At 41.9% G+C, this 72,089-nt stretch overlaps 3 protein-coding genes, 3 long non-coding RNA genes and 1 pseudogene across 7 annotated transcripts in view; 3 read left to right on the forward strand and 4 right to left on the reverse strand.

Moving 5' to 3' along the window:
* The window catches only part of LOC115199241 (probable G-protein coupled receptor 132), a 1,670-nt gene extending 1,569 nt beyond the window's left edge, over positions 1-101 (reverse strand). The window contains exon 1 of the mRNA XM_029761866.1: positions 1-101. This exon is cut by the window's left edge and continues 486 nt beyond it. Coding sequence (XP_029617726.1) covers positions 1-101 — 101 coding nt within the window.
* Positions 102-10,280: 10,179 nt separating this feature from the next.
* On the forward strand, positions 10,281-12,115 carry LOC115199242 (UDP-glucuronosyltransferase 2B20-like; annotated as a pseudogene).
* A 2,083-nt stretch (positions 12,116-14,198) lies between these two features.
* On the reverse strand, positions 14,199-15,425 carry LOC115197910 (uncharacterized). The gene is made up of 3 exons (XR_003879105.1): positions 15,311-15,425; positions 15,104-15,225; positions 14,199-14,809 (listed from the first exon to the last, which is right to left on the reverse strand). It is a non-coding gene; the product is annotated as an uncharacterized LOC115197910 (long non-coding RNA).
* A 10,540-nt stretch (positions 15,426-25,965) lies between these two features.
* LOC115198348 (cornifelin homolog B) lies at positions 25,966-33,580 on the reverse strand. Of its 2 annotated transcripts, none has more exons than XM_029760243.1 (4): positions 33,476-33,580; positions 28,029-28,145; positions 27,708-27,862; positions 25,966-26,752 (listed from the first exon to the last, which is right to left on the reverse strand). In XM_029760243.1, the coding sequence occupies exons 2-4, from the start codon at positions 28,132-28,134 to the stop codon at positions 26,630-26,632; spliced, it is 384 nt and encodes a 127-aa protein (XP_029616103.1). In that variant the 5' UTR covers positions 28,135-28,145; positions 33,476-33,580; the 3' UTR covers positions 25,966-26,629. The 2 variants fall into 2 exon arrangements, with proteins under 2 accessions (XP_029616103.1, XP_029616104.1); XM_029760244.1 differs by lacking the exon at positions 33,476-33,580 and adding an exon at positions 31,326-31,373.
* Positions 33,581-57,837: 24,257 nt separating this feature from the next.
* On the forward strand, positions 57,838-58,656 carry LOC115197911 (uncharacterized). The gene is made up of 2 exons (XR_003879106.1): positions 57,838-58,015; positions 58,161-58,656. It is a non-coding gene; the product is annotated as an uncharacterized LOC115197911 (long non-coding RNA).
* Positions 58,657-65,602: 6,946 nt separating this feature from the next.
* On the forward strand, positions 65,603-68,236 carry LOC115198350 (uncharacterized). Its single transcript, XR_003879215.1, has 3 exons — positions 65,603-65,774; positions 66,156-66,501; positions 66,772-68,236. It is a non-coding gene; the product is annotated as an uncharacterized LOC115198350 (long non-coding RNA).
* Positions 68,237-68,238: 2 nt separating this feature from the next.
* Positions 68,239-72,089, reverse strand: part of LOC115198349 (claudin-7-A) — an 11,997-nt gene continuing 8,146 nt past the window's right edge. Inside the window, exons 3-4 of the mRNA XM_029760245.1 lie at positions 71,516-71,600; positions 68,239-70,434 (exon numbers count right to left, since the gene is read on the reverse strand). Coding sequence (XP_029616105.1) covers positions 70,260-70,434; positions 71,516-71,600 — 260 coding nt within the window. The 3' untranslated portion in view covers positions 68,239-70,259. The remainder of the gene's footprint in view (positions 70,435-71,515; positions 71,601-72,089) is intronic.

A 72,089-nucleotide genomic window follows, 5' to 3' on the forward strand; every position in this document is an offset into this window, starting at 1 on the left:
TTGCAAGGGAGACCCAGTGAAAATGCCAGGCTGTAGATGTAGGTGAGACCAAGTGTGTCAGTGTTCAGGGGGAGGTTGCAGCTGTCACTGTTGTTGGACATGGTCTCTGACAGTCTCTGGGTGAGGGCCAGAACCCTCAAAGTCCTTTTACAAGAAACCAGGTGCTACAGTACACAGGTGCTTATATCACCCTCTGATACAGATCTATATTCCCAGAGAGTGACGGCGGTGTGAGAGCCTCTGCATTTTATATCCATTAAATTCATTCACAAATGCAATGGTAGAAAAGGTGAAAATAGATGTGTTTGACCGAGGAAATTGTCTCTAATCGAAGTCATCCATAAATTAATATGTTTGTGATCTGTCCATATTGTTTCTATTAGCTCCCAGAGTCATGTGTCCAGCACCAATATCTTGCTCTGCTTAGGATCTATTGATTGGGTGTCTCTAGTCCTTGTGGAAAACCTGAGGAGAATGATGATGAAGATGATAAAAGGATAATTTTACAACATTATTACAACATTCAATCAGAACATTACGCATGCATGTACAATACAACCATGTCAACTGGTGCAATGGTGCATGATATTCAAAGTAAAACGCACTCAACTAAAGCATGAAAAAGAGATTTAGCACAAGAAAACATTTTGAGTCTTTTCACTCACCTCTCCCATACCGTTCCACAGAACCCCTTCTTCCCTCAATCTGCTTGGTGATCTGTGCAGCACAAAGTGTCTGCGTCCTCTGAGGGAACACAGCGTCTTAACCCCAGGGCCTTGTCTGTTCTCTGATCGTTTTCCTAGACAGGAAGCCCACTTCTCCAGGCTTTAACAGCAACATCCTGAGAACACAGGAGAACGCCTTTCTCCTCCTGAACAAAAACACTCACTCCTCTCCTCCCTCTTCCATCGTTCTCGGACCGTTAGAGGAGGAGAAAGTGAGTGAGAAGGAGAGGGGTGTTATGAGTGTAGGAAAGGAAAGGAAATTTAGAAAATAGGTCTATGAGGGCCAACGGTGGTCATTTGGGTGATGTGTCATTGAGTAGTTCTCAGGCCCCCTTTGTCCTTACATAATAAAGGTGTAACTGAAATCAGTAATTCGATGAACTGTCATGGATTCTCTTCTTCTAACAATCTGTGAGTTTGTTGTTGGTTGGAGAAACAACAGAGATTTTTGGTTTAGATTCTATAACATATTTCCCTTTTGTCTTCTCTAAAACAATGCATTCCTCAGAGGTGTACTTCCGTGTCAGAAAGCAGGTCAGAGATAACATGCCATAGAGGCTCTGTGATGAGAGGATCAGCCTCTGCATCGGAAGAGGTGGAAGTGATTGACAGGCTGAGATAAGAGCTTAACAAAGAGACCAATATAAACCCAACACTCAACATTCAACACCAGTCTATGGACCAAAGAGGCAGTGTAATCTCAACATTCAACACAAGTTAATGGACTCCTTTCAGATGACAGTCATCTTTACTAAAACATTCTCTTATGGCCTTTAGGTGGAAAAGAAAATTTAGTATAGTACCAGTCAAAGGTTTGGACACACCTACTCATTCCAGGGTTTTTCTTTACTTCCACTAATTTCTACAATGTAGAATATTAGTGAAGACATCAAAACCATAAAACAACACATATGGAATCTTGTAGTAACCAAACAAATCAAAATATATTTGAGATTCTTCAAAGTAGCCACCCTTTGCTTTGATGGGTAGAGCGTACGGCCCAATACATCACTGGGGCCAAGCTTCCTGCCATCCAATACCTATATACTAGGCTGTGTCAGAGGAAGGCCCATAAAATGGTCAAAGACTCCAGTCACCCAAGTTATAGACTATTCTCTCTGCAACCACATGGCAAGCAGTACCGGAGCACCAAGTCTAGGACCAAAAGGCTCCTTAACAGCTTCTACCCCCAAGCTATTAGACTGCTGAACAATTCATAAAAATCGCCACCAGACAATTTACATGGACACCCCCCCACCCTAAATTAACTTTGTAGCTCAGGAACAGGAAAAAAGCCACCGACTGCACAATTGAACTTGTTTGTGGAGAATGGGAGTGTGAGACAATGGTGGCTAGGCTGTATTTTTAACACATGATATCAATGTAATCTTTCTCATCTTGCATTTTCCTTCAAATACTCTATGTCACCAGACTGAAATCCAATAGGTGCTGACAGTTCCAAGATACCATCTTCCCTAAGGGCAGTTTGAATAGAAAGAGCTTTTCATCAGTTTTTATTGAACCATGTACAGTGGATATCATTAATATTCAACCCCCTTGGATTTCTTAAAATGTTATTGTGTTACAAAGTGGGATTACAATTGGCTTAATTTCATTTTTTTGTCAACGATCTATACTAAATACTCTATAATGTAACTTTTTAAAGATTAATGAAAAATAAAACACTAATACAATATATTTGGAAAGTATTCAGACTCCTTGACTTTTTCCCACATTTTGTTACGTTACCGCCTTATTCTAAAATGGATTGAAAACAAATTTTCTTCAATCTACACACAATACCCCATAATGACAAAGCGAAAACAGGTTTTTAGAAACAGAAATACCTTATTTACATAAGTATTCAGACCCTTTGCTATGAGACTCAAAATTGAGCTCAGGTGCATTCTGTTTACGTTGATCATCCTTGAGATGTTTCTACAACTTGATTGGAGTCCACCTGTGGTAAATTCAATTGATTGGACATGATTTGGAAAGGCACACACCTGACTATATAAGGTCCCACAGTTGACAGTGCATGTCAGAGCAAAAATCAAGCCATGAGGTCGAAGGAATTGGGGAAGGGTTCCAAAACATTTCTGTAGCATTGAAGATCCCAAGAGCACAATGGCCTCCATCATTCTTGAATGGAAGAAGTTAGGAACCACCAAGACTCTTCTTAGAGCTGGCCACCCGGCCAAACTGACCAATCTGGGGAGAAGGGCCTTGGTCAGGGAGGTGACCAAGAACCCGATGGTCACTCTGACAGAGCTCCAGAGTTCCTCAGTGGAGATGGGAGAACCTTCCAGAAGAACACCTATCTCTGCAGCACTCCACCAATCAGGCCTTTATGATAGAGTGGCCAGACCGAAGCCACTCCTCAGTAAAAGGCACGACAGCCCGCTTGGAGTTTTCCAAAAGGCACCTAAAGAACTCTCAGACCATGATAAATAAGATTCCCTGGTCTGATGAAACCAAGACTGAACTCTTTTGGCATCCTTGCCGCTGAACCTGGCATCAGCAGCAAGGACTGGGAGACTAGTCAGTAACGAGGGAAGGATGAACGGAGTAAAGTACAGAGAGATCCTTTATGAAAACCTGTGCAGCGGGTCTAAGGGGGTCTGAATACTTTCCAAATGCACTGTGTATCTTGATTAGATATTGACCCCCCTTTGGCAGCTATTACAGCTGTGAGTCTTCTTGGGTAATTCTCTAAACGCTTTACACACCTGGATTGTGCAATATTTGCCCATTATTCTTTTCAAAATTATTCAAACTCTGTCAAGGTGTTGGGGATCATGGCTAGACAGCAATGTTCAAGTCTTGCCATAGCTTTTCAAGCAGATTTAAGTCAAAACTGTAACTTGGCTACTCAGAAACATGCACTGTCTTCTTGGTAAGCAACTCCAGTGTAGATTTGGCTTTGTGTTGTACATTGTCTTGCTGAAAGGTCAATTCCTCTCCCAGTGTCCGGTGTAAAGCAGACTGAAGCAGGTTTTCCTCTAGGATTTGCATGTGCTTAGCACCATCCACCAAAAAGTGTATTCCTTTGCCATATTCTTTTGCAGTGTTACTTTAGTGCCTTGTTGCAAACAAGACGCATGTTTTGGAATATTTTGTATATTTGTTTTCTTCTTGTCACTGTGTCATTTAGGTAATTATTGTGGAGTCACTACCAATGTTCAATCTAAACTGCGTGCCGGCGCGCAGTAGCCCACGGAGAGAAGAACTAAGTTGAACTTCACTCAACTTTCTAGAGTTTTCCCTGTTAGTTAACACTATCAACGTTTCCCTTTACTGTGGCAATTGTGATCGAATCAAAGCAATATTAGCCACTTTCAATGCAACATGTCGAAACAAAACAAACTATGAAAGAGATTTTGTTGTAGACAGGATGAATCAGAGTAGGATTCTATTGCACAAGACTCAGCCCATACTCTACACAGACCGGTGTGGCATAATCAATCAAAGCTGCAGTAGGCCTATATGCAAATAGACCATTGCCGTGTATGGATCTGTGCCATTTACTTTGAACTGGACAGTGTTTACAGCAGTGGTCATGAGTAGATGCGCTTGTTTTGAGATTAAAGCAAGAGCTGAATGTAGCCACCGGTATACATGTTGTTCATATCCTTTGCTAGTTAGTGAGTTATTAGCCCAGTTCTAGATAATTGTAGTCAGCAATAGGGGAGTGATTGGTTCCTATAAGAGCACAAAACGTGTGCATTTCTAGACATCTTTGAAAAGTGAGTCAGGTAAAGAGCTTTCTTTTGACCTTAAAGGGGCAGTGTTTTATGAGAGGTTTGAATAAGCTAAATAGCCAATAGGCAGAGGGTAGAATAATTTATCTGATTCTCTGTAATAATGGTATAGGAATAATAATAAGTGGTTTCTTCCATCAAACAACACAACAACAATTTCAGTCACCTCCTTGTCTGAAGTACAAGTAGATAAACAGGTTAATGTCAAGCCCTGCGTGTTTTTTCAAAAGTCTCATGGAATGTAGGCCTACATTGAACACCACCCACTGTCTGCTACTGCAGGATGAATCATAGAACAGCTATTTCCATGTGATGTGATGCATTTTCTCCATTGTTTTTGATGGTAGGCCACTCTGGTAGGTCTATATTATGATCAAATACACACAGAAGTCTACTTGGCCACTGTTACAACTGTTACTTAAAGCGGGTACAGCCTCAGTGTTCACAGTAAACACGCGCTTGAAGTTGCACAGAATTTTCACAAAGTTGAAGACCTGAAATTTGCTCAGTGCGGAAAACAAAGAGGGAACATTGGTTACTACCCACTGGGGACAAACCAGTTGTTTCAACGTAATTTGTCAACGTATTGTGATGTGGAATCTACGTGGTAAATACATTGGATTTGAAAAAAGTCATACTGTTGTTTTGAGAGTGAAATTTCAACCACAGGATTATGTCATCATAGTAACCAATTTTCAACATTGAAAAACCTTGTATAAAATATGTAGAATTTGTACCTTAGAAACAACGTCAGATCTTCACCGTTATATCCACTATCAGAAAAAATAACTATAGGCTGGGCAGCACCTCCTACTGGAGAGTTGATCTATCTACAGCAACCATTTGGTCTCCCATACAGGTTTTTAACTAAACCCAGCTTTGATATTTGTATCTACTATTGCCAATGTGCAATTGTGAGAGTGATTGTTGAGAGATCTCCACTTAAAAACGAGATAGATTCACTGTTGCTATTGAAGTCATTCCAAAGGGTAGGTTTAACAGAGCAAATGAAATGCGACCATACTTTATCACTCATATCAATGATACTATTTAGGCCAATATAACATTTGCAGTCAACAGCTATTGTTTATATTAAAACATTTTTGGGGGGGACAATACAATAGGCCTAGGGTTACAAGCTCTGGTTGATTTCTCAAATGTAATTATTTTGAATTGTGTTTGGTTGTCAACGCAATAAAACGTTATTGAAAGTGCATTTAAAGTTTGATTTGATTTAGTCCTAATCTTTAACTTAGATTTTTGGTTGAGGTGGAGATGTTAATTATTAGACAGTCTTAGTCAGAGGCACAGATGGGACTATCCAAGCAGAAGATAAATCTCCTTCAAATGTTGATATTTGGTTGCATTGACAATGAAACACAATTCAGTATCACTTTTGTTGACAGGTTAACAAATAATATGTTGGATTCACATCTCAACCAAAAATAGAAGTTAAAGAATGGGATTAAGCCAGTGACTCAGATGGGACTATCCAAGCAGTCGACACTGTACATCTCCTTTAAATGTTGATATTTGGTTGCGTTGCCAACCAAACAAAATTCAGTATTACTTTTGAAAGACAGTAAATAGCCTAAAGTTAAGGCTGTCTTACAAACAAATGTAACATTCAACCTCAAAATGAGTAACACAACCAAGGACACATTTTGAGGTTACTGTAACTATACATTTCTCCTTAAGTAATTATATAAAGTTTGCATGTTCAAGATCGCATGCATAGGTTGTTGCACGTCTGAGGAGATCTTCCCAATTACTATAATAATCTGTCAGAATCTTGAACAGCATTGATCACTTTCACCATATACTTTTAATATAATTTCATCTGAAATCCAGGTGATATGGTTCTGCTATTAGATGAAGCACAGTGATAATACATTATTTAGTTGTATAAATAAACAAAATATCTAACATTGTATTCCCATTTCAACTTTGCTGTGCTGTTAAATAGTTGCAAGCTCAATGATAGACATTTGAGTGACAACTAAACCTAAAATCTGACATTGTTTTTCCACTGGAATTTGGATGCGGTTTTAGATGGTTGAAAGCATAGTGATAACACATTGGAAACCTTTTTCTTTTTGAGTGGGTGAAAATACGTTGAAATCTCATTGATCAACGTCTCAACCAAATATTACCCAATTATCCATGTTGAAATGACGTGGTCTGTGCCCAGTTGTTACAATTTTGTTGATCACAGCCATTGAACTCTGTAGCTGTTTTAAAATCACCTTTGGATTCATGGTGACATCCCTAAGCAGTTTCCTTCCTGTCCCGTAGCTCAGTTTAGAAGGACGACCGTATCTTTGCTGTGTCTGGGTGGTTTAATTCATCCTCCACAGCATCATTATTTTCTTGACCATACTTAAAGAGATATTCAATGTCTGATTTGTTATTGTTACCCATCTACCAATCACTGCCCTTTTAGGTCCAAAAGGCTTCTTAACAGCTTCTACCCCCAAGCCATAAGAGTCCTGAAAAGCTAATCAAAGGGCTACCCAGACCCCTCTTTTACGCTGCTGCTACTCTCTTTTTATTATCTATGCATAGTCACTTTAACTCTACCTACATGTACATATTACCTCAATTACCTCGACTAACCGGTGCCCTCTCACATTGACTCTGTACCGGTGCCCCCTGTATATAGCCTCGCTATTGTTATTTTACTGCTGCTGTTTAATTATTTGTTACCTTTATTTTACATTTTTTACTTAAACCCTCTTAAGGATTCGCCCCTTTTGTTCAATTTTCGACTAAAATGACAATACCCTTGATACCATAACCTTGATACCATTTGAAAGGAAACACTTTGAAGTTTCTGGAAATGTGAAATGAATGTAGGAGAATATAACACATTAGATCTGGTAAAAGATAATACAAAGAAAAAAAACATGCATTTATTTTGTACCATCATCTTTGAAATGCAAGAGAAAGGCCATAATGTATTATTCCACAAGATGGCAGCAGTGTATGTGTACAGTTTTGGACTGATCCAATGATCCATTGCATATCTGTTCAAAATATTGTATCAAGACTGCCCAAATGTGCCTAATTGTTTTATTAATACATTTTCAAGTTCATAATTGTGCACTCTCCTCAAACAATACCATGGTATTCTTTCACTGTAATAGCTACTGTAAATGGGACAGTGCAGTTAGATTAACAAGAATTTAAGCTTTCTGCCCATATCAGATATGTCTATGTCCTGGGAAATGTTCATGTTACTTGGGGGGAGGGGGCACTGATCCTGTAGAGGGTTTTAACTGTTTTTTACTTAACAGCTTTTTACTTAAAAGCCTTGTTGTTTAAGGGATTGTAAGTAAGCATTTCACTGTGAGGTCTACACCTGTTGTATTCGGCGCATGTGACAAATACAAATACAATTTGATTTGATTTATGAAGCTTTCAAAAATCTTCCTGGTCTTTGTCATTGAATCTGTGCTTAAAATTCAATGCTTGACTGAGGGACCTTACAGATGTTGTACGTATGGGGGAGAGGAAGGAGAAATAATTTAAAAAATCATATCAACCCCTATTATTTCACACAGAGTCAGTTCATGTTACATATTATGTGATTCTTTTAGACAAATTTTACTCCTGAATTAATTTAGGCTTGGCTAAACAAAGCGGCTGAATACTTATGCAATGACTATATTTTAATTAGCTTATAAAAGAGTTATTAATTCAAACATTTTAGTAAAATTCACTTGTCACTTTGACATTGTGGAGTATTTTCTGTAGACCAGTGACAAAAAAATCACAATTCAATCTATTTCCATCCCACTTTGTAGAAACAAAATCTGAAAAAAATCCAAGGGATGTGAATACTGGATCCACTTTACTTCCTTTTACTTCTATTGAAGCGGACCGTCAACAGGTTATTTATTTACACTGTTAAAATATCTTAATCAAGTCCTTTCTCATTATGGTTTGTTTCAGCCATTTGTGTCATTGTTGACAGCAAATTGGCAATTGATAGTCATATGTACAAAATCTTAAATACACTCCATGACCAAAAGTATGTGGACACCTGCTTGTCGAACATCTCATTCCAAAATCATGGGCATTAATATGGAGTCGGTCCCCCCTTTGATGCTATAACAGCCTCCACTCTTCTGGGAAGGCTTTTTACTAGATGATGGAACATTGCTGCAGGGACTTGCTTCCATTCAGCCACAAGAGCATTAGTCAGGTCTGGCACTGATGTTGGGCGATTAGGCCTGGCTCGCAGTCGGCGTTCCAATTCATCCCAAAGGTGTTCGATTGGGTTGAGGTCAGGGCTCTATGCAGGCCAGTCAAGTTCTTCCACACTGATCTCGACAAACCATTTCTGTATGGACCTCGCTTTGTGCACAGGGGAATTATCATGCTGAAACAGGAAAGGTCCTTCCCCAAACTGTTGCCACAAAGTTGGAAGCACAGAATCGTCTCGAATGTCATTTTATGCTGCACCGTTAAGATTTCCCTTCACTGGAACTAAGGGCCTAGCCCGAACCATGAAAAACAGCCCTACACCATTATTCCTCCTCCACCAAACTTTACAGTTGGCACTATGTAGTTGGGCAGGTAGCATTCTCCTGGCAAACTCAGATTCGTCCATCGGACTGCCAGATGGTGAATCGTGATTCATCACTCCAGAGAACGCGTTTCCACTGCTCCTGAGTCCAAAGGCAGAGAGCTTTACACCACTCCAGCCAACACTTGGCATTGCGCATGGTGATCTTAGGCTTGTGTGCGGCTGCTTGGCCATGGAAACCCATTTCATGAAGCTCCTGACAAACAGTTCTTGTGCTGACGTTGCTTACAGAGGCAGTTTGGAACTTGGTAGTGAGTGTTGCAACCGAGACCCGGCGATATTTACGCGCTTCAGCACTCTGCGATCCTGTTCTGTGACCTTGTATGGCCTACCACTTTGCACTAGTGTCACCTCGCGCACCTGCAGCCGCAGGGCGTTGTCAAACTGGTCGAAGAGGAGCGGCAGGCCCAGCACAGGGATCCAGTGGTAGATGGCCTCATACAGGCCGCTGGTGCCTCAGTGAGCCACGAAGAAGTAGGTGTTAGGGTGGCCCAGGACATTGTTCTGGGGGAGCCAGTCCAGCAGCAGGGTGTTGTTCCACAGGAAAGAGTGTCTTTCTCCCAGGCACTCCTGGAAGAGTATGACCAGGTACCGCAGGAAGTTCTCTGTCCTCTGCAGGAAGTCCATTGTGTCATTGAACAGTTAATTGTACATGGGGACATAGGACGGCGGTGTGGGGGCAACAGTCATGTGGGCCTCCCCAGCGTTGAGCCAGTGGATGTTTTAAACTATGGGCAGGCCCAGGTATTGGGCCAGGAGCACCCCAGCAGGGAAGGCAGGATCGGCAAGCATCAGGTCGAATCTAGACTCCCTCAGTTTGGCGACAAGGACCGAGTCATCCAAGATGGCAGAGATCATGTGGAGTGCCCCACCATGAAACATCATCAACATGGCCGCCGTGTCCTTCTGCTACTCCAGGCGGCGGGCGAAAAGGTAACACCCTGCAGAGCTACAGAGAGCACTGGATCAGGACGGTGTAGAAGTCGGGACCGAGGTCCTCCCCCATCCGGAGGAGTAGCAGGGTTCAGGGTCACTGAGGTGTAGAAAGGGGACTTCTGGGGAATGTACCAGCTCATGGCGTAGCGCAGCACGGTGAGTGGGGTGGAGCTCTTGGAGGATGACCTCCATGTTGAGCCATTGGCTGCCATCCTCGGGGATGACAAGGATGTCTAAGGAACAACACTCATGTCTAAGAATAGCAAGATGTCTAAGGTATTGCATACACAAATACCATTTTCATACTGCTGAGCCAAGCTGTACTGGCCTGGTTATATATTTACATTTTAGTCATTTTGCAGACACTTTTATCCAGAGCGACTTACAGGAGCAAGTAGGGTTAAGTGCCTTGCTCAAGGACACATCGACAGGTTTTAGCACCTAGTTGGCTCGGGCATAGCCGCTGCAGAACCCCCTGAAAAATATTAACAATATACTTTTTATTATTTTTTTAACATAATTTTTTTTCACTAGTTATGCACGGGGCCTTTACTAGTCCCAACATGACATAGGTGAAACTTTCCGGTCTTTCCCAAACGTCTGCTACTCTATATTCAAATCAACTGAACCTCAGTCAATGCAAATTTAACAATGTGACACTAGCTTGCACTCTGCAAAGAACAGAGTTTATGCATGTTTGGTGATATGTATGTGTGATGATTGATGAATTTATCGTTCCTCCTGTTAGTCTAACTTTACAAATCTATATATGCTATAGCCTTCCATGTCACGTTTTAGCATCCAATGGGCCTTAGACCCCTTATTATTCCAGTCCCCACCTCTCTACCAAACCAATAGGTTACAATAGCCCCTCTGTAGGGATTTCCACCTTAATCGCCTTAACTGTGTTGTTGCCATGACAATGTTATTAAGGTTAATTCAACTAAAGTTCACAATGGTACGCAATGAAGTTGGGCTGAGACAGTACCTCAGTTGCTTTTATACATATTGTAGAGTTTAATCCAGAAGTACTATAGCAATCTACAGGTAATTGCCAAAATAAAAGGAAACCCTTGAGTAAATGAGGGATACAAAGTATATTGAAAGCAGGTGCTTCTACACAGGTGTGGTTCCTGTGTAGAAGCTCTCCAACCACATGGACTTCCTTTAGAGAACCAGGAATGGGTTGCATTATGTCTATGTGTAGTGGAGCAATATTTATTTATTAACCCTGCATATACAAGCCTCATCTAACATCACTTCCCCCCCTGGTGCTGACCTAGACTCCATGCAGCGCTCGGCGGACATGTTGCTGATGAGGGTGGACTTTTTTCTTTGAGTTCCCACGGCCCACCATGCCCAACGTGGTCTATGTGGGGGGCTTCCAATGCTGTCCAGCTTGGCCGCTCCCTGATGACATGGAGGCCTTCATGCAGAGCTCTGGGAAGCACGGGGTGGTGGTCATGTCTCTGGGAATAATAGTGTCTGCCCTGCCTAAGGAGGTAGTGGCCCAAGTCTTCGCCCAGCTGCCCCATAAGGTAGTGTTGAGGTTCCTGGGAGAACAACCCTTTTTCCTGGGGAACAACACCCTGCTGCTGCACTGGCTCCCCCAAAACGACCTCCGGGGCAACCCGAAGACCCGCGCCTTCGTGGCTCAAGGAGGCACCAAAGGCCTGTATGAGGCCATCTACCACGGGGTCCCTGTGCTGGGCCTGCTGCTCCTCTTCGACCAGTTTGACAACATCCTGCGGCTGCAGGTGCACGAGGCAGTGCGGGTGCTGGAAGCTGCCACTCTTACCACAGAGGACTTCCTGGAATCCCTAAGGGACGTGCTGGAGAATCTCTTTTACCGCCACAGTATGCAGAAGCTCTCCCGTATACACCGCGACATACCCGTCCCCGCTCACCAGTGGCACCTAATGGATTGAGTACATGATGAGGAATGGTGGACCGAGGTCTACAGCCTGCCCTGGTACTCCTACCACAGGCTGGACGTGGAGGCGCTGCTCCTGGCCTTCAGCGGGGTCTCTTTCTAGGCCTCAGTCTCTGTCTGCAGCAGGCTGTGCTGCAGGTGCTTCTGGGGGAGGATCAGGCTGGGGTGAGAGACGTGGACATGTGCTACTTCTTTCCCAGATGATGAAATACTCCGTAGATTTTGATTGTCTAACAACTTAATGTCTTGTAAGAATTCTATATTGCCTTAAAGGGGAACTGCACCCGTTGAGTTGGACTCATTCATTGTCTTGCTCCTCAAAAAATGCTGGCAGCCATGACAGAAGCCAAACATGAGTTGGCTTGGGGGGTGTGGTTTGATGTGGGTGTTTCTTGAGCGCCACCACCAGGACACACCCATCTGTCAGAACTGTTATGGCTCTCTCTCCTTGCTGAGGATCAAAGGTGCTGGCTAGGCAAAGGTTTGAAGATAGCCAGACCCCCGTCTCCTGAGGGAGTTGGCCCAGTGTTATGACTTAACAACCAGTCATAAATGGTTTCTAACTTTCTGCCTTTCAGTATCCAACAAAGGAATGTGCTGTGTGTAGAGAACTCTAACATCAAAAGATTGGACATTGGAACATTAGTTTTGAAATCCAAACGTTTGGAATGGTTGTTGGGGATCCAAACAATAGTGATGTCATTAAGGATGGTATAACAAGATAACGCTAACTCTGAAAGTGTACACATCCTAGTTAACAGGTTTGCATCTAAATGTTGTATTACATTTACATTTACGTCATTTAGCAGACGCTCTTATCCAGAGCGACTTACAAATTGTATAAAATAAATGATTAAGTATAAGAATACTTTTGTGAAGATAATGTGATTCCAGCCTTCTAAAATAAGATCATTGTTTTCCATGTAAACCTATGCTCAGTCAGTGGCCACACCCAAGTGAGCACAGACATTGTGTTGGCGCGATGGAGCGCTCTCTTTCTACCTGAGTATAAAACCTTTTGGAACTAAATTTACATTATACCAGAGAACGTGTGGACGTGGTCCACATGTTGAAATGGTTAAAACTACAAGACCAGAAAATGGTAAGACCCGCTGAAACTCTTGACGAGTGAAGAAGGTGAAGACTAGACCAAACATTCACAGTCTGCAGCTGGGTATGTAAAGTAGTCTAGGACAATTGACCAAAGAAGGTAGGGAAGGACAGATCCCTCTCACCACAGTGTGGTACACCTGGAGGTATCTATTCTAAGAACACTCCAAGACAAAGAAGCCTACAACTAAGAAGGACATTGTGACCTCTGGTGGACAACCAGAGACTTACATCGAACTACTGCCCATAGACTCGAGCGGTTTCAACAGAGAGACGACAGAGAAAGACATCTACACGTAAATATATGTTGCATTTCTTATTCGAATGAGCGGTTGTTAGGGTGCTAAATAGTCATATTTATGGTGATTGTAGTTTCCAAATGTATGTACGATAAGTCCACACTAACTCTCTCCCGCTCTTTATCTTTCCACACCCCCTTTCCATTGTGTAACAAGCCGTCATATCGTGTCAGTTCACTAGGGACCTGTTTTCATTGCATTATGTTAGAAAATCAATAACCTAAACCGGAGTAGTCCAATTTGTGTATTTGCTGATTCATCACTTAGGTTAGGGTTCGTGCAGATTTACAAAGTCAAAGATGTTCAGAATGAGACTGATAATTAATAATTGACTGTTATGGATGTAAGAGATAGTTAGATCATCTTTAGAGTTTAAGTTGGGAGATAGTAACTCAGTAAACAACTTTTCCCGTGGTGCCCCAAATTCCTAATGAGTTAATTGTTACATGATTCATTTAATCAAGTAATCATTAGATGTAGTAGGTAATTATTTGCTAAATAGCAGTCATCACATTAATGATAGTCACATCACAACAGAACAGAACCTTGCCCACAACAAAAAAACCTCCTGCAGGTTGAGTTCAATAACTACAGGCAGATGTATGGTGAGATGGCAGAGGAAGCTTTTTATTTTATTTATTTAACTAAGCAAGTCAGTTAAGAATAAATTCTTATTTTCAATGACGGCCTTGTTCAGGGGAAGAATGACAGATTTGTACCTTGTCAGCTCAGGGATTCGATCTTGCAACCTTCTGGTTATTAGTCCAATGCTCTAACCACTAGGCTACCTGCCGCCTTTGAATAGGTCAGTAGACTACAGAGTAATATGAGAAGAATGCAATGTGACAAATTTGCTGAATTTATGTAGATATTCTAAAATAATGTTCTGATAAATTTATTAATCAAATCAGTCACATACACATGGTTAGCAGATGTTAATGCGAGTGTAGCGAAATGCTTGTGCTTCTAGTTCCGACAATGCAGTAATATCCGACGAGTAATCTAACCTAACAATGGATGTAATTAACAGGTCCATGTAAAATATACAACCCTTTACATAATACCATAGAAGCAGTGTTCTGCTAATATAACAATGTGCACATTTCATTGTCATTCCCCGCCAATACAGATACTGTGATTATCGGCATTTTGTCCAGTGGAATTGGGGCTACCTTGGCAAACATGTCAGAGGGGTCATACCTTCCTGTGTGGTGTCCCGTATACAAAATTTCCCTGATCCTGGTGCAGAACACACAGGGTTTGTCCCACCCCATATTGACTGATACCATTACATTCAATAATAACAAAAATACATGTAAAATATGTGTCTAGTAAAATTGTAATGCCAAGTGCCAGGTCTCTCTCCATTCAGACATCAGTATCTAGCCTGTCTATCAGTCTGGACTTCATCACATCATCTTGAAAGTCTCCATGTGCTGGCTCCATACATGTTTCTGTGAACACATACACACAGTCACTGTTATATCACCAATGGAAGTTAGGATAGGTTATATCTGAGAAACAAACAGATACTATATTGAGGTTTGAACAGGTCAGATAAAACCAACCCAATTATGGTCTCCCCATCAAACGACCGAGGCTGGCGTCTGGCATAAGCATCTACGGTCCTCTCAATTTGTAGAAATAGGCAGAGTTGAGGCAGAGATCATCAGTGACACATGGAATGAAAACAGTGTTACAAACATTGGACATTTGTGCTGTACTGCATTATTAGTAATCAGTCCCACCTGTGGATGTGTTGAGTGCCAGGTCTCTCTCCATTCAGAGACGTCAGTATCCAGCCTGTCTGTCGGTCAGGACTCCATCACATCATCTTGCAAGTCTTCAAGTGCTGGCTCCATAGACACATCTATGAACACATACACAGTCACTGTTCTATTACCAATGGTAGTTAGGATAGGTGATAGATGACAAACAGGACAGACTAAACCTACCTAATTCTGGCCTCCCCATCGACAACCGTTGGTGAGCAGGCAAGAGGTGAGGGAAGGTCTTTGCCAGAGCCGTAGACCAGCTCCTTGCCCCTCAAAGATACTAGTCAGTCACACACACACACACACACACACACACACACACACACACACACACACACACACACACACACACACACACACACACACACACACACACACACACACACACACACACACACACACACACACACACACACACACACACAGAGCACTGATTTCATTATCAATGGCAGTTATGATTAGCATGGTGGAACCAACCTGATCGCTGTATTCACCTTTCAATTTCACTTTCGATATCATATGTGAAGTGAAATAGAATTGCAAATGCAGCGATCAGGCTGGTTCCACCAGGCTAAGTTATGAAGGTGAATAGGGACAAAACTCTAAACGGTTTTGACCTTTGACCATTTATAGGAATGCTCACAGTGAGGGCATGTCTGCATGATGCTGAGGGTCCGCTTGCTTGTCTCCTCTATGTTGCATGTTTGGCTGCAAACTAGACATTTCTCATAAACAAAATGTACTTCCTCATCTTATGAGGTGGTGCTGACTGGGAGCGCCGGTGATACAAGGGACAGCCAAGTGGTCAATTATTATAAGGAAAGAACAAAGCTTTTTGATAATGCACTTCACAACCAAAATGACTTACTACTTGTATCTGCTTAGCTGGGTAATTAACCTTAACCTACTAGTTTATTAACCTGGGTATTACAACTTTTCACACAACACACACTACGTTGTTGATTAAGCTGTCTGTGTCATCAGGGCAGTAACTCTGGGCAAGTTCATTCTATGCTTTACAGATGTTGACTGACTGTAGCTCCAGATTGGATTAGATTCAGGCCGGTGACGGTTTGTTGTTCCTAGTTCATTGTATTAGTCAGACTTAGACATAAGTTAGCTACCATCATAGCTGCATCCATTATTTCATTTAGCCCTAAACAATACACTTGCAAATCCGACTTGCAGTAGGGTAACGTTAGTTAGCTAGCCTGCCTTGCTGGCGTTATCAAATGATAACCAGCAGTATCTAGACAACACACAAACTTGTATGAGCAACGACCTAAGTTGTCAAAAGGTAGCTAGTTAGTTAACTAACTACGTTAATGGTAGCCAAAACATTAGCTAGCCTGCCTCACTTTATCAAAAGATAGTTACCTACATAACCAGCAAGAATGTTATATAGCGTCGTTGGCTAAATTATACCAGATAGCTAGGACATTATGTACCAGTATCTCTGGTTATACGCACCACCACCATTCGATGCACACCAAGCTAGCGTTACTGGTGCAGACTTGGGGACCTATTCCGCATACTAGGCTACTAGTACTAGCACAGATAGAACAATGAGACTAGTTATACAAATCTTTGGCACTGAGCTCCTCTGGCAGGGCATGCAAACTATAGAACTTTGGTTTCCACTAGTTACCACAGCCACAAAGTCAAAACGTTGTCTGTGGAGGCATGATCAATGTGTATAAGTATTTTCAGTCTCAAACCGGCGGGAGGCGATGAAACAACAGAGCCCCATTCAATGAAGGGAAGCGGAAGGATGATTTGCACGTGGAGATTTGCAAAATGAAGCTTGATTTGTTGATATTGTAATCCAAACCCAACCTTCATTTACTCGTTGTGACACAGGTTCCAAACTCAGTTTTAGACTAAACTGACTTTATTACCAAAATTATCCTATTTACACTTTGTAGTAAATTTTAACACTAGAATACATGTTTCTGACTCATAATGATGCCACTTAGGCCATTTTAAGGGCAGTCTCTCAGATTTTTTATATTGTCAAATTTTCAGCAACAGTCAGGAGAATAATAGTTTAGAGTTGTGTAGTGAACAATTGTTTGTTTTGTTTAATAACAAATAAACAAGTTGTAGGCAAAGTAACATTTTCTTTTTCACGTTAACATGATGGTCTTTGGTATAGATAATGTTTTGATAAAAATGTATTTGACAATAAATCCATTTGATATTAGATGGACTCCTCCTTTCACTAATGTACAGCAATGTCCTTCAATGTTTTGGAAAGTCAGAGGGAGGAGGGAGAGAAGGTGGAAGAGAAGGTGGGAGGGTGAGAGAGAGAGACAGAGAGAGAGAATTGAAAGCGAGCAAGACAGAGCGCGCATGAGAGAGAGGGAGGGACTATGCTCAAACCCTACACCCCAACCCGTGCACTCCATTCAGCCACTTCTGGTCTCTTGGCCATCCTACCCCTACAGGGGGTCAGCTCCTGCTCAGCCCAGTCAAAACTCTTCTCAGTCCTGGCACACCAATGGTAGAACAATCTTCCCCCTATCATCAGGACGGCGGAGTCCTTACCCATCTTCTGAAAATGTCTAAAACCCAATCTCTTCAATGAGTATCTGAAATACATCCCACAGGGCCACCCACCCTCCTTCTCCTACTAGCACTGACTGCTGATAACAACAGTACTTTATTGACAGAAAATGTACTTGCTACGACTGTGATATGTGGTTGTCTCACCTATGTTAAGATGAATGCGCTAATTGTAAATCTGACTAAAATGTAAAATGAGGGAGGGGAGGGAGGACACAGCAGAAGGAAAATAAACGTGAGCTTCAACGATGATTACAATCACAGCACATGAGTCACTGAGGCTGTGGCTCTGCTGGCCTTATCCACAGACATTAACAATTGCCTGGCTCTTAAGGTAACAGAGATGCTAGACTGTAGTAAGAATAAGGCTTGCTTAGAATGGAGCTAGGCCATCATTGTAAATAAGAATTTGTTCTTAACTGACTTGCCTAGTTAAATAAAGGTTCATTTAAACAAAGGTTAATTTAATTACATAGTGTGAGTGCTACAGGCTATGGTATTTAAATTTATTCTATGGTTAAAGCTATTTACAGTGAGGGAAAAAAGTATTTGATCCCCTGCTGATTTTGTAAGTTTGCCCACTGACAAAGAAATGATCAATCTATAATTTTAATGGTATGTTTATTTTAACAGTGAGAGACAGAATAACAACAAAAGAATCCAGAAAAACGCATGTCAGAAATGTTATAAATTGATTTGCATTTTAATGAGGGAAATAAGTATTTGACCCCCTCTCAATCAGAAAGATTTCTGGCTCCCTGGTGTCTTTTATACAGGTAACGAGCTGAGATTAGGAGCACACTCTTAAAGGGAGTGCTCCTAATCTCAGCTTGTTACCTGTATAAAAGACATCTGTCCACAGAAACAATCAATCAATTAGATTCCCAACAATCCACCATGGCCAAGACCAAAGAGCTCTCCAAGGATGTCAGGGACAAGATTGTAGACCTACACAAGGCTGGAATAGGCTACAAGACCATCGCCAAGCAGCTTGGTGAGAAGGTGACAACAGTTGGTGCGATTATTCGCAAATGGAAAAAACACAAAAGAACTGTCAATCTCCCTCGGCTCTATGCAAGATCTCACCTCGTGGAGTTGCAATGATCATGAGAATGGTGAGGAATCAGCCAAGAACTACACGGGAGGATCTTGTCAATGATCTCAAGGCAGCTGGGACCATAGTCACCAAGAAAACAATTGGTAACTGAAATCTAAAATCCTGCAGCGCCCGCAAGGTCCCCCTGCTCAAGAAAGCACATATACTACATGCCCGTCTGAAGTTTGCCAATGAACATCTGAATGATTCAGAGGACAACTGGGTGAAAGTGTTGTGGTCAGATGAGACCAAGATTGAGCTCTTTGGCATCAACTCAACGTGTTTGGAGGAGGAGGAATGCTGCCTATGACCCCAAGAACACCATCCCCACCGTCAAACATGGAGGTGGAAACATTATGCTTTGGGGGGGTTTTTCTGCTAAGGGGACAGGACAACTTCACCGCATCAAAAGGACGATGGACGGGGCCATGTACCATCAAATCTTGGGTGAGAACCTCCTTCCCTCAGCCAGGGCATTGAAAATGGGTCGTGGATGGCTATTCCAGCATGACAATGACCTAAAACACACGGCCAAGGCAACAAAGGAGTGGCTCAAGAAGAAGCACATTAAGGTCCTGGAGTGGCCTAGCCAGTCTCCAGACCTTAATCTCATAGAAAATCTGTGGAGGGAGCTAAAGGTTCGAGTTGCCAAACGTCAGCCTCGAAACCTTAATGACTTTGAGAAGATCTGCAAAGAGAAGTGGGACAAAATCCCTCCTGAGATGTGTGCAAACCTGGTGGCCAACTACAAGAAACGTCTTACCTCTGTGATTGCCAACAAGGGTTTTGCCACCAAGTACTAAGTCATGTTTTGCAGAGGAGTCAAATACTTATTTCCCTCATTAAAATGGAAATCATTTTATAAAACTTTTGACATACGTTTTTCTGGATTTTTGTTGTTGTTATTCTGTCTCTCACTGTTCAAATAAACCTACCATTAAAATTATAGACTGATCATTTCTTTGTCAGTGGGCAAACGTACAAAATCAGCAGGGGATCAAATACTTTTTTCCCTCACTGTATATGTTTTCATAATTAACACTGTCATGACGTGGCCCTCTTTGGGTATAGCGAGTACCCTCCCTCTCTCTCTCTTACCACCTCTCTCTCCCACCTACCAAGGCTCTGTTATCGCAGGTCGTAAATTCCATGAGGAGACTCTCTTTCCCCCCCGGCCGTGCGGTATAGAGAGAGGGTTCACAGTAGAACAAAGGAACTTCTTCTACCTCACAGAACTTGAGAACTGAACAATATCCATGTTTTGGAGAATGTGTAAACGGTCGGTGGAGAATTCAGCTACGACCGGTCCATTTTGTTTTATGATTGTGACCTCAGGAAAGACAATACAGCCACATTACCATAACTCCGTTCTGAGGCTTGTATCTAATTATTGTATAAAATGAATGAGTAAAGATGAAACTATTTGTGAAATAGTGTAATGTGATTTAAAATTGTTAATGTGAGAGAATTGTATTTCTGTTTAAAGTTTCACTGAGTCATTGGCCCGCCCCCCATGAGCACAGACATCGATCTGGCGTCATGGGACAGCTTTTCCACAGTTCCGAATAAAACCCCCACCTGGAGAAGCCCACTTCAGACCATGCATATCTCGATTACCGAGAGGGCTAAGGTTTGAGTAGAGACCATGCGTACCTTCAGTATAAGCTAAGGTTGTAATGGTTGTTAAACTCTGAGACTATCGATACTGACAGAATAAGAGCAAATCTTCGATACTAATTACTAGTCTGCAGCTAGTATTTATGTCGACTGAATGCGAAGACCGACAACCGCCCAAACATCTATCTATAAGAACATTTCTGAATGGGACTCTGAAGTATACATTCTAACAACGGAAGACTTCATGGGAGAGAGAGAAGTTCAGATGAACTTTCCAACAGAAAGACGGACGATTCCAACAGAGATCATGACGACACACTGAGCGTAAATATATATAATGATTGCAATTATTCCCGAATGAGTGAGCGTTCATGTGCAAAGGATTAGCATTTAAATGATTATATTTATCAACTGTGTAGTGTCTTTTGTCTTTCGCGCCCTTCTCAGTCCCTTTGTCTACCAAACCGCCATACCGGTTTAGCCCACTAGGGCACATCCCCTATCATTTCCTTGTAACCATATCTACTTTGTTTGTTGGTTTGTGCATTTCTGTGATTATTTAGTTAGTTAATCATTTATTTACTAGACAATTGATGTATGGATGATTTATAGTAAAGACTGGGTTCGTGCAGATAACCAACAATTTTCTAAGTTTGGAATGAGACTAACGTGAGGTAAAGAATTATTCATTAATTAGAAGACTAAGTGATCAGATATTAAAATATCTGAAAAGTTATATTAGCAAAATTATAACTTTGTAATCTGAAGATTTTCCTTGGTGCCGCGACTTCCTAGTTAATTACATTTACATGATTAGTTTAATCACCTAATAATAATTACAGAGAATTGATTTGATAAAATACGTCTTCACTTTAATGATGCCAAAGATACGACAACACTTATATAATCTACATTTAACTAATTTCCATCTGCATTGGGCGATTGACATATATTGGGAGCATCATTTTTAAAGGAGTTGAAAGAGTAGATACCTTGGCATCACCACCAGAGGGCGTGGCTAACCAGGTGTGTTTGCAGGGTCAAAGGTCAAAGGTTACATGAACCTAGTGTCCAAGACTGCCTGAGGGGTGGAGTTGATCATAGGCTGAGAGGATATGACCCGTGGGCTGAGATGTGTTGACCCCAGGCTGGGAGGCCATCACCGTGTTCTGACCGAGCAGCATTGTGGACTGGGCGTTGATGACTGTGAAGGTCTGTCTGCGTCTCTTGATCTCCCAGGCCAACTGGCACCAGGAGCAGATGTTGCAGAAGGTGGAATACACACAGTCCCTTTAGAGAGACGTGACATATGACTTAAATACTATAATCTCAAACAGTCATTGTCGTTTGATCTTGTAGGCGTCATGTTTAGAAGTACTCTATAGTGTTTCTAGTCACAAACAGTTGCAGTAAGGTATCAGCAAGGGTACCAAACCTGGAATACTGTATGATTACATTGACTGCTAAAACTAAGCTCAAACTTCATGTGACTGAGTTCTAATACGGAAAAGCCAGAGACATCGAGACACCTTGACGAGACCGTGCTTTCTGCCTGCCCCCGGACTTTCTCTCCCGCTTGACCACCTACCTCACATGACCACTCAAGCCATGAACTTTCTAATGACTGTCCATCTCATGATGTTGTTTTTTTTAATTACTTGTCTTTTTTTGTGCTTTGGAGCACTTTGAGATTCTTTGAAAAGTGCTATATAAGTTGAATAAATGATTATTATTTGTATTATTAGGCACAAGCCCACATAAGCCCTCATGTGCTGTGGTGTATGCACTGCCTCACACTTACACAAAGTACCATAAGCTTAGTCTGATAGTCTCCCTTCAGTATCTTCATTCAGGCGTTCAGACTGATAGTACAGCTCTCAATTTGTTAACCTACATGAATGGCATAGCGGTTGCGCACCGCCACCCTCATGGACATGTACACAGGAGGGGTACAGGAAGACACCTCAACCAGCTGGGTGAATCCCATTAAGACGTCCAGCAGGGGGAGACAGAAACACTCTCCAAACACTGAGGTGGTGGTGCAGGCAAAACAGGGGAAGTACCAGTAGGCAAAACAGCCTGAGGATGGGGTGAGAGAGTGCAGGGCAGAGAAAAGATCTGTTAGCACTGATAGGAGACGTATCTAACTCACTGTGATTAGTAGCGTGAAGCACTGTGTTTTTATGAAGTTATTTTGTACGCATGGAATATAAAGAGTATGGTTGTATCAAAAGGTTGATGTCTCAAAATATGCCATATTTTAATAAGACATTCTGAAATACAGATGTAAACTGAACTCTGAATTCTACTTTTTGCTGAATAAATAGACCGACAGCCACAGATGCCAGTGCTCCACTGGTTAGAGTGGGTGGCTATTAGAGCTGGTGTCTAGGGCTGAGGAGGCCGAGACTGTTTGTTGTTGATTATCACGTTTGTTGCCATGGTGACTGGCCAGCCGCTCGACTGAGGAGGAAGAACATGAACAACAAGCAACAACAATGGACTGTTACTTTTTCCTAACTTTTGGCTCTATCTGCAACCCAATGCCAACTTGTGTCAAATATGAAATACGTTTTACCTGGCTGCAACTTGCTTTTTAATGGCTCTGCAATTCCTTCTATTGTTGTAGGGTCCTGATACCGACCCGAGTTTTAAGCACGCATAAATGGAACGTAATTTCCTTTTAATGCACCTTTCTCTCTATGCATATTCTGATATTAAACTTAAGTATGAGAATAGCGTGCCATTCATCTGCTATTCGTTTTGGGGGAGATCGAATAAATGAAGATGTGGCGGAGGTGTGTCTGACCTTGACTTAATTCCCTAATAATTCCGCCACCTTTATGCACGAGGAAACCATGAATAGGGTCTACTGAACCAACGGGTTCAAAGTAGGAAAAGCATCTACTTTAATGTTTCAGATGGAAATAACACCATTCTCCATGCACTGTAATTGATAAGAGCTAGGTAAATGAGCAATTTGTTTGGATAAGGGAATTGTTATATAAATGACACTTGTTTTAGATATATTTGACCTTATAGTCGCTGGAGACAAATGTAATATGGACACAAACTTAGGCATATCAACTTTCCCACATGTAAAGTTAATGAAATGCTGTACCATTATGCATAATTTAAATTGTACGGCCTTTTAACTTGCAGGGCTGGGCACTCTCGAATGTTTGATAGGCTATACCAACTTTCTCTGTATCCTATTTCTGTCACGTTAAATATTAGCCACTATCAGTATCAACCGTCAATAGGCCTAATAGCAACACATATTGAACTGCCAATTTACTATTAGTTCCCTTCAATTGGTACAGTGCCTTTGGGAAGTATTCAGACCCCTTGACTTTTTACACATTTTGTTAAGTTGCGGCCTCATTCTAAAATTTATTAAATTGTATTTTTTCCCTCAGCAATCTACACACAATACCCCATAATGACAAAGCAAAAACAGGTTTTTAGAAGGAAAAAATATAAATATCACATTCACATAAGTATTCAGACCTTTTACTCAGTAATTTGTTGAAGCACCTTTGGCAGCGATTACAGCCTCGAGTCTTAGCTAGAAAACTATAAGCTTGGCACACCTTGCATTTGGGGACTTTCTCCCATTCTTCTCTGTAACTCCTCTCAAGCTCTGTCAGGTTGGATGGGGAGCGTTGCTGCACAGATATTGTCAGGTCTTTCCAGAGATGTTCGATCGTGTTCAAGTCTGGGCTCTGGCTGGGCCACTCAAGGACATTGAGACTTGTTCCGAAGCCACTCCTGCGTTGTCTTGGCTGTGTGCACAGGGTCGTTGTCCTGTTTGAAGGTGAATCGTCGCCCAAGTCTGAGGTCCTAAGCGCTCTGCAGCAGGTTTTCATCAAGGATCTCTCTGTACTTTGCTCTGTTCATCTTTGCCTCGATGCTGACTAGTCTCCCAGTCCCTTCTGCTGAAAAACATCCCCACAGCCTGATGCTGCCACCACCATGCTTCACCATAGGGATGGTTGCAGGTTTCCTCCAGACGTGATGCTTGGTATTCAGGCTAGAGTTCAATCTTGGTTTCATCAGAACAGAGAATCTTGTTTCTCATTGTCTGAGAGTCTTTAGGTGGCTTTTTGCAAACTCCAAGTGGGCTGTCATGTGCTTTTTACTGAGCAGTGGCTTCCGTCTGGCCACTCTACCATAAATGCCTGATTGGTGGAGTGCTGCAGAGATGGTTGTCCTTCTGGAAGGTTCTCCCATCCCCACAGAGGAGCTCTAGAGATCTGTCATAGTGACCATCGGGTTCTTGGTCATCTCCCTGACCAAGGCCCTTCTCCCCCGATTGCTCAGTTTGGCCAGGAGGACAGCTCTAGGAAGAGTCTTGGTGGTTCCAAACTTCTTCCATTTAAGAATGATGGAGGCCACTGTGTTCTTGGGGACCTTTATGCTGCAGACACTTTTTGGTACCCTTCCCCAGATCTGTGCCTCGACACAATCCTGTCTTGGAGCTCTACAGACAATTTCTTCGACCTCATTGCTTAGTTTTTGCTCTGACATGCATTGTCAACTGTGGGACCTTATATAGACAGGTGTGTGCCTTTCCAAATCATGTCTAATCAATTTAATTTACCACAGGTGGACTCCAATCAAGTTGTTGAAATATCACAAGGATGATCAATGGAAACAGGATGCACTTGACCTACATTTTGAGTCTCATAGCAAAGGGTCTGAATACTAATGTAAATAAGATATTTGTTTTAAATTTTAGAAATTAGCAAACATAAAAACCTGTTTTCACTTTGTCATTATGGGGTATTGTGAGTAGATTGCTGAGATTTTGATTTATTTTGAATACATTTTAGAATAAGGCTGTAACACCATGTGTAACATGGACAAAGTCAAGGAGTCTGAATACTTTCCAAAGGCACAATGTATGTGGGTGTATACATAAATATGTCTGTTTTGTTCTTTGGAAATCTTTCATAACTATTTCTCCCGTGTAATACAATTGTACGTTTCTGCAATACAAAGGTCCAGTTTTCAAAAGGGTTTTGGAAATGCATTTATACAGACCAAACATACTGCATTTAGCTGTTAACAGGGAGGAAGTTGTGAATGTGAACTACCTGTGACAGCATGGTGAAAGTTTGAAGAATGGACATTCCACTACACCCAGACGACCTCGAAATAGTACAGGTGCCTGAGTGACGTTCCATGGTGACGGGTTTGGTGCCAGTGAGTGATTTATTAGTCAACTGAGGATATAATGTGTAGTCTACGATCAGGCTTGGCATTGTTGGTATTCCATTCACATATGTCTTATGATGATATTTCATTATTAGTCTAATGACCATGATGAAGGTGGAAGATATGATGGTGGTGTGTGATTGTGACGGAAAAGTCCGCCACTGGCCGCGGACAGCATTTGGAACACACGCACTCATCGCCCCCTCCCTGCTCCGTTATCAGCTACGTTAGCAATGTGGGTCGACACACAAGTTATCTTACTACCTACATTACACACTTTATTCTTACCTCCAGTCAGTAACAGCTTGTTATGGTATAAAGAATATACAGACACGAGTTTAAGTTAAGCAACGTTTATTGTACTTATCAATGTTATGAATGTGCGCGCTGTTTGTTTGGTTCTATCCCTCTCTCTCCGTCTCTGTAGCTTCCAGGTATGCAATAGGACTGGCTTTGTAGTGCCTCTCCCGAATGGCTCGTGCATGTGAATGGGCATATTGGAAGACACCATGTCAGTAGTAATGGCATTTTGTAAATGTGTTATATTGTATCATGAGAAACGGATTGCAAGGTGCAATGTATATAATTCAGTATGTTTAGCTGAGTGGAAAATGTAGGCTTTGATAATGGTAATTGCTTAATTAATTTGTGTTTGGTAGGTTCTGATGGGAGGGGCTTCCCCTACAAAAACTGCCTCTCTTTCAGTTTAAAGGGGGGGGGGGGGGTCGGGGCATGTTGGATTGAGCTGTTGATGGGGCAGCAATATATTTTTTATTAATTAATTTAAAAAAAAAATGTTTTAAGCAGTCTTATACTTTTGATGGTAGTACTGTTGTTTTTCTTCCGGGTTCACTAGATAAATAAACACCCTTGCACAGAAGTACTTTTGCTGCTCCACCATCCTATTATTCGATAGAGGTTAGGTTTTTCAGTTTGCCTTCTAGCCTACTCTACGCGACAGTGATGATGAAGAGGAGTATGAGAAAGAGCAAGGTCTTTCCTTATCTTGTGTGTGCATTGATGAGAGTGATGGGTTGGAGGCGGGCCTTCATCTCTCGTGACATTTGACACCAGGTGCAGGGCGTGCAGAAGAAGGAATAGACACAGTCATTACACATGGTGCCCTGTTAGGGAGGAGACAGAGAAACATCGTTACACATAACTGATCTAAGATTAGTGGAGAGACAGAGACACTCCACATTACACCTGATCTAGGATCTGTTAATACTGGCTACATTTGTCAATCAATTACAAAGAGGGGGTGGAATATCTGATCGGAGTTCAGCACTGTGACATCATCAGAACATTATGTATTATACCAGTAGCCTGGTCCCCGATCTGTTTATGCTATCATTCCAACTCCTTGTTTGGCATGACTAGGTGTGGCAAGGAGTGGAACGTTAGTGCGGACAGACTGGTACCCAGGCTACTCCCTGAGCATGAAGGTATGGAAAACTGGTTAGGACAGTTCTGAGATCAGATTAGAAGGTGGCTAAGGTGAGGGGAACGTCATGAATTACTGGAGAGATGGAGGGACTGATAGTTGTAGTTGTACGAGACATTACACACGTTCACACGAACAGTATCAAAAGAACTGGGAAATATACCAAATTTCTATGGACACAACATTTTTCAATAATACAACATCTTCACCAATAGTCATACCTGTACATATTGCCTATAACTATAAGGCAGAGTGTTTCCTGGTCAGATCATGTGATCAGGAACAACTCAGGGCCCTAGTCATAAGACATGCCAAGCTAGTGTAACCGATGTGAAATGGCTAGTTAGTTAGCGGTGGTGCGCGCTAATAGCGTTTCAATCGGTGACGTCACTCGCTCTGAGACTTGAAGTAGGGTTTCCCCTTGCGTTGCAAGGGCCGCGGCTTTTGTGGCGCGATGGGTAATGATGCTTCGTGGGTGTCAGTTGTTGATGTGTGCAAGGGTCCCTGGTTCGAGCCCTGGTTGGGGCGAAGAGAGGGACGGAACCTACACTGTTACACTAAGTCAGTAAAAAAAATCTAAAGCAAACATCAAGGCTTCAGAGCATAGACTAGTGCATGAGGTTCTGTGTCCCTACCTCGATGCCGTAGCGCTGGCGCATGCCCACCCTCATGGACATGGTGGCTGGGGGGATGGCACCGAAACCGTCTAGCAGAGGCAGGCACAGACACTCCCCAGCCTCTCTCGCTGTTATACAGGCAAAACAGGGGAAGCACCAGAACGCAAAGCAACCTAAAGAAGGATATAGAGGACAAGAAATCGCAGTGAACAGGATGTTCTCTTTGTTGATTGATACAAGCATAGTTTATCGATTGAATGGAATTGAGTGGTAACAGACGCACACGAACACATGCAAGCACACACGCATGCGTGTGCACGTGCGCCCACACACACTTACACGAAGACATATCCTGGGTGCAGTCACAGATTTCGGAGCTCCATTGGTTTGATGTGACGGCCTGAACAAAGTGATTGGGCTGCTGAATGACCATCTTCTTTGACATGGTGGCGGTGTCTGTGGGGATTAAAAAAAAAGATTTATGACAGAAGTCACACCACCACCACATCAATATAAGGAGATGTTTCACACTCCACAATAATGGTGCTATATAGTTTTCAAGATAGTTTGTGAAGTCAAACTGAGTTGAAATTCTTCATAATGCTGTATGTTGCACACAAAAGTCCAGTGCTAAGTGCTTACTGTATAGTTGTCCAGACTACGCTTTGCTTCATAACTGTTTCTTTGAATATGGCAGCAATCATAGTCTGAGGTAAACTGTAAATTACGATTACATACCATAATATCCCACTGGGCACAAACTGGTTTAGTCAACATTTCAATGTAATGTGTCAACGTATTGTGATGTGGAAAATACATTGGATTGGAAAAAAGTAATCTACGTAAAATGTTGTTTTGATGGTGGAATTTCAACCACAGGATTATGTCATCATTGTAATTAATTTTCAGTGTATAAAATATGTTGAATTTGTACCTTTGAAACAACATCAGTTCTTTAACGTTATATCCAGTATCAGAAAAAGACAATTGGCTAGGCAGCACCTCCTACTGGAGAGGTGATCTATCTTCAGCTATTTATTGGGTCTCCCATCCTGGGTTTTAACTAAACCAAGCTCTGCTTAGATTTCATATTTGTCACTGACTACTACCTATGTGCTATCTCAAGAATGATTGTTGAATGATTGTTGAGAGATCACTTAATAACTATATTCACTATTGCTATCAAAATCATTCCAAAAGGTAGGTTTAACAGAGCAAATGAAATGTAACCATACTTTATAAGATATATCATCAATGAGACTATTTAGGCCTATATAGCATATGCAAAGTCATCAACAACCATTGTTTTTATTCCATCCAGGGTTCAACAAAAAATGTACAATATATATAGGCCTAGGATTTCAAGCTTTGTTTGATTTTAAATGTAATCTTCAAGTTAATCATTAATATGTTGGATTCACTTTTAAATTGTGTTTGGTTGTCAATGCAACCAAATATCAACATTTTAAGGAGATCTTCTGCTTGTATAGTTCCATCTGAGTAACACATCCATGGCCACATTTTGAGGTTAGCTGTTACGTTCCCCAGTTTCTGTGTTGTTGTGGGTTTGTATGTGTGTGTGCATTTCAGGAAACGGAATCCTGGATTCCTCAAGGAGCTGATTGGTCAGCCCCATCGATGATTGGAGCTCTGAACCCTCCCTCTCGTCAGGGGAAACAGCTGTTTTCAATTACCAACTCCTTCTCCAGCTGGATAAAAGCCAGTGTTCCTTTGTAAGGAGGAGAGAGCTTATTTGATGTTCTGTGTTGGTTGTTAGGCTGTGAAAGTTTTGTTAAAAGCATTTTGTAGCTGCTTTCTGAGATATGTGTATGCCAATAGGACTTAGTTTTTGATTATTGAAATTGTTCACTTAAAAGTTACCGTAGTATTTTTTTTAAATTTGTTCCTGGGGGTGAAGGGGGATGCACATTGGGAGTGTTTAGGCTAGAGGCCTGCGGGCATACATAACCTGTATTATTTACTGTCTATGCACACTAGGTAAGATCTGGGCGGACCACCCCCTGTATTTTGGTTAGCATGCCAGGAGGTGCTGAAATATTAGGTAAGTAGTGGTTAGGTAGGAGAGGGTACTCTTTAACTTCCTTTGCTTTGGGTCCGTCCAGCCCTTTCCCCCACAATACCGTGTTAGGAATAATAAATTCCCTGTAAACGGTATTCTCTGCCTCTGTCGTCCTTCCTCCGCACCTACGGCCACATACTTTTTTCACTCCACGGGGAGTTGAGTTGTAGCAGGGTGTTGTGTTCCCCCCTCCAAGAGGCGTATGTATCATTAACCTACCTTAACAATAAATGTGTTACGTAATCATAAAAACAGTGCATGTTCAAGATGGCATGCAAAGGTTGCATGTTTGTTATGATCTTCACAATTTCTATACATTGCCTTCAGAAAGTATTCATATCCCTTGACTTTTTTCTATGTTTTTTTACAGGCTGAATTACATATTAAATTTAGATTTGTCATTGGCTTATACATAATACCCCATAATGTCAAAGTGGAATTATGTTTTTCTAAATGTTTACAAATGAAAACCTGAAATGTGTTCAACCCCTTAAGTCTATGAGTAAAGATTTGATCACCGGCAACGATGAGACAGTCTATAGGGAGGAGGTCAGAGAACTGGCAGTGTGGTGCCAGGACAACCTTTCCCTCAACGTGAGCAAGACAAAGGAGTTGATCATGGACTACAGGAAACGGTGGGCCGAACAGGCCCCCATTAACATCGACGATGCTGTAGTGGAGCGGGTTGAGAGTTTCAAGTTCCTTGGTGTCCACATCACCAACGAACTATCGTGGTCCAAACACACCAAGACAGTCGTGAAGAGGACACGACAAAACCTATTCCCCCTCAGGAGACAAAAGATTTGGCATGGGTCACTAGATCCTCAAGTTCTACAGCTGCACCATCGAGAGCATCCTGCCCGGTTGCGTCACCGCGTAGTATGGCAACTGCTCGGCATCTGCCCGTAAGGCGTTACAGAGGGTAGTGCGTCCGACCCAGTACATCACTGGGGCCAAGCTTCCTGCCATCCAGTACCTATATAACAGGCGGGGTCAGAGGAAAGCCCATTAAATTGTTGGACTCCAGGCCCCCAGTCATAGACTGTTTTCTCTGCTACCGCACAGCAAGCGGTACAGGAGCGCCAGGTCTAGGACCAAAAGGCTCCTTAACAGCTTCTACCCCCAAGACATAAGACTCCTTAACAATTAATAAAATGGTCACCGGACTATTTACATTGACACCCCCCCTTCCCCTCTATTTGTTTTGTACTCTGCTGCTACTTGCTGTTTATTATCTATGCATAGTCACTTCACCCCTACCTACATGTGCAAATTACCTCAACTAACCTGTACCCCCTGCACACTGACTAAATGGTACCGGTACCCTCTGTATATAGCCTCATTATTGTTCTTTTATGGTAATTTTTATCATTTTTTACTTTAGTTTATTTGCAAATATTTTCTTAACTCTTGAACTGCACTGTTGGTTAAGGGCTTGTAAGTAAGCATTTCATGGTAAGGTATACACCTGTATTTGGCGCATGTGACAAAGTTTGATTTAATATCCTTAAGAAGTCACAGAATATCCCTTTGAGCATGGTGAAGTTATTACTTACACTTTGGATGATGTATCAATGCACCCTGTCACTACAAAGATACAGGCGTCCTTCCTGACCCAGTTGCCGGAAAGGAAGGAAACTGCTCAGGGATTTCACCATGAGGCCAATGATGACTTTAAAACAGTTGCAGAGTTTAATGGCTATGATAGGAGAACACTGAGGATGGATCAACACAATATTAACCTAGTTGACAGAGTGAAAAGAAGGAAGCATGTACCGAATAAAATATTCCAAAACATGCATCCTGTTTGCAACAAGGCACTAAAGTAATACTGCAAAATGTGGCAAAGTAATTAACTTTTTGTCCTGAATACAAAGTGTTATGTTTGGGGCAAATCCAATACAACACATTACTGAGTAACACTCTCCAAAATGTTCACATATATAGTGGTGGCTGCATCATGTTATGTGTAAGCTAGTAACCGTTAAGGACTGGGGAGTTTTAAAGGATGAAAAAGAAATGGAATGGAGCTAAGCACAGGCAAAATAATAGAGGAGAACCTGGTTCAGTCTGCTTTCCACCAGACACTGGGAGATGAATTCACCTTTCATCAGGACAATATCCTTAAACATAAGGCCAAATCTACACTGGAGTTGCTTACCAAGAAAAGAGTGAATGGCTGTAACAGTTTTGACTAAAATCTACTTGAAGATCTATGGCAAGACCTGAAAATGGTTGTGTAGCAATGATCAAGAACCAATTTGACAGAATTAAAAAAAATTGTAATGGGCAAATGTTGCACAATGCAGATGTGGAAAGCTCTTAGAGACTTACCCAGAAAGACACACAGCTGTAATCGCTGCCAAAGGTGCTTCTACAGAGTATTGACTCAGGGGTGTGAATGCTTATGTACAGTGCCTTGGGAAAGTATTCAGACCCCTTGACTTTTCTACATTTTGTTACGTTTCAGCCCTATTCTAAAATGTATAAATATAAATCCTCAGCAGTCTACACACAATACCCCATAATGACAAAGTGAAAACAGGTTTTTAGATATTTTTTTGCTAAATTATTTCAAATAAAAAAACAAGAGTGTGCAAAGTTGTCATCAAGGCAAAGGGTGGCTATTTTGGTATCTTGTGAAGAGCTCTACTTTGTCTACACCCATTGAGCATTGTTCACACCCTCTTAAGCTTTTTCCCCACCCATCTCATTTCGTTCTTGGAGTGTTCAGAGTGCACACTTGACACTCTGGCCGATGATTTGTTAACCTTTGGATAACACCAAAGTTTATTATGATTTATTTAACACTTTTTTGGTTGCTACATGATTCCATATGTGTTATTTCCTAGTTTCCTATATTATTCTACAATGTAGAGAATAGTAAAAAGAAAGAAAAACCCTGGACGAGTAGGTGTTCTAAAACTTTTGACCGGTAGTGTATGTAAATCTTATATTTCAGGGTTTTCTTTTTATAAATTTGCAAGAAATTCTAAAAACCTGTTTTTGCTTTGTCATTATGGAGTATTGTGTGTAGATTGGTGATGAAAAATAACTCTTTAATCAATTTTAGAATAAAGCTGTAACAAAATGTTGAAAAAGTCAAGGAGTCTGAATACTTTCAGAATGCACTGTGAATGAGATATGTGTATTTCAATTTCAATAAATGTGCAACAATTTCTAAAAGCATGTTTTGACTTTGTCATTATGGGGTATTGTGTGTAGATGGGTAAGAAAAACACATGATTTATTCCAATATGAATTCAGGTTCTAACACAGCAAAATATGGAATAAGTCAAGGGGTATAAATACTTTCTGAAGGCACTGTAATAATCTAGCAGAATCTCAAACAGCATTGATCACTTGCACTATGTACTTTTAATGTAATCTCAACTGGAATCCAGGTCATTTGGTTGTGCAATTAGATGAAGCAATATGATAACACATTTAGATGACAACTAAATAAAAAATCAGCCACTTTTTCTATTGGAATTTGGTTGTGCTCTAAGATAGTTGAAGGCATAGTGATAACACATTGGGAATTCAATAAACCTCTGGCTGAGTGGGTGAATAAAGGTTGAAATCTCATTGATCAACGTCTTTACGAAATATTAAGAACATTTCCACGTTGAAAAGACAAAAAGTAGGCCATACGTTAATGACGTACAGTATGTGTGTAAATATAAAATATTTATGTTTGTCTTACCTGAGTTAGCTTCAGAGAAGAGGAGTGTGAAGTGGGAGGCTGAGTGACTGAAATCCAGTTAGGAAGTGTGGCATGCTTTAATGTAGGACAGAGAAAGAAGGAATGTCTCAACGAACACACACACACAGAGATGACAAAACCACCCATGAACTGGACCATCCAGTTTGGCAAAATAGTTTAGACTCAGATACAGGCATTCATGATAAGCTCCGTGGGCTCCGAATCTCAAAAGACTGTGTGACCTGAGCATGACAAACTTGACATTAAAGGTCATTGTTACCCTAGTGAAACCATGAGAAGTAGTGCACCTAAGCTGAGATCTGGTGTTTGGAATGTTCTTGAATGGAAACCCAAATGTAAGTGTTATGACACACAGAAAGAAGTACTCTGAAAGTACTCTCAAAGTGGTTCTTCAATCTAAATGTTGGTGTTTTTAAGGGAGTGTCTTGAAAAAACTTGTTTGTGTATCAATGCTTGTACAAAACAGCATCAAAACATACAAAGAATGCTTTGGAATCATAGAATCAGATGGTGAAATACAAATATTTTATAGCGTAAATATTGCTTGATAATTTTTTCAATAAATATTTTACATCTTCTTGTACACAACAATTCAACAAATATTTAGATACAGAGCTGCTTTATTTTTCCAACATCTACTAAAATATGTTAATACTTTAAAGAAGACACTAGTAACTAAATCATTGTCCTATAGTAGTTTAATTACTCTATAGGCTACAGTTGCCAGGCAAATTGTAAGATTATAAATGATCTTACAATCAAAATTAAATAAAATCAAACTTTATTTGCCACAGTGTGCTGAATACATCAAGTGTAGACTTTACCGTGAAATGCTTACTTACAAGCCCTTAACCAAGAGTGCAGCTCAAGAAGAAGAAAATATTTACCATGTAGGCTAAAATAAAAAGCCTGGTCGATGTTAATGGGGGCCTGTTCGGCCGCATTTTCCTGTAGTCCACGATCAATGTCTTGCTCACATTGAGGGAGAGGTTGTTGTCCTGGCACCACACTGCCAGTTTTCTGACCTCCTCTCTATAGGCCAACTCATCGTTGTCGGTGATCAGGCCTACCACTGTTGTGTTGTCAGCAAACTTAATGATGGTGTTGGAGTGTGTTTGGCCATGCAGTCGTGGGTGAACAGGGAATACAGGAGGGGACTAAGTACACACCCCTGAGGGGCCCCAGTGTTAAGGATCAGCGTGGCAGACGTATTGTTGCCTACTCTTACCACCTGGGGGCGGTCTGTCAGGAAGTCCAGGATCCAGTTGCAGAGGGAGGTGTTTACTCCCAGAGTCCTTAGCTTAGTGATGAGCTTTGTGGATACTATGGTGTTGAACGCTGAGCTGTACAGTAGTCAATGAACAGCATTCTCACATAGGTGTTCCTTTTGTCCAGGTGAGAAAGCGTGGTGTGGAGTGCGATTGAGATTGTGTCATCTGTGGATCTGTTGGGGCGGTATGCGAATTGGAGTGGGTCTAGGGTGTCCGGGAGGATGCTGCTGATGTGAGCCATGACCAGCCTCTCAAAGCACTTCATGGCAACCGACTTGCTTGAAGCATGTAGGTATTACAGACTCGGTCAGGGAGAGGTTGAAAATGTCAGTGAAGACACTTGACAGTTGGTCCGGGCATGCTTTGAGTACACATCCTGGTAATCCGTCTGGCCCAGCGGCTTTGTGAACGTTGACCTGTTAACCTGTCTGGGCTAGGGGGCAGTATTTTCACGGCCGGATGAAAAACGTACCCAATTTAAACAGGTTACTACTCTGGCCCAGAAACTAGAATATGCATATTATTAGTATGCATATTACTGAAGTTTCTAAAACTGTTTGAATGGTGTCTGTGAGTATAACAGAACTCATATGGCAGGCAAAAACCTGAGAAAACTCCAAGCAGGAAGTGGAAAGTCTGAGAATTGTAGTTCTTTTGATTCTCTATCGAAGCTACAGTGTCTGTGGGGTGACGTTGCACTTCCTAAGGCTTCCATTGGCTGTCTAAAACCTTCAGAAAGTGGTTTGAGCATTTTCCTGTCACTGGGCAGATAATAGGAGCTCAGTTACTGAGTTGTCTGCCTGGCAACAAAGGGCTTGGATATGCTTTGTCCCGCGAGCACCCCTACTTATTTTTCTTCTTGAATGAATATGCTATTGTCCGGTTGGAATATTATCACAATTTTACGTTAAAAATACCATAAAGATTGATTTTAAACAGCGTTTGACATGCTTCTAAGAACGGTAATGGAACATTTTGACTTTTCGTCTCTCGTTCCGCGCTCGCGCGTTACCCTTTGGATAGTGACCTGAATGCAAAACGTTAGATTATGTTAGGACAGTACATAGACAAAACATTACACACAGCCATTTTCAAAGCAAGCATATATGTCACAAAAACCAAAACCACAGCTAAATGCAGCACTAACCTTTGATGATCTTCATCAGATGACACTCCTAGGACATTATGTTAGACAATACATGCATTTTTTGTTCTATCAAGTTCATATTTATATCCAAAAACAGCATTTTACATCGGCGCGTGACATTCAGAAAATGTATCTCCCCCAAAACTGCCGGTGGATTTACAAAAATACTCATTATAAAACGTGGATAAAATATTAAACTGTTATTCAAAGAATTATAGATCAACATCTCCTGAATGCAACCGCATTGACAGATTTCAAAATAACTTTACTGGGAAAGCACACTTTGCAATAATCTGAGTACTGTGCTCAGAAAAATACACTACACAATACAGATAGCCGCCATGTTGGAATCATCTAAAATCATAAATAACATTAGAAATATTCACTTATCTTTAATAATCTTCATCAGAAGGCACTTCCAGGAATCCCAGGTCCACAACAAATGTTGTTTTGTTCGATAAAGTTCATAATTGATGTCCAAATAACTCCATGTTGTTCCATGTTGTTAGCGCGTTCAGTAGGCTACTCAAAATGTAGGTTCGCGAGGGAAATGTCACGACAAAAAGCCCCCCAAAAAATCTATTTACGTTCGTTCAAACATGTCTAACATTGTATAGCATCAATCTTTAGGGCCATTTTAATGTGAAACGTCGGTAATATTTCAACCGGACCTTTCCTGTGTCTTAAAAAACGTTTTGGAACACAAGGTCTCATCTCACATGAACGCGCGACAATGAAGTGATGTCGTCCCAAGGACATCAACTTCCCTTCCTTCTCATTCGGTCTCTGTTCATCATAGACGCTTCAAACAACTTTCTAAAGACTGTTGACATCTAGTGGAAGCCTTAGGAAGTGCAAAATGAATCGTTTGTCACTGTGTGTTCCATTGGCAATGACTTGAAAATAGTACAGCCACAAGATTTTCATTTCCTGCTTGTATTTTTCTCAGGTTTTTGCCTGCCATATGAGTTCTGTTATACTTACAGACACCATTCAAACAGTTTTAGAAACTTCAGTGTTTTCTATCCAAATCTAATAATATACATATTCTAGATTCTGGGCCAGAGTAGTAACCTTTTCAAATTGGGTACGTTTTTCATCCGGCCGTGAAAATACTGCCCCCTAGCCCCAACAGGTTTTAGGAACAAATTCTTATTTACAATGACAGCCTACCGGGGAACAGTGGCTGTAACAGTAACTGCCTTGTTCAGGGGCAGAACAACAGATTTGTACCTTGTCAGCTATGGGGATTCCATCCAGCAACCTTGCAGTTACTGGCCCAACGCTCTAACCACTAGGGTACCTGCCATTTGTTGTGCTCAGGTCACACAGTTTGAGGTTTGGAGGTCACGGGGCTTGCTGTATCTGAACTATTTAGCCAAACTGGATGGGCCATTTAATCGGTGGTGGTTTTGCTAGTTAGTGATTTATTAGCCCAGTTATAGATAATTTGTAGTCAGCAATGGGGGAGTGATTGCTTCCTACAAGAGCACAAAACATGCATTTCTAGACATCTTTGAAAAGTGAGTCAAGTAAAGAGCTTTTTTTGCCTTAATAGGGCAGTGTTGTATTTTGAGACAGGATTGAATGAGCTAAATAGCCAATAGGCGGAGGGTAGAATAATTTGTGTGATTGTCTGTAACAATGTTATGGGAATAATAATAATGCATTTTATTTTGTAAAGTGGTTTCTTCCAACAAACAGCACAACAACATTTCCAGTCACCTCGTCTGAATGACAAGTGGATAAACAGGTTAATGTCAAGCCGTGCATGTTTTTTTCAAAAGTCTCATGGAATGTAGACCTACATTGAACACCACACATAGGCTGAACAATAGAATCGCTGTTTGTGCTCAGCAGACCTGACATTTGCGCAGTGACGAAAACATTTCAGGAAACATTGGTCACGGCCATTATTAACTGCATCTCTGGAGCAATTGGGATTAAGTGCCTTGCTCAAGAACACAACAATTTTTCAACTTGGCACCAGGATTCAAACCAGCCACATTCTGGTAACTGTACCAACTCAAACCAACTCTCTAACCTCAAGGCTATTTGCCACCCCAAATGTGTAGAGAAGGGTGCAATTGCAGCCCACAATTCAGGATGTTCCTGCATGTGGGTGTTTCTGCATCTGCACAAACGCCTCCTTATTTGCATCAACATAGAGACAGAGATGGAAGAGGAAGCAAGACATGCCACTCCTTAGGCGGTCACGAAATTTCGTCAGCCGGTGATTGTCAAGCAAATAACTGTCAGTCTCACGGTAATTGACCGTTAATTAACATAAACACATTTAGGACCTCCTGGCTTCCACACATAGTCTACAAGACATTTTAAAAAGTCTAATAAATCCATGTAATATAGCCTACACCTTAACAATAAATCCATTATTTTTTTAGACAGGTCTAAAGAAGCATGATATTAAGAAAATGTAGTCTATTTCAGAAGAAAAGAATAGCATACTCTGAGTTGTCCTGATGTTAGGCCCTGATGTGGCTATGCCATATGGCTGTGGGCTACACTGGTTCATTTAGCAGACAAGATTTGCTTATAATTCCGTGGCATTATTTTATATTATTTTATAGTTTGAAGAACACAATTGAACAAAACTGAAGAAAGAATTGAAATATTTTCTCCGAACAATTTGAGGGAGTGCGCACGTGGCTATTCTGTGTTGAGCAGTTAACAAAGAAATAGGTACTCCTATATGCTTAATTTAGAGTTATTAATGTAACTTTAGTTGTTCTACAAACGTTGGGCTATATGTTTAGATTTTTAATACATTGTAAGGCTGCATGATGAGACTAATGATGATTTGAAAAAGTTGCTTGAAAGGCATTTGCTCTGCTTTTTTTGCGTAGGCTGTACACACTCCAATAGTCTCTCATTCACAATTTGACAAGCACTTGATAATGCTTATAATTTCACGGCGGCATCCCCTTTGAGGCTGTAATCCACCCTAAAAAAATCCATGCTTTTTGCAGCCTGGAGTGCCCTTCTCCCTGAGTGTGCTGCACAATCAGAAACGCCTCTCACTCACATGGCTCTCCGTCATGTGATCTGGTCTTTCTCACAGGCAACAAGTGAAGACAGACATATCGGGGACGCAACTGGGCGTAACTTATCCAATTCTGAGGTGCATATTGAAGACATTGGAAGAACTGTCCACATTTAATTTTTGTCAGCCAACAAGATAAGTAAGCCTAACGAACAGCAAAAGCACTAGCCTATGTCAATCTACTATCCCCCACAGTACAAAAGTCGACCTTTTCTATTGTGTGTGAGAATTTATATTACAAACATAGTCTGGGACAGTTGTGGGATGCAATAGATCCCAAATGAATACAACCACTCGCATCAAAAACCTTTTAAAAGCAATGAGTCTGACGCAACAGATCAGAACATGTAGCTTAAAATGTTGATAAACTATTAGTCTATTTCTTCACATTATAAGCGCAGCAGTGCACACATGGTAGTAGGCTATAAGCTTGATGTAACGCCCTGGCCATAGAGAGGGGTTTTTTGTTCTTTATTTTGGTTAGGCCAGGGTGTTACATTGGGTGGGAGGGGGGGCACACGGGTGGGGGGAGGCAGCCCCACAATTGGGTGGGGGGAGGCAGCCCCACAATTTTTTTGGGGGGGGGCACACGGGAAGATTGGCAGAGTCAGGTGGTAGACCTAAGCCAACTCCCCGTGCTTACCGGAAGCAGCGTGGTACTGGTAAGACACCGTGTTATGCTGTGGAGCGCACGGTGTCCCCAGTGCGCGTTCAAAGCCCGGTGCGCTACATACCAGCCCCCTGCAAGTGCCATGCGAGTGCAGGCATCGAGCCAGGGCGGATGGTGCCAGCTCAGCGCGTCTGGTCTCCAGTGCGCCTCCTCGGTCCAGGTTATCCTGCGCCGGCGTTGCGCACTGTGTCTCCAGAGCGCTGGGAGGGTCCAGTTCGCCCAATGCCTGCTCTCCGCCTGTGCCGGGCCAAAGTGGGCATTCAGCCTGGAGTGTGGGTAAAGAGTGTCCGTACCAGAACTCCAGTGCTCCCCCACAGCCCGGTTTATCCTGTGCCTCCTCCTCGGACCAGGCCTCCAGTGGGTCTCCCCATCCTGGTCCATCCTGTGCCACCTCCCAGGACCAGGCCTCCAGTGGGTCTCCCCATCCTGGTCCATCCTGTGCCACCTCCCAGGACTAGGCCTCCAGTGGGTCTCCCCATCCTGGTCTGTCCTGTGCCACCTCCCAGGACTAGGCCTCCAGTGGGTCTCACCTGTCCAGAGCAGTCAGAGCTGCCCGCCAGTCAACAGGCGCCAGAGCTGCCCGCCAGTCAACAGTCGCCAGAGCTTCCCGCCAGTCAACAGTCGCCAGAGCTTCCCGCCAGTCAACAGTCGCCAGAGCTTCCCGCCAGTCAACAGTTGCCAGAGCTTCCCGCCAGTCAACAGTCGTCAGAGCTTCCCGCCAGTCAACAGTCGTCAGAGCTGCCCGCCAGTCAACAGTCGCCAGAGAGGTCAGACTGCGCTGAACTGCCGGAGTGGCCAGACTGCGCTGAACTGCCGGAGTGGCCAGACTGCGCTGAACTGCCGGAGTGGCCAGACCGAAGGTCTGGTGGGCGCAACCATCGCCGGCCGCCAGCCGGGCGCAACAAGGGTCGCCCGCCAGCCGGGCGCAACCATCGCCGCCCGCCAGCCGGGCGCAGTCAGCGTCGCCCACCAGACCTTCGGCGCGGCCAGGTGCGCCACCTAAGAGGGCGACGTCAAGGGTGGAGCAGAGGCCACGTCCCGCACCTGAGCCGCCGCCGTAAGAAGGCCCACCCGGACCCTCCCCTTCAGAGTCAGGTTTTGCGGCCGGAGTCCGCACCTTTGGGGGGGGGTACTGTAACGCCCTGGCCATAGAGAGGGGTTTTTTGTTCTTTATTTTGGTTAGGCCAGGGTGTTACATTGGGTGGGCGTTCTATGTTCCTTTTTCTATGTTTTGGTATTTCTTTGTTTTGGGCCGTGTGTGTGGCTCCCAATCAGGCACAGCTGAAGCTCGTTGCTGCTGATTGGGAGTCACACATAAGGAGCATGTTTTTCCTTTGGGTTTTGTGGGTAATTGTTTCTGTTTGAGTATTTTCCTAACAGGACTGTTTGCTGTTGTTTTGTTCATTTTGTAGTGTTCTCTTGTTTATTTGAATTAAAATTCTAATGATGAGCACATCCTCTGCTGCACCTTGGTTCCCTCTTGCAGACAGCCGTTACACTTGAATGTTCCATTAGTGGAAAACACCACTATCAAAAGTGACTGCAAATGCAATTTTGCATGTAATGCTTTTATTATAAAGGTGCATTTTTATGGTTATCTTCCCCAAACTTGAAACTCACGCGCTGCTTATGTATGCCAGTTAGGATCTACACCCCTTGTAAAGCAGATTAATGTGCTTAATTTTAAGAAGTTATTTGGCCACTTTAGTTGTGATATAAACCTTATCAAAACATATAGGCCTATGGGCTTGGCTACATGAGGTGTGTGACTATGATTTGAAAAAGTCGCCAAAAAAAGGCATTGTTTCTTATGCTGGGCAACATTCACAAGTGATAATATATAATTCACAAGTGATAGGCTAATATTGTCACCCATCAGACTAATCTTGGTTTAATCTTGTCTTTACATATACTAAATAATATACTGCTAAAAAAAATAAAGGGAACACTTAAACAACATAATGTAACTCCAAGTCAATCCCACTTCTGTGAAATCAAACTGTCCACTTAGGAAGCAACATTGAATGACAATAAATTTCACATGCTGTTGTGCAAATGGAATAGACAACAGGTGGAAATTATAGGCAATAAGCAAGACACCCCCAATAAAGGAGTGGTTCTGCAGGTGGAGACCACAGACCACTTCTCAGTTCCTATGCTTCTTGGCTGATGTTTTGGTCACTTTTGAATGCTGGCGGTGCTTTCACTCTAGTGGTAGCATGAGACGGAGTCTACAACCCACACAAGTGGCTCAGGTAGTGCAGCTCATCCAGGATGGCACATCAATGCGAGCTGTGGCAAGAAGGTTTGCTGTGTCTGTCAGCGTAGTGTCTAGAGCATGGAGGCGCTACCAGGAGACAGGCCAGTACATCAGGAGACGTGGAGGAGGCCGTAGGAGGGCAACAACCCAGCAGCAGGACTGCTACCTCTGCCTTTGTGCAAGGAGGAGCAGGAGAAGCACTGCCAGAGCCCTGCAAAATGACCTCCAGCAGGCCACAAATGTGCATGTGTCTGCTCAAACGGTCAGAAACGGACTCCATGAGGGTGGTATGAGGGCCCGACATCCACAGGTGGGGGTTGTGCTTACAGCCCAACAACCGTGCAGGACATTTGGCATTTGCCAGAGAACACCAAGATTGGCAAATTCGCCACTGGCGCCCTTTGCTCTTCACAGATGAAAGCAGGTTCACACTGAGCACGTGACAGACGTGACAGAGTCTGGAGATGCCGTAGAGAATGTTCTGCTGCCTGCAACATCCTCCAGCATGACCGGTTTGGCGGTGGGTCAGTCATGGTGTGGGGTGGTATTTCTTTGGGGGGCCGCACAGCCCTCCATGTGCTCGCCAGAGGTTGCCTGACTGCCATTAGGTACCGAGATGAGATCCTCAGACCCCTTGGGAGACCATATGCTGGTGTGGTTTGCCCTGGGTTCCTCCTAATGCAAGACAATGCTAGACCTCATGTGGCTGAAGTGTGTCAGCAGTTCCTGCAAGAGGAAGGCATTGATGCTATGGACTGGCCCGCCCGTTCCCCAGACCTGATTCCAATTGAGCACATCTGGGACATCATGTCTCGCTCCATCCACCAATGCTACGTTGCACCACAGACTGTCCAGGAGTTGGCGGATGCTTTAGTCCAGGTCTGGGAGGAGATCCCTCAGGAGACCATCCGCCACCTCATCAGGAGCATGCTCAGGCGTTGTAGGGAGGTCATACAGGCACGTGGAGGCCTCACACACTACTGAGCCTCATTTTGACTTGTTTTAAGGACATTACATCAAAGTTGGATCAGCCTGTAGTGTGGTTTTCCACTTTAATTTTGAGTGTGACTCCAAATCCAGACCTCCATGGGTTGATAAATTGGATTTCCATGGATTATTTTTGTGTGATTTTGTTGTCAGCACATTCAACTATGTAAAGAAAAAAGTATTTAATAAGATTATTTCTTTCATTCAGATCTAGGATCTGTTGTTTAAGTGTTCCCTTTATTTTTTTGAGCAGTGTATATGTGACACTTGTTTTGATTTTGAATGGACCATTGTCATGCACCTGTATCGAAACAGGGGCAGTGGGAATAAATATATGTCATCTATGCACTTAAAGACGCTTTTCCCCGTGATTTATTTTCATGCCAGACAAGGAGGCTATAGTCCTGTTGTAAATATAAGCAATGTGCTTAATATTAGGAAAGTTGAGAAATAAATATAGTAGGCCTAGCCTATAGAAAGCTGATGGGGTCCTCCTCTTTTTATTAGCAGCCATCACTCTGTTTTCTCCCGCAATTGCATAGCCTATAGAAATGTTGCGCAACATGAGCTCATGTGCTCTCATGAAGTGTTTGATTAGATTTTCGAATACATTTGCATTGATGTCAGAGTGATTAGAGGGACAATAGAGTGCTGAGTACCAGGCAGTTAGCAAGTTTGGTAGGCTACTAATGACCAGCAGCAGCATCAGAGCTTGGAGAAGCCTAATTACCATGACTAACGGTCATGTGGAATTTGACTCATTTTATTTCTGGTTCAATAGAAGTCAATGTGCTAAGTCAAAGAGATGGATAGAGGCCTCTAGTGGCCAAAAAGCCATTTTAGCATGGACATTGCCTTTGAGGGCTTTAACCATTTTACTGTAATCAGCTGCATGGGTTAAGGAAGGATCACATGATTATATCTAGGTCATCAGGAGGGATCAGCCAATGATCAGAGTATTCTCTCAGACCGTACCTGACAATTGTTTTCAATGGTAAACGGTCTTCTTTTAAAATCCATTATGTTTGCTATGGATAATTAACACGAGTTTGGACACGTACTATGTTTTTTGCAGTTTTGATAACGACGTTACGACAAGGGAAGTAGCTAGCTAGCTAGCTAGAACACGGTACACAGTGTCCTTTGCCCTCGCCGGGACCGGTGTCATAGCTAACGTTAGCTAGCTACTTCTGCTATGGTATTATGGTGGTCTGCAAATAAATGGGTGAATGCCGCCATCTACTGTGCTGGCACTAGCTAGCTACATCCTTCTAAGCTAACCAGGTACTTCCCTCGCCGTAATCAGAACACCCCACTCTTAATTCATGTTTTGTTTAGTCTGATGTTATGTTATGCCCCATGTTTTTTTCTTTCTTTTTTTCTATAATTCTAAAGCGACTTTGGGTCCTTGAAAAGCGCTTTATAAGTCCCATGTATTATTATTATTTGAACCAATGGAAATTCCAACACTATTTTCAAATGCTTTATTTAGACATTAGAAACAGGAAGACAAGGAGACAATGTGAGACAGTCAGAAGAATAGATCCTCCAACCTCAGGAAATGAATATGACATTTGCTTTGGGAATGTTTCCCACTCAACCACACAACCACGTATCATGTGAGGAACTTGTGAATCCCATTAAGGTAAAGCTTGGGCCCCCAAGTCAGAAGACATAAAGTGCATTCGGAAAGTATTCAGACCCTTTGACTTTTTCCACATTCTGTTACGTTACAACCGTATTCTAAAATGGATTAAATGGTTTTTTCCACTCATCATCTACACACAATACCCCATAATGACAAAGCAAAAACCGTTTTTTAGAAATGTTTGCAAATGTATTAAAAATACAAAACTGATATGACATTTACAAAGGTATTCAGACCCTTTACTCAGTACTTCATTGAAGCATCTTATGCAGCGATTACAGCCTTGAGTATTCTTGGGTGTGACACTACAAGCTTGGCACACATGTATTTGGGAAGTTTCTCCCATTTTTCTCTGTGGATCCTCTCAAGCTCTGTCAGGTTGGATGGGGAGCGTCGCTGCACAGAGATGTTCAATAGGGTTCATGTCTGGGCTCTGGCTGGGCCACTCAAGGACATTCAGAGACTTGTCCAAGCCACTCCTGCATTGTCTTGGCTGTGTGCTGTCACGTCCTGACCAGTAAAAGGGGTTATTTGTCATTGTAGTTTGGTCAGGGCGTGGCAGGGGGTGTTTGTTTTGTGTGTTTTGGTGTAGGTTCTATGTTTTCTATTTCTATGTTTAAATCTAGTTTTCTATTTCTATGTTGGGTTTTTGGTAGGACCTCCAATTAGAGGCAGCTGGTTGTCATTGCCTCTAATTGGAGGCCATAGGTTTGTTTCACTTGTGTTTTGTGGGTGGTTATTTTCTGTATAGCCTGGGAGCCTCATGTAACTGTTTTTCGTCGTTTGTTTGTTTTGTTTTAAGTGATTTCTTTAAATAAATTAAGAAGATGAGCACTTTAACCGCTGCGCCTTGGTCCTATCCTTAGGACGCCTATGACATGTGCTTAGGGTCATTGTCCTGTTGGAAGGTAAACCTTCGCCCCAGTCTAACGTCCTGAATGCTCTGGAGCAGGTTTTCATCAAGGATCTCTCTGTACTTTGCTCTGATCATCTTTCCCTCGATCCTGACTAGTTTCCCAATCCCTGCCGCTGAAAAACATCCCCACAGAATGATGCTGCCACCACCATGCTTCACCGTAGGGATGGTGCCAGGTTTCCTCCAGATGTGGCATTTAGGCCAAATAGTTATTGGATTCATCAGACCAGAGAATCTTGTATCTCAGGATCTGAGAGTCCTTTAAGTACGTTTTGACAAACTCCAAGGCTGTCATATGTCTTTTACTGAGGAGTGGCTCCCGTATGGCCACTCTACCATAAAGGCTTGATTGGTGAAGTGCTGCAGAGATGTTTAAACTCCTGGAAGGTTCTCCCATCTCCACAAAGGACCTCTGGAGCTCTGTCAGAGTGGCCATCGGGTTCTTGGTCACCTCCCTGACAAAGGCCCTTCTCCCCCAATTGCTCAGTTAGGCCGGGCGGCCAGCTCTAGGAAGCGTCTTGGTGGTTCCAAACTTCTTTCATTTAAGAATGATGGAGGCCACTGTGTTCTTGGGACCTTCAATGCTGCAAACATTTTTTTTGGTACCCTTCCCCAGATGTGTGCCTTGACACAATCCTGTCTCGGAGCTCTACGGAGAATTCCTTTGACCACATTGCTTGGTTTTTGTTCTGACATGCACTTTCAACTGTGGGACCTTATATAGACCGGTGTGTGCCTTTCCAAATCATGTCCAATCAATTGAATTTACCACAGGTGGACTCCAATCAAGTTGTAGAAACATCTCAAGGATGATCAATGGAAACAGGGTGCACCTGTGCTCAATTTTGAGTCTCATAGCAAAGGGTCTGAATACTTATGTAAATAAGGTATTTCTGTTTTTTATTTGTAATACATTTGCAAACATTTCTTAAAACCTTTTTTTCGCGTTGTCATTATGGGGTATTGTGTGTAGATTGATAAGGAAAACCATTTATTTAATACATTTTAGAATGAGGCTGTAACGTAACAAAATGTAGAAAAAGTCAAGGGGTCTGAGTACTTTCCGAAGGCAATATGTCAACTTCAAACATTGTGCTGTCTTAAATTTTGTCTAACTCTTAAAAGGGTAGTCACAATTGAGAATTCAAGCCTGTCCAACTCTGATCGTGTAGCGCCACTATAAGAGTTGGTCCCATACTTGCCCCAACCAGGGAATGAACCTGCAACCTATTGTTCAAGAAAACACCTTAACTCACTTGACAACACAAAACCATGCATTTTCCTAGATAGACAGACATTAGCATAATGAATAACTGGTGGATCGCATTGAGCCTTGGGTTGTGATGTAAAAGTGTTTATAGAAAAGGATCCTAAAATGATTGTCAGTTCTATTTGTCATACTTCTATCTGCCACAATGTGAAAATGTTCCAATCACTGTGGTTTTTCCCCACTGAATACAGCCGTCTCAATGAATGCACAGCATGTCATGTGACAAACAAATGGCATTCTTCCTGGTACCACCATTTCCTGGAACATTTCTCATGGAATTACCTAGACATTGAGTAACTAAATTGATTCCTCAATATTCAAAATTGATATAATACACCCAGGTAAGAATACGTCATATGCTCTGCATGCTGATCACACATGATAGAAATAGTGCTTGATAACACATGCCCCTTTCTTTTTTGTCTCCCACAACCTTATCCTTAATAAATACAAATTTTCAACAAAACAACAATCACAAATTAACAAAAAGAAAAGCCAGCATTCAAAACTACTGGAGAGAATAACTGATCCTAACTGCCGGAGAGGTTAACTTATCCTAACTGCCCGAGAGGAGAACTGATCCTAACTGCCCTGGAGAGGATAACTGATCCTAACTGCCCGGAGAGGATAACTGATCTTAACTCCCGGAGAGGTTAACTGATCATAACTACCGGAGAGGTTAACTTATCCTAACTGCCGGAGAGGTTAACTTATCCTAACTGCCGGAGAGGTTAACTTATCCTAACTGCCCGAGAGGAGAACTGATCCTAACTGCCCGAGGGGAGAACTGATCCTAACTGCCCGGAAAGGATAACTGATCCTAACTGCCCGGAGAGGATAACTGATCCTAACTGCCGGAGAGGATAACTGATCCTAACTGCCGGAGAGGATAATCGCTTCACAGTCACAGTGTATGACAAACATCTGATGCCCATGCAAGCTTGTTTGCAATATGTTGGCTTGTCCTCTGTGAAAACGCAACAAACTTCACAAATCTTGCTAAACTAATTACCCATCTAGCCATAATCCACATTGTTATGTTACAAGAACCCTTGCAGTCACATTTTTTAAATTACAAGGATGACATGCTTGCTTCAAGCACAATACAAAGCATCATTGAAAAGTGTTACTCTATTCTTGACGACTCTAATGACCTTCAGTGCAGTGAAGCTGAAATGGTTTGTGGATCACACAGACTGGACAATTCAATCGCAGCTCACATATATGGGACAATTAAACAAGGTTTTGTTCGGCATGGATTATCAGCACTGTCCACTCAGAAGAAAAGGGACAAATATTATGAGGCCCATTTTCAATTTTTTTGAAACCCGAACCTGGAAGACGCTGGGCCAATTGTGCGTCGCCCTATGGGACTCCCAATCACGGACAGTTGTGATACGGCCTGGAATTGAACCAGGGTCTGTAGTGACACCTCTAGCACTGAGATGCAGTGCCTTAGACCGCTGCGCCTCTCGGGAGCCCCATAAACCATTGTATTTAACAAGTTTAATAAAAACTTTTCATATATGGTATCGCAAAACTAATCCTTTGGTTGAGTTTATGAAGGTCTTAGTTAACATTAGAATATATATTTTTTTAATTGAAGACTACGATAGAATTTTCATTTCTTTATGTTGCTGTAGGCCATGTGTAAAAATGGAAAACCACAAAGAATTCAAGTGTTAAATCCTTCACAAAGAAATCCATTATAATTTTGTTTTGGCAGGTCTTAAGAAAAAGTATTGAACTAAGAAAATGTATTTCAAAAGAACAGAATAGCATATTTTAAGTTTTATTATGTTGCTAGTCTGTGCTTATAGCCTAGGCTACACTGCCGCATGCTGAAGTGTGGAGTGCATAGAACAGCGGTTATTCTTGGAAAAAGTTATATTTTGAAGTAGAGCTCATCCACTCAATTTGTAGAGTTATTTTGCAAATATATGTGTTTTAGAAACTTTAGAATATGCTATTTCTGATAGGTAAATCAAAACGTCTGTCCTGCATGAACTTCTGAAAGATGATTTGGTAAGTTCCATTCCTTCTTTGTCAATTACACTGTTCGTCAGTCCCTTCATTCACAATTTGACAACTGATATATATATATATAATGTTGTCACCCATCAGACTATTGTCAATGTAGTCTTGTCTTCAGGCTACATTATTATTACATGTGTGAAATTAGTTTTGATATACACTGCTCAAAAAAATAAAGGGAACACTTAAACAACACAATGTAACTCCAAGTCAATCACACTTCTATGAAATCAAACTGTCCACTTAGGAAGCAACACTGATTGACAATACATTTCACATGCTGTTGTGCAAATGGAATAGACAACAGGTGGAAATTATAGGCAATTAGCAAGACACCCCCAATAAAGGAGTGGTTCTGCACGTGGGGATCACAGACAACTTCTCAGTTCCTATGCTTCCTGGCTGATGTTTTGGTCACTTTTGAATGCTGGCGGTGCTTTCACTCTAGTGGTAGCATGAGACGGAGTCTACAACCCACACAAGTGGCTCAGGTAGTGCAGCTCATCCAGGATGGCACATCAACGCGAGCTGTGGCAAGAACGGTTTGCTGTGTCTGTCAGCGTAGTGTCCAGAGCATGGAGGCGCTACCAGGAGACAGGCCAGTACATCAGGAGACGTGGAGAAGGCCGTAGGAGGGCAACAACCCAGCAGCAGGACAGCTACCTCCGCCTTTGTGCAAGGAGGAGCAGGAGAAGCACTGCCAGAGCCCTGCAAAATGACCTCCAGCAGGCCACAAATGTGCATGTGTCTGCTCAAACGGTCAGAAACAGACTCCATGAGGGTGGTATGAGGGCCCGACGTCCACAGGTGGGGGTTGTGCTTACAGCCCAACACCGTGCAGGACGTTTGGCATTTGCCAGAGAACACCAAGATTGGCAAATTCGCCACTGGCGTCCTGTGCTCTTCACAGATGAAAGCAGGTTCACACTGAGCACGTGACAGACGTGACAGAGTCTGGAGACGCCGTGGAGAACGTTCTGCTGCCTGCAACATCCTCCAGCATGACCGGTTTGGCGGTGGGTCAGTCATGGTGTGGGGTGGCATTTCTTTGGGGGGCCGCACAGCCCTCCATGGGCTCGCCAGAGGTAGCCTGACTGCCATTAGGTACCGAGATGAGATCCTCAGACCCTTTGTGAGACCATATGATGGTGCGGTTGACCCTGGGTTCCTCCTAATGCAAGACAATGCTAGACCTCATGTGGCTGGAGTGTGTCAGCAGTTCCTGCAAGAGGAAGGCATTGATGCTATGGACTGGCCCGCCCGTTCCCCAGACCTGAATCCAATTGAGCACATCTGGGACATCATGTCCCGCTCCATCCACCAACGCCACGTTGCACCACAGACTGTCCAGGAGTTGGCGGATGCTTTAGTCCAGGTCTGGGAGGAGATCCCTCAGGAGACCATCCGCCACCTCATCAGGAGCATGCCCAGGCATTGTAGGGAGGTCATACAGGCACGTGGAGGCCACACACACTACTGAGCCTTATTTTGACTTGTTTTAAGGACATTGCATCAAAGTTGGATCAGCCTGTAGTGTGGTTTTCCACTTTAATTTTGAGTGTGACTCCAAATCCAGACCTCCATGGGTTGATAAATTGGATTTCCATGGATTATTTTTGTGTGATTTTGTTGTCAGCACATTCAACTATGTAAAGAAAAAAGTATTTAATAAGATTATTTCTTTCATTCAGATCTAGGATGTGTTGTTTAAGTGTTCCCTTTATTTTTTTGAGCAGTATAGTTTAGGGGTAGGCCTAGTTTCAATGGAGCATTATCAGATTGGCAGTCAACTGTCACGTGAAGGAAGGGCAGTAGTCCAGGGGGGTCGGTCAGGCTCAACTGGGGTGACGATGTCTCATAGGGATTTTCGTGAAGGTCTATGTTCATTGTGTGGAAACATGTGTGATAGCAGTGCAGCAATGTGCGCTTTCTCTGTGTTATCACGCTATCTTTTGTCCCTCCATCTCAGTCATTTTCTCATAGGGATTTTACCCATGACAAACAATGTCAGTATACAACAAGTTATCTTTAAAGATTAGATTCACAGCTATACATAAGACACATTTTCAGGGAATGTTCAGGTCAACAGAAGTTTGAACTTTGACCTCTATGGAACATTTCAGGATTATATGTATAAATTGCTTTAAAAAGGAAATCCTAATACATTTTAAACTTTGTTTGACAAGTGATTTGGAAAGGTCTTGAAATGATATAATATAACCAACTTTGAAAGCATTAGCTATAGCTATGGCTTATAGCCATACAATTCCGTGTAGTTGGGCAGCTATGTTTTTGGATTGTAACTTTGGTGATAGAGGCACCAAATGTTACATACACAGCTAGAACAGGTTGTTAAAAAGATTTGTATATTTCAGGGCCATCACAGGATTCACACATTAAGCCCACAGAAGCCTTTTTTTCAATATGGCCGTGTCATATTCGTGTATGTTGGTGGCTGGGAAGTCAGGCGCAGGAGAAACCAAATTGGTTATTCTGGAGTATTTAATAAAAAATAAAAAAAACTCCACAACCAAAGTACAAAATAACATGGGTAACATAATACCCGTCACACACCGATACAAAACACACTTAACATAACAAAAACAATCACCGACAAGGACATGAGGGGAAGCAGATGGTTAAATACACAACGTATAATTAATGGGATTGGAAACAGGTGTGTAGAAAAACAAGACAAGACCAATGGAAAATGAAAAACTGATCAATGATGGCTAGAAGGCCGGTGACGTCGACCGCCGAGCACCACCCGAGCAAGGAGGGGCATCGACTTCAGCAAAAGTCGCGACAGGCCGCCAAACAACACAATTGGGTCTTATTGCATACATTTCGCATGACCATACCTGTATGAAATATAATTGTAGAATATGCTCAATAATATCTAAAAATGTTCATAGTGATGTAGAATACACAACCAAATAAGCCAGGTGTGCCAGATATATAAAGACGTTAAATTATTCACAGAATTGTGGTAAGAATGTACCCAGAAAGCTGAAATATTGCAACTATTGTCATAAGCGTCGTTGTAGGGAGCGGACCAAACTGCAGCAGGTATAGTGAACATCTTCTTTTTATTACAAGGAAAAACCAAAAATACACTTACACAAAACAAACAACGAAAACAGTCCTGTAAGGTGCTCAGATTATATACGGAAACAACCACCCACAAACACAAGAGAAAATTAACCCACTTAAATATGGCCTCCAATTAGAGACAACGACAACCACCTGCTTCTAATTGGAGGTCGTTCCAAAACTCCAACATAGAAAAAGAAAACCCAGATAAACACATAGAAATAGAAAATATAGAACATACACCAAAAACCCCGAAACACACAAAACAAACACCCTCTGCCACGCCCTGACCACACTACAATAACAAACAACCCACCTTTTACTGGTCAGGACGTGACGACTATTGATCTTAACATCTTCAGAAATCAGCTATTCGGACAGTTTTTTGCATCTTAGGCGTCTCGGGCACCGCTCCAGAATCTTCCATTAGTGTTCAATTAGGTTGAGATCTGGTGACTGATACGCACACACACATGCACACACCCTTTAGACCCCCTATGCTCCTTTGAGACCCCTCTTTCAAAGTCACTGAGATCTCTTCTTCTAGCCATGGTAGCCAAAATAATGGGCAACTGGGCATTTTTATACATGACCCTAAGCATTTGAGGTTAATTTCTTAATTAACTTTTGGCAGTTACCTTTATCTGGAAGCATTGAAGATAGGATCCCCCTCTATGTTAGCAACCAAGATTCTGCAAAAAAAGCATGAACTGCTGCTATTTCTCTAGAATAACCTAAAACAATGTATTATATGCAGACATATCAGTGACAATTAAAATATCAATGACGTGTGAAACACAGAAACAAAAGACGGCCTTTACAACTCCAGTTAATCCCCTCTGATTATTTTCAGGTTCCTTGGAACTTGTTTGGCATGGTTTTGGAATGTTAATAAGGCCCTGAGTCAGTTCCTAGAAGGTTGAATGTCATCTGTTTGGTGATTGAAGGAGGCCATCGAAACCTCATAAACCATGAAGAGAATAGAATACCGACTGACTGCATTCCACCTCATTCCACCCAAAGTGATAGTAAAAGAGGCAAAGACAATAATAATTGAGAGAGTTCTTGTTGTCGTGTTCGCTTTGGTACTAACTGCAATTTGTGCATGTTGTGTAGAGAAGCAGCAGTGGAAATGCCACTCTGTGTATTTATCAAGACTGGACAGGCTAGTTGCCATCGTCAAGATGATTGACACTAAACTATTTTAAAGCTGAGTCACACACCCACCTTCACTGAGTATCACTCATCATTCCTCTCCTCTATCATTTCTTCTTTCGCCATTCTCTAAACTCTTGCCTTTTTTCAAGTTTTCCTTGTGTAATTGCACCTTGTTCGCCGCTCTGCTAACAACATCACCATTTGCTCTCTACTATCTTCCTTTTTTAAATGAATTATCAGAGGAGACCACAACAAACTTAATTTACAAAAGTATATGAATATTTTTGAACAAGCTGCTTTGTTCATTCTTCATGCAATAGTTTGGCTTGCATGATGCATCAGAAGCTGGAGAGGTGAGGAAGGGATCAGGGAGAGGAAGGACAGAGCCTGCATGTGGTGAAAAGCCCTGAGGGTGTAGTCAGTAGTCAGTGTCAATGATGTCATGGGTTTGTCTCTTGGTGCTATAATATGAAGTTGCCTCAGGAAGAGACTGAACCAATGGCATTTTTCCATTGCTATCTCCAAACTTTATCAAGTGCACCCCCTGCAAGGAGGTGAGAGCGGTGTATCTGGTGGAGAGGTGGGTAGAGGTAAAGGTGGAGGAGGAGGAGAGAGAGGGATCAATAGAGAGCGAGAGAGAGAGAGTGAGAGAGAGAGAGAGAGAGAGAGAGAGGGGTAGAGAGAGAGAGAGGGGAGTGAGGGAGAGACAGAAGGAGAGGGAGAGAGACGAGAGTGTGAGTGAGTGAGTGAGTGAGTGAGTGAGTGAGTGAGTGAGCGAGCGAGCGAGTGAGCGAGCGAGCGAGCAAGTGGGTAGCAGAGAGCTCAAACTGTGTAGGTGGTTATAAACTAACAATAAACAAGGTGTTTACTGAATATCTCTGTGTTGCAGTACTTGATACCACATAAACAATTCACATGCAAAGGAGTGTTCAAACAGGTGCTGGATCAGCTATTAGTCTTCGACACCTGTCCATGTTGCTTCATTTTCTTTTCTTAATCATTAGAGATTGATAGTGAGTCTGACAAGTGCATTGACCAATAGCCTCTGTTTTTGTGTGGGAGAGCTCTCTCTAGAGACATAGATGGTGTACAGCAGTGCCGTCAAAAACTCGACTTTTTAACTGGTATTTCCACACCGTAAGGTCGAAATAACACTCTGAAATTGTGAAAATTATGGTAATGTCCTTTTTGTGAAAGAGGAAGCAATTGTTATTTTCATGAAATAAACAGTGATTTATTAGGCCTACAGTGATGATTTAAAATACAATCAAAAAGTTTGCATGGTGGCTTTAATGTCTTACAGGTACTGGAATATTGACGCCCTGTTTTTCAACTACTTGGAACTAACTACCTCTAATCTGTGGTTTTGATTTGCTCTGTTGCAGATGCTGGTGAAAGGTGAATGCATCGTACCAGTGTGTATGGACAGATAGAAGCTGGATGTGAAAGTAACACAGATGTGAGCATTTATCTGTGTGCCTAACCAGAGGAAGAACACACTACAAAATGGTTTGCACCAAAATGTATGTTGCAATGGTTTTAATTGATCTAAAGCAGTGAATTTAAAGATATTTTTAATACATGACAAGAAAATCAGATGCTCGTCCGTCAGATACTAACTGCACATACTGCTTAGCAGAAGGTGTGTTATCTATAGCTCACATACTGCAGTAGCAGCAACAGCCCACTCTATCTCAGTGGGCCAAAACCATTCGATTTCTATGGCCTGACTCCAACAACTGGTCCCAGCCCACTGCCCATCAGTTCCTCTCTTATCTCGATTCTCTCGTCTTCCTCTGTAACAGGGACTTTCAGTTCTGTTCTTTTGGTTCATACATGCCCCTTGGCCCAGGCAAGCTCTTTTTGCTGTATTGTGTTGCCCAAATTTGCCTACCGCCAACCGCACTGTCAGTGACTGAAACTGTGTGAGCTGATGACCTTCAGTTTCAGAGGCCCTGGAGACAAACATGCGCCATGTCAGGGTGTTGTGTTGACAAACGATACCTACTAGCTACTTGCATCTGTGCACAGTGTCCAGATGCATGCTCATTACACTGTCATTACATTATCATGGTGACCTGGCAGGATATATATTCATATTAGAATAATAATATAATATACCATCCTAATAGTAATATATCAATAAAGCAATTGCTAAATGGAAGGGCAATTCCACCTGAAAAAAAATATGAAGTTTAAAAGTTCTACACGATGACATCGTCATAAGTTACATTTTAAAAACAGTGATTTTCAAGCACTATGAAATTCGCGGTGATGTGGGGACCAAGAAAAGACCCTCTCTCTGGCTAGAAACTTGTTGCAGGTTTTGAAAATCACCGTTTTTCTTAATTTTAAGCCTACCCTGTCATGTCAAAGAGAATAATTTTTTAGTACCTTGTCATCTTTTTAACCATAGATCATAGAAACTTGCTGTTTTTATATACAGTATGTAGACACTGGTATGGTGCTGGAGATAATGAACATGAGGTTGAAAAGTGGTGGAATTGCCCTTTATTGTATGACCATTAATCAATTAAGAAGGCCCTTAGTTTACCCTTACCTCTATGCAATATTGTTTCCTGACAGACACTCTCATGGCCAGCGAGGCAGGGGGCACACAACACATCCCCCAAAGCACAAACAACCCTGGGTCGCTTGTCTTTTCAGTTTGCTGCAGTTAGCTGCAGTTAGCGACTGGAACGAGCTAAAATAAACACTCAAACTGGACAGTTTTATCTCAATCTCTTCATTCAAAGACTCAATCATGGACACTCTTACTGACAGTTGTGGCTGCTTTGCGTGATGAATCGTTGTCTCTACCTTCTTGCCCTTTGTGCTGTTGTCCGTGTCCAATAATGTTTGTACCATGTTGTGCTGCTACCATGTTGTTGTTATGTTATGTTGCTACCATACTATGTTGTTGTCTTAGGTCTCTCTTTATGTTGTGTTGCCTCTCTTGTCGTGATGTGTGTTTATTTGTATTTTTAATCCCAGCCCCCTTCCCCGCAGGAGGACATTTGCATTTTGGTAGGCCGTCATTGTAAATAAGAAGTTGTTCTTAAGTTCTTAACTGACTTGCCTAGTTAAATAACGGTTAAATAAAATAAATAAATAAACCATATCTGATAGAGTCCAGCAGGGGAAGACAGGGGCAACCCCCCCCACCACACTGGTTGTCTTACACAGGCAGACACTACAGGGCACAGCAACTGGGAGACAGACATTCACATATGTATGTATGTATGTATGTATGTATGTATGTATGTATGTATGTATGTATGTATGTATGTATGTATGTATGTATGTATGTATGTATGTATGTATGTATGTATGTATGTATGTATGTATGTATGTATGTATGTACGCACGCACATACACACAAACACACACATTCTTGTTTTGGTTTACGACCAGTAGTTTTCCATCAGTTAAAGAAATGACACAGGACAAATTCCATTGGTGAATCTTTCACTTGAGTTGACCCAGCCTAAATACACTATATGTCAATGTCTCAGAGTCTATCGCTGACCAGTGGAGAATGAGTCATACAGTTACAGATGTCTTTAAAATGAGTTCAATTCATTGGAATATGACTGTATGTGTTGCTTACTGTCTTGAAGCTTGTTGCCAAGTCAGACTCACAGACAGGGGTGTTGATGGCTAGTTCCTGATGTGAAGACTGGGTTCCCGTACAGGAGTCTCCTGATCAGTGTTCACCCGTATCTCAGGACTCTCAGGTTACAGTCCGTGCTATCATGTTTTACCTCTCTGTTCCTCATCCTTACCAGGGGTTTATAGTGTAAACAGACAGAAACCACATGGAGTAAACAGCAGTGGACTCACGTTCCCACGGAAGCTTACAAGGATTTGCTGACCTGACTGTAGTTTGTATAGTATTTCCTTTCAATTGGTGATATTTTATGCCAAAGACTTTGACATAAAGTAGGACGTTGGCTTAAAGTAAAACTAAAAACCAGATTGAGGTTGAGATCTCCATGATCAATAAAACAACTGAACATCCATTACAGTACTGCGCCATCACTTTAAAACTGTGATTTCACGTTGTTGGTTGATGCTATAACTGATGCCAAAGCCCAGCAGTGTGTGTGTGTGATCTGTCATTGAGATTTCCTCATGACTCTTAAGTCAGCGTTAGATGATAGAGATACAGTGCAGGTTATTTTGCAGCAAAGGCATTTCATCAACTTGTGCCTCTCCGCGTCAGTTTTGGGAAAGAGTGGTTGACGGCAGATTTCTCTCCCAGCGGGAAGAACTGAAGAGAGAGAGAATGAGATCCACTGTGCCATTCAATTACACATGCGTATGTCTTTAAACACATGACAGATTCATCATAGTTATGCTATGTTTGGATGTTGATGATGACCTTTCCCAGGCCCGTAGGACACTTTGTACAGAAATAAGTTGGAGTTCCAGTTCCAGTTCCAGTTCAAGTTTAAGTTTAACTAGGCAGTGGTGTTACCTTACAGCAACTGCTTTATAGTCAACAAATACAATGAATATGGCTTCATTGGCATTTATAATTTACAGCACTTACTAAATAGGCATGCTCACCTTTGCACCGACACTTACGGACCATGTCCCTCACAGACCATTTGGCAGAAGAGACTATACACAGAACGGAGACGAGTTAACTTAATCATTGTTCCCATCTTGTCATAAATGTTGAAATGCTGCAACAATGCGTTACTGATCAACCCCTGAGGACGCAACAGTCCATTCAAAAGGTGTGAAGTACATTCACTGTTTAACATCGGTTAGTCATTGACCTTGTGATGTTCAGGTGTCATAAATCTACAGAACTGACAACATGCAGGCGTGAAAGACTTACCTATGTAATGCAGAAAGTGTATTGCAAACTCACATATAATATACTGCATACTGTATTGTACCTGCGCTGTCGCGTCAAATGGAGACCATGACGACCAGAAGGAGAGACACAGATGATCTTGGACATGATGATGGCAGCCGTGGACACTGGACAAAGTGAGTCTTTACTCTTGGTCTCAGTAGTGTTTCAGTGAAATAGTACATTTCATCCTAAGACCTCCTTTATATAATATTTGGCAATAACCACCAACCCTTTGCCTCTCTGTCAACTCTCCATGGGTCTTATTTGTGTTCTTGCCAGGCAGAGAAAGAGATAGGTCTGCACAGGCCGTCGGGGCTTTTTGTTTTCGTCTGCCACGGGCCTGCCTTCCCAACTGATATGTGAAGATGAAGGGGTAAGAAAAGGCAGGACAACAGGATGTGAAACACAAAAACCCATGATGACCCATCTATGGCCAGCCTCAATGCTGCAAGAGCTGTTGTGGTGGTGGTGGTTGAGACTGATTGGGGCTGTGTTTATATTAATCTGGTAAATATTCAATCCACTAGGAATCTGTAACTAGGGCAACAATATGCAAGGTGGGTGATCATTGCCCAACCATTAGTTGTTGCATTTTTACCAATGGTTTTCCAATCTGTAACTATTCAAAGAAAAGCCTCCACATGTAAAATTAACATTTCTTTCTCTGATTATATCTGTTTACCTGGAATTTATCAGTCATTGTATGTGCTCTCTACAATCATATCACATTATTCATGATTTATAAACTATTTTTAAAATAAAATGTTAACATTTACGACATAGTCCTACAGACCCTTCACAAACCCTTTACAGAAGGTAAAGGGCTACCATTAAATTCTGCTAAAAAATACACAAAAAGAACTGAAGTTGGCACAAGATGGAGGGAAAGTTGGAGCATAACTAACAAAATTACAGTTAACAAAAATGTACTGTATAAACTAATGTATAGAATTTATTATACAAGAGACAAAATTCACAAATTCTACAGCACAACGCCAGAGTCATGTCTTAAGTTTAAACTAATAATGACTCAACAATCCATGCTTTCTGGTAAATCTAGAAAGTCCGGAGGTTGTGGGCGGAGATAGAAAGTTGGTTGTCAGAAGTATTTCAATGTAAACTTACTTTTAATCCATCTGTCTACATATTTCAAGCATGGCATATGGGGGTGTAGTGAGATACTCAATGGGCTGGCGATTCTCTTTTCATCACTTATCTTGAAAAAATGTATACTAAAAACTTGGAAATCAATCTGTCATCATTAACACAGTGGAAAAATCTATGATTTACAGTGCCTTGCAAAAGTGTTCATCCCCCTTGGCGTTTTTTCTATTTTGATGCATTACAACCTGTAATTTAAATCGATTTTTATTTGGATTTCATGTAATGGACATACACAAAATAGTCCAAATTGGTGAAGTGAAATGAAAAAAAAATACTTGTTTCAAAAAATAAAAATAAAAAACTAACTGAAAAGTGGTGTGTGCATATGTATTCACCCCCTTTGCTATGAAGCCCCTAAATAAGATCTAGTGCAACCAATTACCTTCAGAAGTCACACAATTAGTTAAATAAAGTCCACCTGTGTGCAATCTAAGTGCCACATGATCTGTCATATGATCTCAGTATATATATACCTGTTCTGAAAGGCCCCAGAGTCTGCAACACCACTAAGCAAGCAGCACCATGAAGACCAAGGAGCTCTCCAAACAGGTCAGGGACAAAGTTGTGGAGAAGTACAGATCAGGGTTCGGTTATAAAAAAATATCTGAAACTTTGAACATCCCACAGAGCTCCATTAAATCCATTATTAAAAAATGGAAAGAATATGGCACCACAACAAACCTGCCAAGAGAGGGCCGCCCACCAAAACTCATGGACCAGGCAAGGAGGGCATTAATCAGAGAGGCAACAAAGAGACCAAAGATAACCCTGAAGGAGCTGCAAAGCTCCACAGCAGAGATTGGAGTATCTGTCCATAGGACCACCTTAAGCCATACACTCCACAGAGCTGGGCTTTACAGAAGAGTGGCCAGAAAAATCCATTGCTTAAAAAAAAAATGGTGTTCGCCAAAAGGCATGTGGGATACTCCCCAAACATATGGAAGAAGGTACTCTGGTCAGATGAGACTACAATTTAGTTTTTTGGCCATCAAGGAAAACGCTATGTCTGGTGCAAACCCAACATCTCACATTACCCTGAGAACACCATCCCCACAGTGAAGCATGGTGGTGGCAGCATCATGCTGTGGGGATGTTTTTCATTGGCAGGGACTGGGAAACTGGTCAGAATTTAAGGAATGATGGATGGCACTAAATACAGGGAAATTCTTGAGGGAAACCTGTTTCAGTCTTCCAGAGATTTGAGACTGGGACGGAGGTTCACCTTCCAGCAGGACCCTAAGCATACTGCTAAAGCAACACTCGAGTGGTTTAACGGAAAACATTTAAATGTCTTGGAATGGCCTAGTCAAAGCTCAGACCTCAATCCAATTGAGAATCTGTGGTATGACTTAAAGATTGCTGTACACCAGCGGAGCTGGAGGAGCTAGAGCTGGAGCAGTCTTGCCTTGAAGAATGGGCAAAAATCCCAGTGGCTAGATGTGCCAAGCTTATAGAGACATACCCCATGAAGCTAAAGGTGGCTATACAAAGTATTGACTTTGGGGGGGTGAATAGTTATGCATGCTCAAGATTTCAGTTTTTTAGTTTTATTCCTTGTTTGTTTCACAGTAAAAAAATATTTTGCATCTTCAAAGTGATAGGCATGTTGTGTAAATCAAATGATACAAACCCCCCAAAAATCCATTTTAATTCCAGGTTGTAAGGCAACAAAATAGGAAAAATGCCAAGGGGGGTGAATACTTTTGCAAGTCACTGGAATATTGAAATATTGAAATAGCATGGGTGACCGAGAAAAACTAATTGGTTCAATTTAGGACTAAGTGGCAAACAACAATGCAGGCACTAGGGATAGGGGTGTGAGCGTGCGGGGGTAGATGACATGTAGTCATTGTTTGTGTGTGTCTCTGTAAGTTTTTGTTCGTGTAAATGTGTATCTGGAGTGGATGGAAAAAAATGAACAAAAAATTGGGGAAAATATATTATATACAGTACCAGTCCCACTAACTCATTCCAGGGTTTTTCTTAATTTTGACTATTTTCTACATTGTAGAATAATAGCTAAGAAATCAAAACTATGAAATAACACATTTATTTAACTAGGCAAATCAGTTAAGAACAACTTCTTATTTACAATGTCGGCCTACCGGGGAACAGTGGGTTAACTGGCAAAAGGCCTCCTAAGGGGATGGGGGCTGGGATTCAAAATATTAAAAGAATATATATATACTATAGGACAAAACACACATGACAAGAGAGACAACACATCACTAAATAAAGAGAGACCTAAGACAACAACATAGCAACAGATGACAACACAGCATGGTAGCAGCACAACATGGTAGCAGAATAAAACATGGTACAAACATTATTGGGCACAGACAACAGCACAAAGGGCAAGAAGGTAGAGACAACAATACATCACATAAAGCAGCCACAAGTGTCAGTAAGAGTGTCCATGATTGAGTCTTCGAATGAAGAGATTGAGATAAAATTGTCCAGTTTGAGTGTTTGTTGCAGCTCGTTCCAGTCGCTAGCTGCAGCGAACTGAAAAGACGAGCAACCCAGGGATGTGTGAGCTTTGTTTTTTTTAATAGAATGTGACTGGCAAAACGTGTTGTATGTGGAGGATGAGGGCTGCAGTAGATATCTCAGATAGGAGGGAGTGAGGGTTTTATAAATAAGCATCAACCAGTGGGTCTTGCGACGGGTATACAGAGTTGACCAGTTTACAGAGGAATATAGAGTGCAGTAATGGTCATCTGAACCAGGTTTAGTTTGGTAGCTGGGGTGAATAAGGAGCGATTACGATAGAGGAAACCAAGTCTAGATTTAACTTTAGCCTACAGCTTTGATATGTGCTGAGAGAAGGACAGTGTACCGTCTAGCCATACTCCCATGTACTTGTATGAGGTGACTACCCCAAGCTTTGAACCCTCAGAGGTAGTAATCACACCTGTAGGGAGAGGGGCATTCTTCTTACCAAACCACATGACCTTTGTTTTGGAGGTGTTCAGAACAAGGTTAAGGGTAGAGAAAGCTTGTTGGGCACTAAGAAAGCTTTGTTGTAGAGCGTTTAACACAAAATCTTGGGAAGGGCCAGCTGAGTATAAGACTGTATCATCTGCATATAAATGAATAAGAGAGCTTCCTACTGCCTGAGCTATGTTGTTTATGTAAATTTAGAAGAGCGTGGGGCCTAGGATTGAGCCTTGGGATACTCCCTTGGTGACATGCAGTGGCAGAGACAGCAGATGGTCTGCCTTTATACACTGCACTCTTTAAGAGAGGTAGTTAGCAAACCAGGTCAAAGACCCCTCAGAGACACCAATACTCCTTAGCCGGCCCACAAGAATGGAATGGTCTACTGTATCAAAAGCTTTGGCTGAGTCAATAAAAATAACAGCACAACATTGCTTAGAATCAAGGGAAATGGTGACATCATTGAGGACCTTTAAGGTTGCAGTGACACATCCATAACCTGAGCGGAAACCAGATTGCATACCAGAGAGAATACTATAGACATCAAGAAAGCCAGTCAGTTTATTATTGACAAGTTTTTTAGACACTTTTGATAAACAGGGCAAAATAGAAATAGGCAGTTAAGATCAGCTTGATCTCCCCCTTTAAATAAATGATCAACCGTGGCTGCCTTTCAAGCAATGGGAACCTCCCCAGAGAGGAGAGACAGGTTAAAAAGGTCAGAGAAAGGCTTGGCAATGATAGGGGAAGCAACCTTAAAGAACCAAGGGTCTAAACCATCTGATGGTTTTTGGGGTTAAGTTTAAGGAGCTCTTTTAGCACCTCGGACTCAGTAACCGCCAGCAGGGAGAAACTTTGTAGCGGGGCAGGGGAAAAAGAGGGAGAAGCGTCGGGGCTAGTTGCGTTAGAAGGGGTGGGAGATGAGGAAATGTTGGACAGGCAAGGAGGCATGGCTGAGTCAAATAGGATTCCTGACTTAATGAAGTGGTGATTAAAGAGCTCAGCCATGTGCTTCTCATCAGTAACAACCACATCATCAACATTAAGGGACATGAGCAGCTGTGAAGAGGAGGGTTTATTCTCCAGGTCTTTAACCGTTATCCAGAACTTCTTGGGGTTAGACCCACAGAGAGAGAACTGCTCCTTAAAGTAACTAACTTTGGCCTTCCGGATAGCCTGAGTGCACTTATTTCTCATTTGCCTGAACAAGAGCCACTCAGCCTGAGTATGCTGGTGCCGAGCTTTTCGCCAAATGCAATTCTGGAGGTGGAGTAACTCTGCCAGATTACGGTCAAACCAGGGGCTGAACCTGTTTTTAATTCTAATTTTGTTTATGGGGCCGTGTTTGTAAACAATACCACAGAAAATATCAAAAAAGAAGGTCCAAGCACCTTTGACAGAGGGGATCAAGCTGATTCTATACCATGTTACAGAGGCCAGTTCATGAAGGAAGGCTTGCTCATTAAAGCTTTTTTAGCAAGCGTCTATGAAAAATCAGGACAGGTCGTTTCACTGAGCAGCCATTATGAACACAGGCTGTAAAACAGTGATCACTAAGGTCATTACAGAAAACATCAGGATTATTTGTGAGGATAACGTCAAGGAGAGTAGCCTTTTCTGGGTGTTTGGAGTCATACCTTGTGGGATTGGTAATAATCTGAGAAAGATTTAGGGAGTCCCATTGCTTTAGGAGTCCCAGTTTAGGTCACCTAGCAGGACAAATTCAGACTTAGTGTAAGGGGCCAGGAGAGAGCTCAGGGCAGGTAGGGTACAGGCCGGTGCAGATGGAGGACGATAGCACAAAGCAACAGTCAACAAAGAGCTATTTGAAAGTTTAATGCTTAAAACCAGCAAATCAAATTGTTTGAGGACAGACTTGGTGGAGACAACCGAGCACTGAAGGTGTTCCTTGGTAAAGATTTCCACTACCCCACCTTTGGAAGATCTGTCTTGCCGAAAAAGGTTATAATCAGAAAGGTTAACTCCAGTATTCACAACACTCTTGGAATCATGTAGTAACCAAAAATGTTAAAGAAATCAAAATACATTTTATATTTGAGATTCTTCCAAGTAGCCACCCTTTGCATTGATGACAGCTTTGCACATTCTTGGCATTCTCTCATCCAGCTTTATAAGGTAGTCACCTGGAATGCATTTCAATGAACAGGTGTGCCTCGTTAAAAGTTAATTTGTTGAATTTCCTTCCTTCCTTTGAGCCAATCAGTTGTGTTGTGACAAGGTAGGGGTGGTACACAGAAGATAGCCCTATTTGGTAAAAGACTAAGTCCATATTATGTCAAGAACAGCTCAAATAAGCAGAGAGAAACAACAGTCCATCATTATATTAAGACATGAAGGTCAGTCAATATGGAACATTTAAAGAACTTTGAAAGTTTCTTCAAGTGCAGTTGCAAAAACTATCAAGCGCTATGATGAAATTGGCTCTCATGAGGACCGCCACAGGAAAGGAAGACCCAGAGTTACCTCTCCTGCAGAAGATAAGTTCAGTATAGTTAACTGCACCTCAGATTGCAGCACAAATAAATGCTTCACAGAGTTTAAGTAACAGATACATCTCAACATCAACTGTTCAGAGGAGACTGCGTGAATCAGGCCTTCGTGGTTGAGTTGGTGCAAAGAAACCACTACTAAAGGACACCAATAATAAGAAGAGACTTGCTTGGGCCAAGAAACACGAGAAATGAACATTAGACCGGTGAAAATCTGTCCTTTGGTCATGATGTGTCCAAATTTGAGATTTTTGATTGCAACCGCCATGTCTTTGTGAGACGCAGAGTAGGTGAACAGATGATCTCTGCACGTGTGGTTCCCACTATGAGGCTTGGAGGAGGAGGTGTGATGGTGTGGGGGTGCTTTTCTGGTGAAACTGTCTGTAATTTATTTAGACTTCAAGGCACACTTAACTAGCATGCCTACCACAGCATTCTGCAGTGATACGCCATTCCATCTGGTTTGTGCTTAGTGGGAATATAATTTTTTTTTCAACAGGAAAATGACCCAAAACACACCTCCAGGCGGTGTAAGGGCTATTTGACCAAGAAGGAGAGTGATGAAGTGCTGCATCAGATGACCTGGCCTCAACCCAATTGAAATGGTTTGGGATGAGTTGGACTGCAGAGTGAAGGAAAAGTAGCCAACAAGTGCTCAGCATATGTTGGAACTCCTTCAAGACTGTTGGAAAAGCATTCCTCATAAAGCTGCTTGAGAGAATGACAAAAGTGTGCAAAGGTGGCTACTTTGAAGAATCTAAAATCTAAAATCTATTTTGATTTGTTTAACACTTTTTTTGGCTACTACTTGCTTCCATGTGTTTTGTCATAGCTTTGATGTCTTCATTATTATTCTAGAAAATAGTAAAAATAAAGAAAACCCTTTAATGAGTAGGTGTGTCCAAACTTTTTTATCTGCCATTTGACCTCAATGCATCTGGAAGAAACCAGCTACTGCAGATGAGTCACCTATTTTGTGTGGTTGGTGCGTTATAGGTTATGCATATATTGCGTGGATGGCGCGGGTAGGTTCTATTACACCCACGTTTCAATACAGTCCCTCGCAGTGACGTAGAAAGAGCAATGTGTGTGAGTCAGAACAACTAGGAAATCCCCCAGTGAGAGTTACGACAGAAGGTGCTGTTCCTTTAAGCGGAGACTTCCTAAAACAAGCACGACACGAAAGGAGCAAATAAACAACAACTGCCGGGGGTAGAATAACATCGAATATACCGTTTACCGGGATTAATCTTGTTCATACAAACGACGGATCTTTAAGGTAAGAGTGTTGTTTATAGTTAGACTATTATACACAAAACGTCTGTTATTTATTAGTTATAAGGAAAAGGGTACATGGTACGCTTTCATATAGCCCAGGCCGGCTTGGCAAATATGGACATTGATATGACACACACCACACTTTACACTTAAGTCCAGAAATGAATCCATATTGTATAGGCTATTGGAACACAATGTTTATGTGTACAGGTAGGCCACTATATAATTCATAGGCTCAATGCTGTGAGTAATTATGTAGCTAAGAGACTTAATTCGTCAATATTGTTTCATCGGCAAACGAGATTCTCCCGTTATGCGCACTTTATTTGGTTAATACTCAGGAACGCAACTAATTTCATGGCAACTATTTCCCCATCCGTAGGTGTGTCAAAGCACTATTTCTGCTGATTTCGCTTATCAAAAATCCCAGAACACTGTTGAAAGCCATTGCGGAAGTAAACCCAACCTCGACGTGAGAAGAGAGAATAGGAGGACACCAAGTGGACTCAACGGAGAAATACTGCGCGCGACCTTCTGTATGGGAGAGATGTACGGATCGTCAGGAATGCCAGATCTGATTCCATCGAATGGCCCGCGACAGCCCGGTCCGGCCGGCCAGTTCAACCCGGGACATAGGCCGGTAGCACAGAATGGGCATGAGAGGCCCAATCCCCAGAGACTAGGGCAGCGGGCGCCCAAGCTCGGACAAATTGGTCGTTCCAAGAAAGGTGAGTAAAGTGGAAATATTCCTCTCCCTATACACCCACATATTTTGAGAAAGAGATATATGCCTACTGTATTGTGATTTTTGTGGTTATGTTAGGTTTTATGAGTATAGACCAAGATAGAGAGACATTTAAAACCAGAATCTGTCATCTTTCCAGCTTCCCCACCACTATATACTCTTATCAAAATAGGAATAAAATATGATTATTCTCAACCTTATTGACACTTGTATGAGTAGATATTCAACTAATTGTTACCTTTCCCTTTTCCAGTGGACCTAGGGGATGAGGACGTGGATGACATCATGAATAATAATGGCCAATAATAATGTTCTGTGTCTCTCACCCATCTCCTAAACCACACCACATGTGCCAATGAAGATCTTTGAAGCCAAACTCAACTGAATCAATTTGACCTTGATCAATCAACTTTACAAGTGACCTCCCCTGAAGCTTGGCCTAGAATATCATAGCTGAAAAGCTCATCGTGGCACATTGAGGGACAGTTCTATTGCCGGAATTCTAGACATTAGTTCTAGACATTAATTGTAGGATTCTATAGACCTTTGCATCAAAAGCTTGTATATTGCGGTTAACTTGTCTGTTGTTATACTGTGAATGAATTGTACTGAAACTTGTTCTACTCGTATTACCTCTGTAGTGGACTATCTGCACTTGGGAAAGTACAGTGTGGCTCGTCTTTAAAGCTTCTAAAGGGCTACATTTGAAAAAAAGTTGCACTCTTTAAATGATCATGTAAAATGAAATGGAGTAGGAGTGCTGATCTAGGATCAGGTCCCCACTTGTCTATAGAATCTTATTTAATATCATCTTAAAGGCAAGTCCGATCTTAGATCAGCACACAGAGGCTACGAATCCAGTTTTCTTCTTGGTTACTGATTTTACAAGGTGGATGTTGTGTAGAAGAAGGCAGGACGGAAGCCTGTTAACATGTAACGTACAGGTGGAACATTGAGCTGCTGTCCGTTGTGATTTAACCTAAATCTGTGGTTCTCTCACCTTGTGGAGTATCAGGTTACTGCTGAATAATCACTGTTTTGGAAAGCAGGGACAGTTGGAAAAGGTTACTACTGGTCATTTCTATTTACAAAAAAAAAAACATTTTTGGTTTATTACCTTGTTTTAAATCAATTATGGATGGCTATTATTTCCCCGCACATTTCTTTTAAAGAGTTGATATAATATATGGTTTATGTTGTTTTTTCTTATCTTATTGCGTAATGGTGCACTTTGTGGGAATGACTGTTAAATATGTGACGATAAAACTTTAAATATTTCTATGCACGGATTCTATTTAAGCATCAAGTCAGGGCATACTTCCTGTCCAGAAGGGCTACTTTCTTCTTCGTTGTTTAAATGTTTTTTTTTTTATCATAAAGGGTGAGTCCCAAACGGGACCCTATTCCCTACATAGGTCCTATGGGCCATAGTCAAAAGTAGTGCACTATATAGGGAATAGGGTGCCGTTTGGGACACATCCGATATTTCGTGTGGACTATAAGGACAATGTTGACCTAACTAATGCCTGTAACTTTCTTGTACACTGGTCACTACTTTCAGTGAAACATTGCATTTCACAGCATAGCTAATAGTGGCGCTGTCATGATCACATGGCTTAAATGGATGGAATATTTATGTGCATTGGGAATGTTTGCATGAAAATGTGATGATTTTTGCATAATAATTCATGATTGGTAATAAAGGAGGGAAGAGCTTTTCTTTTTGAATGGAACATTTATTATATCATTATGATTGAAATGCAACCTCCAGAATTACACTCGCCCATGTCGTACTTCTAAACAGCCAAATACGAGCCCCCATGTCGAACCAAATACGACTAAGAACACACATCACCCGTTGTATAATATTCCTGTTGTGTATTTTATTATCAGAGATGTTCCATATTGGGATATTGATAGTTATAACATTGCATTTGAACTGTTGTTATGAGAAAACAAGAACCATTGGATCAACTTTCAATAAAAGAAAGACGGGCTAGATATACAAATTGTACAAGAACATGTATTATATTGTAAGCTACATGGCCATTTATTAAAATAAAAATTTCTAGAAACCTTTTGGACATCTTACAACCATAGAAATAGAATTACTATTTAGTAATCTAGTTACCATTACAATCTAATAATTGTATTTCTATGCTTACAACATCACCTAATACAAAAGCACCCAGGGTTAAAATTCCGCTGAGCATCTTTTCAGTCAAAGGCAGGATGGTTGAGCTTTCTCAGTGATCACAAATATCAAACATTAAATATTATTTATGCCATCTAAAGCTAAAAGCAAAAACACAAGACTACACTAGCACTTGGGAATGGTACTACCATATTCTGCTACATTTAAAACACAAACAGAGGCTACAATCAGAACTCAACTCTAGCATACTATATAGAATGCATTCCAAACATATTGCTCCGTCCTAGGTAGACTGCTAGTGTGGACATCAGAACAGAGCAAGACTTCATACAGAGTAATTAACAAATGGTCAAACACATAAATAAAAACCTAATAATATATATAGTGTATTACAATAATAAAAACAAACTCCTTAGTAATAGTGAAGGCACCTGTTAAGAATGACTGTGGTGAAAGATATTTTATAATGGGATAGAGTATATTGCAGGCCTGTGTGAAAAGCCCTCCCCCTTTTGGAGTGCAGTAGTGAATTGCTTGGGGATTCACCATAGTGTATGCAGTCACTCACAACTAGTGTGAAGTCAACACTTGGCTTGAACGCCATTGGAGACAGTCATGTCTACAGAAAACTCCATTGTAAACGAACTGGTGGCGCGCTAGTCCCTTTTACTATTATACATACATAGACATCCCCTGAGTATGCCAAAAGTATGCCCTTAGCACCACACCGAGTTGAATTTATTACCTTCAATTACAATGGAAATGCTAAATTAAATACACAGTGTTTCTTACAGGGGGGTGAGAGTGTTTGCCATGATGCTGCATCTTGGCTGTAATACGAGAAGTGTGTGTGTGTGTGTGTGTGTGTGTGTGTGTGTGTGTGTGTGTGTGTGTGTGTGTGTGTGTGTGTGTGTGTGTGTGTGTGTGTGTGTGTGTGTGTAATACGAGAACATACACCCTAAGACACGGTCTGTTAATATAAGGCGCATCCAATAACCAATTACAGTGTATTTGTGAGGCCCACTCATAAATTCAGAAACAATTGTGGAATGTTGGGAGGGGGTGAGAGACGTCACTCAAAAACAAACTACTGCATGATAGTCTTGTTGGGGTGGGGGTCGGGCTGTCTACTCTGTAAAACTTTATTCACATCCAGTAATTCTTTCTTTTTTTGTCATCCTGTCATACTATCCCGATATGCCCCCCAAATGCAAACGTCATGGGCAACATTTACGCTGTCCAAAAGAGCACAGATCTGTGCAAAAACATTTTTTTTTTTAAATCTCATTGTAATCTGGCAGCTGGTTTAATTTGAAACTCATGCGTTACTCTTTATGCATTACTCAGTTTACTAAACTCTAGTTAAATAACCGCATCCTTACTACACATTGTTGAAGAAAAGATTCAGATTAAATCACGGTGCCAGAATATAATGAAGTTTACGGTATTTCTTATACATATCTGTGCTCTTTTGCGCGACAAACATTTCGCCCCATAAGTACAACAGACTAGTCACGTTCGACTCCATGTACAAACTCTTTCATGTTCAAGCTTCTGTTATTCCGGTTATCGGCAGTAGAGGGCACTCACACATACTCCTTGGTGCTGCTGGGGGGTGAGCGGGCGCTCACGCCACTCATGGCGGGGTATTTGGGCACCGGCTTTTTACTCCTGGGGCAGGAAGATGCCAGCATGGCTCCCCCCAGCACGTCCAGGAAAGAACCTCCCCAGGCAATGAAGATGGCTGCTCCAAACTCAAACCTGTGAGTGTGGAGAGGGAGAGAAGAGTGAGACAGGGTTTTAGCGCAGTGTTCTTACATTCTTCGGTAACACATTACCTTAAGTGGCACCTATAGCCTTACAATAATAAAACATAGTTTTGTCCATTATCGCCCTTACGAAAAAAGATTGCAGTCATAGTGCAGTATAATTGCAGTACCATGCAGTATAACTGCAGTTAAAGTGCAGTTTAACTGCAGTATGCTGCAATTACTGCGTCCGAAATACCAGTCGACTGCAGTTACTACCCTTTACTGCAGTTTAAAAACGGCAATCTTTTTTTGTAAGGCCGTAAACAGGTTAATGTAGCCCTAAAAAAATATTCAGGAATTGTGTAGGCAGCCAGAGCTGTCTCAGCCTCCAGTATTTATGCTGCAATAGTTTATGTGTCGGAGGGCTAGGGTCAGTCTGTTATATCTGGAGTATTTCTCCTGTCTTATCCGGTGTCCTGTGTGAATTTAAGTATGCTCTCTCTAATTCTCTTTCTTTCGGAGGAGGACATGATCCCTAGGACCATGCCTCAGGACTACCTGGCCTGATGACTCCTTGCTGTCCCCAGTCCACCTGGTCGTGCTGCTGTTTCCAGTTTCAACTGTTCTGCCTGCGGCTATGGAACCCTGACCTGTTCACCAGACGTACTACCTTGTCCCAGACCTGCTGTTTTCAACTCTCTAGAGACAGCAAGAGCGGTAGAGATACTCCGAATGATCAGCTATGAAAAGCCAACTGACATTTACTCCTGAGGTGCTGACCTGTTGCACCCTCTACAACCACTGTGATTATTATTATTTGACCCTGCTGGTCATCTATGAACATTTGAACATCTTGGCCTTGTTCTGTTATAATCTCCACCCGGCACAGCCAGAAGAGGACTGGCCACCCCTCATAGCCTGGTCCCTCTCTAGGTTTCTTCCTAGGTTCCGGCCTTTCTAGGGAGTTTTTCCTAGCCACCGTGCTTCTACATCTGCATTGCTTGCTGTTTGGGGTTTTAGGCTGGATTTCTGTACAGCACTTTGTGACATCAGCTGATGTAAGAAGGGTTTTATAAATAAATTTGACTTACTTGGTGTTGACAGGAGTATAAGGGTTATAGAAGGCCCGGATGACATTGTGAGCGAACCATGAACAGGCCACTACTGCACACAGAGCTGAATGAGAAAGAAAAAACATTCACGTACAAAAAAAGAGGGATCAGACGGATCAGCATTGTTATACGTCAGATGGTGTCAGTCCTAAGCGACGCTCATCCCTCAACCGATCAGTTTTGTAGGATGTGTAACTCATATTAACATTTTAATATTCCAGAGCATCCGCCATTCAAATATGAAAACATATTTCCTAATTTATGATGTCACTGCGATTTCATTGATCCCCTATGAAATAGGCAGAATAGCTAGCTAAATTATCAATTGCAATGGGAGAAAATAAAAACAAAATGGTCGCGACCTCCTGACTTGATCAGCTGCTTAACGTTAGCTAACTTGTAGGTAGTTTACTGACATAGCTACCTAGCTGACTCTACCTTACTGACAATCGGATTGCTTGGCTTGTTTAATTGCCCTCAAGTTGTAGACATGCTGCCCCAAAAGTAAGAGGGAATGTTATCTGATTCTGGGCACAGACAGAACAGGCAGCGC

The sequence above is a fragment of the Salmo trutta genome, chromosome 8 (assembly GCF_901001165.1).
Source record: "Salmo trutta chromosome 8, fSalTru1.1, whole genome shotgun sequence".
Taxonomy (NCBI): domain Eukaryota; kingdom Metazoa; phylum Chordata; class Actinopteri; order Salmoniformes; family Salmonidae; genus Salmo; species Salmo trutta.

Coding starts and splice junctions, on each gene's coding strand:
- LOC115198348 (XM_029760243.1), bottom strand. CDS start 28,134: ATGTCAAAGAAGATGGTCATTCAGCAGCCCAATCACTTTGTTCAGGCC. Junction 27,863..28,028: donor CACCCAGGATATGTCTTCGT/GTAAGTGTGTGT, acceptor ATCCTTCTTTAG/GTTGCTTTGCGTTCTGGTGC. Junction 26,753..27,707: donor GCCAGCGCTACGGCATCGAG/GTAGGGACACAG, acceptor CCTCCCTAACAG/GGCACCATGTGTAATGACTG.